General features: G+C 39.2%; 1 protein-coding gene across 1 annotated transcript; it reads right to left on the reverse strand.

The window, feature by feature from the left end:
• Positions 1–14,521: 14,521 nt before the first annotated feature.
• AGR3 (anterior gradient 3, protein disulphide isomerase family member) lies at positions 14,522–52,156 on the reverse strand. The gene is made up of 11 exons (XM_033068372.1): positions 51,925–52,156; positions 49,855–50,169; positions 49,636–49,764; positions 47,298–47,402; positions 22,001–22,130; positions 20,057–20,120; positions 18,722–18,774; positions 18,021–18,097; positions 17,701–17,764; positions 16,633–16,716; positions 14,522–15,869 (listed from the first exon to the last, which is right to left on the reverse strand). Exons 5-11 carry the CDS (start codon positions 22,104–22,106, stop codon positions 15,820–15,822), a joined length of 498 nt encoding a protein of 165 aa, XP_032924263.1. The 5' UTR covers positions 22,107–22,130; positions 47,298–47,402; positions 49,636–49,764; positions 49,855–50,169; positions 51,925–52,156; the 3' UTR covers positions 14,522–15,819.
• Between the last annotated feature and the right edge of the window lie 19,933 nt (positions 52,157–72,089).

Below are 72,089 nucleotides of genomic sequence, written 5' to 3' on the forward strand. Positions count from 1 at the left end.
AAGGTTTTCTTCCTATCGCTAACATTGCTGATGTAAAGAAAAATGACTCCTTTTGCTCTGCAGTACCTGATTCTATTAGCAAGGTGGATCTATTAGCAAAGACCCCTCCAGGAAAGTCTTAAAGAGTTTTGCCTTCATGACAGTGCACCATGTTGCCATGTTTCTTTCCTGTTGCCTCTTTGGTGAGCAAATAAACCTTTTGAGAGTGCAGTCAGTGATCTGGTTCACACTCGGTACACAGACTTCAGCTTCCAAATTTTTTATGCATCTGTCTTTACTGCTATGTCTAAAAATTTTAAAGTCAAGCTCTATTCTTGGCTACTTGTCAAATGGTAATTTTTAAAAAATTTTATACAGGAATGCTAATGTTCAAGTCAGCCCTTAAGTGAATTTCAAACTGAACATTGTTTGCTTTTTCTAACTGCATCACCTGGTATGATAAATTCAGCTCTCCTTGCAAGCTGCTTTATATAGAAATCTTGCAGATAAAATGATTTGGTTCAAGTCGAAGATTCATTGTGTTGGAGGTGAATTCTGTAAAGCCTTCTAACCAGTTCCAGAGCATTGCTGCTCTCCAATTAGCTTGATTTCACTGAAATCTGCCTTGTTTGTGAGTCTTTCCCAGGACGACTCACAGAGCTGGCGAGCAGGAATCTTTAATAGCAGTAGCCCTGGGTGTTGGTTCTCTGCTCTGTGGCACCATAGCAATTTGGGAGTGGCTTTGTTTAATTAATGATCAAAATATCCTACTTGCTACATTTAGTTTGACTAGGGAAGTGGAGAGGGGGGAGAGAGACAGAGAGCAGCCCTACCTGTGGCTTGTAACAATAATGAGATTTAAATATTATGCAGATAAATTACAAAGAGTTTATTCTGTCCATGAAGAAAGACACGCTTTTATTTTCTCATTGTGTGTTCTGTGCAAGATGGGATTGCATTCTGAATGTGTTGGAGACAGCATCCTAATGCAGGAATGCAGCTCTCAGTCAGCAAATCTCAGATGGATGAAAGCTAATGCTGGGCTTACTCTGCTGGTTGAACAGTGGCTTGCAGCTAAGTTGTACCAGAAATATTGCTGCAATTCTTCTAACAGGAAATGAATTGGATATAAAACTAAATGCAAACAAAAACTCCACCCTACAGTTTTAGGGGTTTTGTTATATTATTCTGTGTTTTTAAGATTATGTTATTTGCTATGTTATTTGTTATATGTTCACACTAAGTTATGAATTTAACAAAGATATTAATGAAAGACCCACCAACATCTCTTTGCCCATTTGCTACAGGTGCCAGGTTTGATATTTTGGAAAATGAACACATATTTGGAGGCTGGAGTAACAACACTTGTTCTTTGTTTTGGTGACAGCTATCCCTGCCCTTGGGCCTATTCATAGGGTCTGCACAACGAAACTTCAAAATTACAGTGGAGTCAGATTCTGACCACTCTTTTTTCATTCATTCATTCATTCATTCATTCATTCATTCATTCATTCATTCATTCATTCATTCCTTTATTTCTTTTTCCTCAGGCTTCTGCAGAAAGATTAAAACCATGACTTAGGCAAGCTTTTTAAAAGGGATGACTGGGGATCCAGAGAGTTACACTTGTTGTCAACCAAACGCTTTAAACAAAAAAATAACTTTAAAAAGTGCTTGATCAAAGACTTGCATTTTTCCTGCATCAAAATTGTCATTTTGCAAAAAAATAGAAAAATCTGTTTGGATATGACAAGTAAGATTTTTTGCAAAATTTCTCCTTGAAGTAAAAATTTGTTTAGAAAAAGTAATTATTTTGGCTTCACTTCCCAAAATGAGACTGTCACAGAGAATTGCATGTACTTGTGGAGATCCACAGTGTGAATAATTCTATAAGTGAAAGTATGAGTCAGTTACAAAGTCTATGTTTTAGAAAGGACTTAAGCAGTTGAACAGTCTGGTGGGAGATTGGTAAGATGAAATAGGTTAAATCATAATTAGATGATGGGGTAAGATATAGCATGGCACATGAAATTTGTAATTTTCCATAGAGTCTCCCACTCCTGGTAGAAAGTCAGACAGTGGAATTTTGCCTTATAAAGTAAAATGGAGAATTTAAGTGCTACTTGAAGTGTAGGGAGGCTTTAAAAATTGTTAGAAGAAGAGATTCAGATTTTTGAAATTACTGTTCATTCAACCTGCAACTTCAGGACAAAATGCCCCTGAAATCTGAGCAATATTGGGCTCAACACTTGGATCTATGACCCGGATTTGCATTTTGTGCTACCATTACTAAATTTACTTGTAACTTTCTACTAAGTCACCCTCATGTTCTTGCTGATTAGAAACACTTTGTTAAATGTGGTTTAGGTGTTTAGCACTGCACAATGACTACAGCTTTTACCATTCTGAAGGAGTTTGTTTTGGACATGAACCTGGGTCATTCCAGACTTCTTGTGGGGCATCTTAATATGACACCTACAGTTTGAATCCAGTTTTTCCATTGGGCTCTACCGTTTACACCTCTAAAGATGAAATCAAATAACCAACTCTAAAGCTCTAAAGTTATTTACATAGATCAATGCAGTTATGAAATTGTGTCAATGAAACTGAGTTGGCAAACTGTTACTATTACAATAAAAAAAGAGAAATTATATAAATGGAGATGTGAGAGCACAGGGTGCTTGTGAGGTTGATGGAGTCCTGTGTGCCAGAGCTACTGGAGCAGAGTGGTATTCGAAGTATATACAGAAGTGGAGGAATTGGCAGGTCACAGCACAACCACACGAATGTTTGGGAAAAATTCTCTTTTTGAGTAGTAAATCTTAGCTTATCTGATAGAATACTGTGCAAAAATTGGCCTCAGCACCACTGGGGTTATTTGGGACACAGGAGTGATCATACTGTCATTTTGACAGATGGAATGCAGCGGGCTCACCATTATGTGTAATCAGTTAACTGCTTATCCAATGCCTTCATTTCTAAACTCTTCTCCAGCCACTGAAGAACTTCTCCTTTCTTCTTGGAGCTCTGCCATAGTGCTGAGTAGCCCTCCCTTTGCCAGGTCTACATGAAGAGTTTCACTTCTACCAGACATGGTTTTAAGGTTAAGCTGTCTGAGGTACAGCTTGTGTGTCATGTGTTAGTGCTCAGTTGTGTCCTGGTTCCTGTCCAGTTCCTGGGGACAGGCTTTGAACAGAAGCACCAGCTTAGAGTGAGATCTCAGCCCTCTCACTGAATGAGCTGGGGGCACGATGATGTATGTGTTTGTGATTATAACTCTTGGTTTGAAAACAATGTGATAGGGCAAATTTTTGTTACTGACTCAGGTTTTTAAATTCATCCTTAATTTTTCCCAATTTTAGTGATGTCAATATTTAATAATCTATGAAATACTGTTGTTCCTGTGGCACAAAATATGGAAATATAGCTCAATATAATGCAGGAGTGTAGCAGGTGTGTGTTCAGGCATCCTGAACAGGATGTGCTGGCGGAAGTGTCCTCAAACTACCTTCCTCTTAATTCCTGCATTTAGCTCACTTGCAAAGCTAATTGGATATAGTTTCTTCGTGTAAGCAGTAGCTTGGCTTGTACTTCCACTTTGTTTAATGACTAATCTCTTCCAATCTATATATGTTTAATCAGGAGATGACCTAGGTCAGATAATAAGTCTGCTGCAAATGTTCTATTTGCAGCATGTTGTGCTAAGCAATAGCAAATCTCTTGAGTATTCTTGTCATGCAAATTCCTTTCGAATCACTTTTACTGATGGAGAGAAAATGTGTCAGCTTTGAGGGGCTGCCTGCCTATTCCTGACTGACTTGATGTTTTCAAGAAGTTTCAGGGAATAAATATACCCATGCTATATTTATCCATGATGATTTCAATTTGTCAAGCCTGCTGCTAATTTAAGTTGCAAAGAACTTCCTTTAGTATTAAGCAATTATTTCTAGGTTGATTAGTCTTAAATAATTTGCCCTAAATCTCAGATCTGTGCCAAATCTTGTGCACTTTTATTTCTGTTGTTTACTGTTTCTATAAAGGCAAATAGCTATATATCATTAAAACCTGATCCATAGATCTCAAATTGCCCTGTTTATCTGTCAAATCTATGTTTTAAAAACATCTATCTATCTACCTATCTATCTATCTATCTATCTATCTATCTATCTATCTATCTATCTATCTATCTATCTATCTATCTCTATACATGTGCAGACTCCAGAAAGGACAAAGGGTCTTGCCAGAGCAGTGATGCAGAAGGCCTCTTCTTCAGTTAATATTTGGGAACAGGTAACAAGTTTCTTTCATGGTGGTAATTTTAAACATTTAATATCTATTAAGACCACTCCTCACTGTTGCAAAATTGAAAAGCCTCATGGACTTTTCTGGGGTTTTTTGTGAGCAGTGACATCAAGACTGTCCATCAGAGGGTCTTTCCATTGTGGTCATCAGGCGAGCCTGCTCCTCTCTGTGTGAATTTATTCCAAACCAGTAAGCCATGCCTGGGACTGGGGACTGCCAAGTTGGATGAATCTGCCCCTTGACAAAGGACATGCTGTCTCATTACAGTGCCTAGCGTGATGTCAATGATGTGGTTGGTGCTCGCTGAGATCACTGCTTCTCTGGTGAAGGGGAGGGCAGGAGGTCAGCCCTGCCAGCCCAGCCTGAGGGATCCCTCTGTGCTGGCTCTAATTGTGCTCCTGTGGCGAGGGGCTCAGAAATGAGAGACTGAACAACTGCACTAAGCTGCTGTGCTGGGAGGACTATTGGGAGGTTTTTCACATGGTAGTCTGTTCAACAAAGCCCCTAAATATACCCACGCTGGGGCACGGCTGTCGTTCTGACCCCAGCAATTTGTTTCCTTCTTGCCTGATTATTGAAGATTAATATTCTGCCTTCTTGCCCCCTGTAATATTCTGGTCTTGAGGGAGCATAGGAAACAGCTTATCCTATCAAATGAAGTGATAGGGAATGATTCTTGAATGCTTGATCATTCTTGTCATACTGTTTGACAACTCTTTTTGTGTTGTAAATGTGCAGTAAGACCTTTGATCCCGGAGCTGGTCACATTAAGTTCACTGCTCAGACTGAGGCCCTGCTGTGCATTCAGTGAAGGTTTTTATCTGTGGAAAAGAATTAAGGGACACAGAATGCTTTGTGCAAACCAACCTGAGAGGATAGATGTGTTCTGGAAATTAAGCTTAAACTGTGCCTCTGCAGAGGGAGTGGCATTGCTGTGCAGGCTGGCTGCTGCTGTACTGAGCACAGCTTTGCCTTGCCCTGTTTGCGTAGCTGGGTGGGTGCTGGAGACAAGGGCAAAGTGGACAGGAGCTTGGACTTGTTTGCCTGCCATGCTCAGGATCCTCGATGAAACACAGGAGTCATCATGTGGTGAAAAGGGAAGAAAGCTGCCCTGTGCTTTCTGTGCCAAAAAGGGAGAGTGTGATGGTCACTCTTCCTGCCTGGATGCACTTTTGTGCTGCAGGAGGAAATGAAAAGTCAGGGCGGTGATACACATGCTTATAGCGTGAACTTCCTGTAGCATAGGAAAGGATGCTGTTATCTCCCACAAAACCTCGCACAAACTGTAGGAACAGTTGCAACCACTCCTGACAAGACTAACCCTGAGCGACTACTTAGCAGAGTCCACAGTGAATAGCTGCATTGTGAAGGGCTTGGCTCACTTCTGCTCCCCTAGGTGTTTCAGAAAGAGGGATCGCTAAATGAAGATAATCAGTGGTATGATAAACCAGTGACAAAGAAATGTTGAGCAACAATCAAAATTCTATGCAGGAGCTGGAAGTTGGCTGTCATGGATACATGCCCATTTCTGGGTTATTTTAATTGAGCAATAGAATCTTTGTTTCAAAAAAGGACAAAGTGCTGTTTTGGTGAAAAAAAGCCCCAAAACCATAATACCTATAGTTTTAACTAAAAAGAAGTATTTTAATTATAGCAGTTTTTCTCTGATTGTGAAAATTCCTTTGATTTATGGATGTTACTTATATTATATACCCTGATAATAAAATAATTTTCTAATTGTTTATGAGTGAAATTCACTGGAGACGTATTTCCTTATTTATAGCCCTTGCTGTGGAAGCTACATTCTTTGATTCATTTACCAGCTCAATTAATCCTGATGCCCTTCCTTTGGTCATGCCCACAATTCCTTTCCTTCTTCATTACAGGAAGGACCAAGACACAGGCACAAACTACCTACACAAGGAAGCTGCATGTCCTGGAGATATGAGAGAGAGAGCAATGTGTAATCCCTGCAAATGAGGAGGCCAGATTCCAGAACTCCTTTCCTAGGAAATCCATACTGGGAAATGGCAGTTTAAAGTAGCTCAGACCAGCCTCTCTTTGATGCAATTAGTTTTTTTTCTTCACTGGAGAAAAGAACCTATGAAGGCACATTTTGCACTGCTGTTCTTTAGTGCTTGTGTTGCTCCATTTGCTGTTGAGTAGGATGAGACTATACGTTATGATACTTGTCTTAAATACCTGTTAGTGATGACCCTTTCTTCCCCAGGCAGCCACTGACTGCTGACTCATGCTTTTTTTCATAGAGAAAGACAGCCTCAATGCTTTAATTTTTGGCTTAATTCTGACTCGAATTCAGGAAAGTATAATTTAACATATACAGAGGAATTTTTCAGTGAACAGCTTATCCTTTCTTTACGGTCTTCCAAACTCAGTCTTACTTTTGATATTGCTTTCTTTCATGTTTTTCCTCTTAAATCAAGGCAGGACAAACATCTTGTGCAGACAAAGTAACAATGACCAGGAGAATTGAGATGCATGTACACATTTTAAACACAAATTAAAGAAGTTTATCCTGTTATGTTCTCTAGTATGCAATGTTTTGCAATAGATTAACTAATGGTTTAGTAGTGCGAGTTGCTAAAATATCATCCCCACCTATAGTCCCTTTTGCTGTCTTATCCAAATAATTAATTGAAACATAAAGATGAATTTTAGGTTCTATATGTTATAAGTGGTTTTGTCAACATGAAAAGGAAATAACACAGCTATAGAGAGAGAATACATTTCTCAAGCTTAATGTATAGAATGGTTACGCTTATGTAAGTTGCTTATATAAGTTACCACTTACTTCATCAATTTGCACCTAAAATTAACAAAGAAATCTGTTTTATTCAGTATCTACTCTTGCCTAGCATTGTCACTTCAACTGTGCAAAAGCTGTCCTTTCTCTATTAAACAAGCTAATTCCTATCTGCTGTTCTACTCTGGTTTCACAGAGTCTAGCTTATATAGGAGATGAGTTTGAAAATTTTCTGTAGTGATCACACAGTAAATGCCTTGGTAACTGAGGATAATTAGAGACATTTTTTGTTGCCTGAAGACGTGTTTAAAGAAGTGATTAGAATCAACATATGCCAGGAGGAGGCAGCCTTTCTATATCAAGCTTTTTATAACAGGAGATTATAACCACTCACAATTTAGCTGCAGAAACACACTGCCAATATGTTTGGTGTTTCGTGCAGTAACTTTATATCATTCTTAAAGGTCATAAAATCAGTAATTTAAAATACTACAACCCAATACAGGAGAGACAACATGTTCCAAATATGTATGAGCATTGCCTGAAAGCACTTGATGTGTAGGTAAATCACAGGCAGTGATAGGTCCTCATGTGCTTGTGCACACTCCCCTTCAGGTATCAGTAGGGAATTCTGTTCAAACCAAAGCACTTCATGCTAATGTTTATCTGAGTTTGGGGTAATACTCCAAAAATAAGAGAAAAGAACTTGTAAGGAAACTTCAAGGCTTCATATCCAGGTGCACACTGAAGGCCAAGGCTCTGCTCTGAGGCAATTGTTCTCCAAACAGAAGTTAGTTTCATATTTGGTAGATACAGTTCCAAGGCTTTATTTGTCCTACCACCTGCCTTAGGCTGTAGTGGATACTCTGCCCTTGAAACATAAGCTTCTCCCTTTAATTTGTACCAACTAGCCAACTAGCATTTAGCTACTAGTTAAAGTTCAGATAAGCTCATAACAATCAAGGGATTACGATTATTGTTTAATCGTGTGTCCAAATGAGCCAAGGAGAACAATGATGACAGCTTCCATGGCTTCCCTTCATCAAGGCAGAGCCAGTATTGTTGAGTAGGAATAGTGCATTTTACTTATGCAGTAATCACTCACCTCAAGTACCATGTGAGGAACATAATGGCCAGAAAGGGGTTCATGTCAGCAATATGTGGTGCTGTTGGGGTTGATTCTGTCCTCACTCCATGGAATCAGAGAATTGTTTGGGTTGGGAGGGACCTTAAAGCTCATCTATTTCCAAACCCCCTTTCATGATCAGGGACACCTTCCATTGGACCAGGTTCTCAGGGCCCCATCCAAGCTGTCCTTGGGTCATCCATTAGAGCCCTAGTAAGCCCAGTGACTGCTAGTAAGCCCAGTGACTGCATGCAGACCTCTAATTCCTCCATATGTTCCCTATGCCATGTGTGTCTGTGGACAGCCAGTATAGAGAACACCCAGTTGTGTTGGTTACCCACAAAGGGGATGGGAGCCATAATCCTGCCACCTGTCCTTTCCCCAACCCTGTATCAGCATGCAAACCAATCTACAGTTTCATAGGTGAAATACCCCTAAAAGTGTATTTTCATTCCTGATTTATCGAGAAAGGCAAATACCTTTGCAAACTCTGCATACAAATATGCAAGATTTTTATTTTTCTCTGCACTGATTTGAGTTATTATAATTACTTTTACGGGAGATTTTGCTTGTTTTTCAACTTTGCTGTTTCAAAAGGTGGCTATGAGCTTGACACCTTTTTGGCAACTTGCCCCTATAGTCCCTGTGTAGCTTGAATATGTTCATGATTTATCACATACTGCCACAAGCGTATTGACCCTACATGACTAAAATATACATATAGTATCACGCCAAAGTATTTACTGGTACTGGCAATGCTTGCTATTGTCAGACTTGGAGCCACAGTTTCTTTAAATGAATTTCAGCATTACCTGGAGACATGGTAGATAACCTCTACCACTGTAAATAGAACTGTGGAATCATGTTTACCAAAAGTATTTTGGGAATTCACTCTTTCTCAAAGACATTGTTGCATTGTTGCTTCTAGGTTTATGGTTCAGTAGACCATGTTATGAAACTCCATAGCAGGAAGACTTTTCTTTAGCTTTCTTGGTGAGTCATCCTCTCAAAAGACACGTATCCTTTGATTTGCTTCAGCACAGGAAGGAAAAGTTTTATGGTTTATGTATTGGTTACAAAATTGTGGATCCTTTCTTCCATTTGTCTTAGCACAATGCCTATTCTCCCTTAATTGGAGGAATTCAAATGGCAGATTCCACAGTCAGAAGGAGGCAATGATAATTAGTTGGTGCTTTTTTCCATTGATACTAGCTCGATAAAGGCACTCTCAGTTCCATGACCTGCCACATGCTTTTTGTGAGATGTCCTATAGCTGTACCTAGGGCTGTACAAGCTCAGCTCATCATCGCTCAGCCAACACATTTGGTCAGGAAAGGCAGCCTGAAGCTGGTCATTCCTGATGGTGCTAATAAAGTGGCTGCCACATAAACACTTCAAATAGGTTCACATTTGCACTGTTGCCTTCTATAAATAGCACGTGAAATAAAGCTTATTCATTTAAAATTTGCTGTGAGATATCCACAAAGCTGTTTCTTGGCTTTTATAAACAACAACAACCAACCAAACAATAAAGGTTTATTTCTCTTTAATGGAGTTGTTCCGCATCTCATATCTTTAGTCCAAGAATGCAGGGCAGCCCATAATACATTTTTACTGGACTATGACTCCCTCTGTATTAATTTGTTTGGTAAGTAAATAAGAAAGGGCGTTTTTCCAAGGAAGGAAATATTTAATCTCCAGGTCCAGGGTAACCCTTTTGGTAATTAATTATGGGATTTAGGATTTTTTTTTAATTTTTATTTATTTATTTATTTATTTATTTATTTGAGTCAAGGCCAAGAGTATATGAATTACTGAGAGCTAAGCCATTGAGTGAATATATTTTCAATTAGGACAAGAATGCTCCTCAGTAGGAATGTATATATGAAAATGTTTGATAACACAATAATTTGATATTTCAGTTGTGGAACTGTCTTCCAAGTGAAGCAGTGGAGATCTGAAAGATGTGTGCTCTTCTTCCACTCTTATGCTCTGATAAAAATGCTCAGGAGTTGTGTAAAATCATAGCCCCAACTACTTGTAGGCTTGAAGCAAAAAATCCTTCAGCAGAGCAAGGTTACTTTTCTCTCCATCCTGTGCAATATTCCTCACCATGGGATGTAGCTTCTCCTTCAGGCAGTCAGTATTCTCTTCCCTGTATGTGAATATGAACAATGAGGCTGGTGGTTTTTATACATCCAGGAACTTGTCTCTGCACCTGGCTGAGTGTTAAATAGCAGGGTGGGTTCATATGTGCCAACCTTTTACAAACAATCACCTGGGGACATGTAGGGTGTGCAAAGGAGAAATGAGTGATACCTCAGAAAGGTAACAGAAGACACAGTAGATATTTTTGAAGCATTTTAGGCTCTTTCCTCAAACAGTTACACAGTCTAAGCACCAACACACTCCATGTGGAGTGTCGTCTTTTCAGTCTTATAAACTTGAAAAGTTACTGTGTATGGTATTTTTTTTCTTTCTCTCTGGTCAGGCTTAGGCGTGTACAAAGGGTGACTTGATGAATGTCCGCTGGAGTTGGTATTATAGCGAAATTTCAAAATGCAGCTCTTGATATGCCAGTGTGATGATTCTGCTTATTTGGGTATTTTCTAATTACACAAAAATAGGGGAAGCAGCAGTTTTTGTGCCTTCTCTGATTCTAAAGGGATCAGCAAATATCTGATACATAGTAAGAGAAAACAGTCTGCTGAAATAGATGCACTTTTAGTGACTATACATGGTAGCAAACATGGATGAAAGTGATGAATTGCATGAGCATCTTAAACACAAGGAAAAGGAATTAATAGATAGACTGCAATTTCTGTAGATTTTCTAGTTGAAAAGTAAATATTCCTCCCCTTCTATTTGATGTTTTGAACTTTTTAATTGCCATGGAGACTATTTCCTTCTGACTTACACTGTAAATCTCTACATCCATTTGAAAGAAGGAACAAGCAAAAGGAAGCAGATTAGTGACTTGGCTGATCCTGTGGAGGACACCTCAGCATTTGGAAATTTCTCTGTGTCAGCCTTTGGCAAGAACGCTTGTAGTACATGAAACAAGCCTAATTATATCAGTCTTACTCTGCAAGCCCAAGTTACTTTTGCATTTTAAGTGCTGAGGTGTCCCGCAGTCTCTCACCTCCACGGTACACAAAGGTATGGTGCCTTTTCTTTTGTTCTGTCAGGTGCAAATATTTGCACATGGGAAAATGCTTTAGCTCCACACACCAATAGATCAACCATCTGCCTGGAAAAGGGAACGCCTTTCTACACTGAGACGGATACACAGGGGAGGATCCTGTTCTGTCAGTTCTCAATTCCTGAGCCTCACCTCACTGACGTTAAGTCCACGTTTGTTTGTCTACTCTTGGTCTGATTACACCAGATAAGTCCAGACAGTGAAGTAGAGACGGATATGTGAACAGGTGGCAGTAATTTTGCTTCCCTGAATATGTTGTGTTCATACCAAAGGCAAAACTCAGAAAATCTTTTTACATGAAATTTGGATTTCCACAGGAGGTGCTACTTTATGCCCATGTGAATATTAATGTCTAAACATAGAGAATACAGGTTATGAATTCTGTACATAGATAGATTTTCTCATCTATTGGTCCTTATACTGAGACTGAGTTTATTCTGTGTAAAACAACTTCTGCTCTCACATTCACATTTTCAGTCTTTCATTTTCTTCCTTCAGCTCTAACCTGGTTGGTTTAGTTCCAGACAACCAAGGAGCAAAAGGAACAGTTTCCAGTTCTTTCCTTAAGAAAGTGGAAAATAATGAGTATAAATAAAAATCTGCCCATTAATATTTTGAATAAATAGAACAGAAAAGCAGGGAATAAAAGAGAGTGAATCACACATTCATTTCAGGGGAAAAGAGGAGAAAGAATCTTGTTATGTCTGTTATTGAGCAGGTTACAGGCTTACTATCTTATCTCAGATCAATGAGACTTTAATCTGAGATCTCAGTTTCTATTCCATCTGCAGAAATATTACCTGGCAAAAAAGTCTTCAAAAAAGAAGGTAGAAATGTAGTAACAGCTCTAAAATTAGGATGAGTATTGAACTAAGTCTTGAATAAAAAAATATGTGCATACAGGATGTCTTTTACCTGAATATCTAGCTCCACCAAAAGGACTTAATCTGAGTCTTTAAGAATCTCAAAGTTTTAGTCCCATTTCTGAAGGCTATTTCTGGGAAGAGATTTCAGCATGGTACTTATAGGGATTTGAGAAGAGAAAGAAGAGTATGAAATTCCCTTTATTTGCTTTGAAAAGACATTTCATCTGACACAGCATAACTCGTGCCTCTGACATCTCTAGAAAGTGGCTACTCTGCCTGAATGAGTGTTTTGTTAAAACTGTTACAAACTTTCCACAGCAGCAAATACCTTTTAAGGTTACAGATGTAATCGTTATTGATAATATCTTTGGAAATTATTCTGGATTTTCTTTAAATGTTGAAATAACATTCACTGAAGTGTAAATCTAAAGGCTAGCTTTCATCTGATGATAAAGTCAGTGGTCATTGCATTGTTCTGAAAATTTGGTTATTTATTATGTTTAATTCACACAGTTTGTGTCCTGTCTGCTGGCTCAATATCAAATGCCAAAAATAAGCAGAACAACAGTAGCCTTCCAGGATTAAGATTGGAATTACTTGTTTCTTCCACGATTTCAATAAGTGGTAATGATACCATTTATTTCTTTTTACAGCCCTGAGGTGAAAGAGATTACGAAGTCCTTTCCTGAGATCAAGCAAGATCTGGACTGTGGTCCTGCATCACAGATGTTTTGGGATTCCAGCTTTGAGCATTCTTGACAGACACGTTTTTGCTTACGAATGGAATAAAGAACTTCAAGCTTGATTTGAAGAGGGAAGGGGATAAAACCAGTCTCCCTGGAGTTAGTTAGGTCTGGTAGTGGCACACAAATATTTGAGGAACAGTTGCTAGTTCTGCCCTCTCAGTGGAGGTAGAGGATAGAGCCATGTGGCAGAAAAGAAACAAGGGTTATTGATGTTAGAAACCACAAAGTGCCTGGGAATGGTCATGTAGGAATAAGTCTTCTCCCCTCAAAAAATGGCAGGATCAATAGCCCTGCTGAAGTGCATCTCCACAATGCAAACAGCATGGGCAGCAAACAGAAAGAACTGGAAGCCGCTGTGAAGCAGGAAAACTGGTGTAGGTTGCTGTTAGAACCCTGGTCACCAAGAATTTTAGACTTTCTGTGCTGACAGACACTGACCCCCAGAGGAACATTGCATTTGACCTGAGGCTGTGGAAAAGGCTTCCAAAATTGAATAATAAAACTAGAATTATAAGTGCGTAGTTTAAATAAGTGTGTAATATCACATAGTAAAAAACTTAGAGTTTAAGGTTTTAGAATATAGTAATATATATAAAACAAGATGGAGATTTTAAGGTGGAAGCTTAGTCCTTCTTCACCAACTTCTTCTTCACGGGTTTAGGTAATATTGTGTAATTGAATAAAAAAGTCCACATTGAGGGCCATGAGTGGTTAGATATTGCGTTAAAAGGAAAATTAATTTAGGTAGCATTTCTTAATTGGACAGTTTACCCTTAAAAGGCCTTGTAAAGAGAGAAATAGAGCTCAATTTTTAGTTTTTCAGCTTGAAGTACTGTAGAACTCATGGTTTGTAAGACTTTAATATAGATAAGAACCTTTGAATCTGAACAAAAAAATACCACCTTGCACATTTAATTCCAACCTTGGCAAAAAAAAAAATAAAACCCAACAGGTTGCCATCATGTAAACATGGTGGGATGGCTGACACAATTGGAGTGCTGTGCTGGATGGCTATAAATTCTTCAAAAGGGACAGGAAAGGAAGGGGAGCCCTGTATGTTTTGGAGTTTTGATTACCTAGAGCTTGGTGATGGTCATGACAGGGTTGAGTGTTTATGGTAAGAGCTGGGGGAAGGCCAACAAGGCAAGTGTGTGTCCAGAGAAGGGCAATGAAGCTGGTGAAGGGTCTGGGACACAAAGCTTCTTGAGGGGTGACTGGGGTACTGGGGCTGTCTAGCCTGGAGAAAAGGAAGGTGAATGGCTGCCATAGCTGTCCTGGGTCATCTCTGGCAGCTAGTTTGCATTCTTTTCCCCAGAGTATCTCTGGTATGCTCAAAAGAGGTTATTACCACAGACAGGGAAATCTTGCCAAATCTGGAACAGATAAAGACATAAAGGAGTAGAGCTCAGCACAAATCAAAGGAAGATTTTACTTCTAGCATTTTTGCCATAGGTTAAAAACATCATACTGATTGTAAAGACAATACATTTCTAATAACTGAAATATTTTTTTTTCTCTTAGTGTACAGGTAATTTATCTCCACTCCATTGGAATATATGCTTATATTCAAATTTTACATAATTATGAAGATGCGGGTATCTGCAATATAACTCACTCATGATATATTAATACTATAGGTATTGTGAATTAGCAGAGTTTCTTGCAGAGGTCCTTCTCTCATCTATTATGTGTACACAGGCAACATCACAGCAAACAGATGGCACAAAAAAATGACATAGGTGATTTAAAGGTAACAAAACATACATGCTTCTACTGCAGGTGAATTGCTGACTATTTTGCTCTAACAAAAACCTACATTGCTGGGATAATAAACCATTTCAACTGACTTTGGCTTTTTACTCAAAATAGGTGTCCACTCTTGCATACAGTAAGCCTGTGAAAATTTTGCCAAGGTTTATCATGTCCAGATTCCCTGAATAAGCTGCCACCTTCATGGTGGAATGCTGCAGAAAATGAGGGCATGACCTGGGATGAGCTTCCCATGACTGAAATGCCATTTAAATGCAAAGAGTTAGGACAAACCCCCTCATTTTCCCTTACTCCAGAATTTACAAACATCACTTAGCCTCTGGACTGGAGTTCTGGGTCTGTTTCCTTCCCTCTCTCTTGCTTCACTGTATCCTTATTGAAGCAAAATGTGTAGCTGCCCTTTGATTATTTTCACCCCACTGAAACTGCATGCTCAGTATCTTCTGTTTTCAGCTACCACAACAAAAGTTAAAGAATTATATGGAGGTAAGATAACCCCAGAACCCTTTTTTTTTTTTTTTTTCTTTTTTTTCCCCCTCCTCCTATATAAACTATTCAAAAATTCATAGCATGACCTTTCTGGTCTGATTTGACAGCAAAATTTCCTTTCCTTTAATGAGAAATGACTGTATAAAGCAGGGCTACACTAACAATTAATAAGCTTCTTACAATGAAAGTTAAAATGGGGAGGCAAAATGCAGATATTAACTCATGTAATAAATTGCAGATAGACATCGAAAAGTTTGTTTATAACTCCTCTTCAGAAATCATAGCTGATCTAACAGAGTCATACTTGGATTGCTAAAATACAGCTCAAATTTGCTGCACTTAAAACCATCATTTTCAGTTCTTTAGATAATTAATTTCAAAGCATTTAATATAATTCTCCTCATGTTTTCCAAATGGGTGCTTTAGTCTTTCTATGTTTGTTCTCCAAGTTATACATATACATTTCTTATAAAATCTGGTATACCAAATCTGCTTGATAAAAGTTCAGTTTGCAAGTAGAGACAGAGAGGTCCAGCTTCACCTCGTAGAGGCTATGGTCATTTCACTGTTACAGGTTACAGTTCTGTCTGAATGAGGCGTAGTGCTTTCTTCATGTTCTCTATTACTGAAAGAAAAATAAATAAGAACTGTGAAAATGTATTAAAAGTACATTTCTAGAACTAGGAAAAAAAGCCACCTAGTTTGATTTAGTAAATTATTCACACTGAAATTGATTTATGGTCACACATTTTATTTTAGAGATTTCTGTTTTGAAAATTATGTCATTCATACTAAAACAGAAAGTAAAAAATTTCATTAATCAAAATGTTTAACTTAAGGGATTTGACAAGAATCCTTTCAACTCCCTCATTTCTCAACAGCAAGCCTTGTAATCAGATGTGATGTGTGTATTTGTGTGAGATACTGCATTGGTGTCAAATAGATGGCATAGAGTAAGAACTGGCTCAACCTGAAAAATCACATTCCTTTCTGAAATATGGCTGTTAGGGGTACGGACACAACAACCTGCATTTCTTTACTGATTCCCTCCCACCACTGGCTATTTACATTGTACAGCTGAATACTTTTGAGCTTAGTGACTTTCACCATTCTCCATAAAACTACTCAGATCTTGATCCTGAAGGTTCTCACCCATGATCTTTCAATTTTTCTTACTTGAGTAGTCCCAATAAATTCAATGGGACAATGTGTGTGATTGTTTTGCTAGAACAGGTTAGACCATTATAATTTATTGCAAAATCTCTCACACGGTATTTATTCTTTACTTTGACATCCTAATGGATTCTCAAGCACACAAGTGATCAGGATGGGGATATCTGGCTGCTCACAATGTGAAATGCAAAGTAACATGGCAAAGGGACACTTACAGAATGTCATGTCCTGCGGTTCGTAAGTGTAAAGCCGGTTGGAGTATCTTCCTGTGATATCAGCTCTTACTGTGAGAGATGGGTCTGAAAAAGTATTTGGGTTAAACACCGCCTTCCATTCCCACAAAAGCTGAGGGTGATGGTGTGACATTACTTTGGCAGCCGTGTTTCTGATTTCATCAATGCAGCAATTATGAGGCCGTTACGCTCTGTTCCAAACAACTGCTCTTTACTTGGAGAATTCCTCAACAAAAGCTAATGCTCATTTTTATATTACATAGCTATTTTTAAGTGCTAGGTTACATGTGCATTTCATTCATATTTAATGAAAAATATCCTGTTTTACAGGTTCTGAGTTTACATCAGAAGATGTTAATCTGACTGGATGCACACATAGTGGGGGCCATGCCTATATATGGCCATGGATGCATGACTTACCTAGAGCCTTCAGAATGAAAATCTTCTGAGTCCTAATGTTCCCAGAGTGGGAACAAGTTGTTGTGAACCTCTCTTCTCTCAGTTACCCTTACAAGTTTTTTATTAATTTACTGATTGCTGTAACTACACTGCTGTCTGTCTGAGTGTGGGCTGAACTTTGAATGCCATCCCAGAGCTAGTCACTTGAGGCTCTTTGTACAGAGAGTGAGAAGGAACAGGCACTCTGGGGCATAATTAATTTGGTCCATTCCAGAACTCAGCTTTACAATGGGATAAATCCTTAGATGCCACTGACTGTTGATTTATTCTGCAGTAATGTCCACTTCATAGCCACCCACATTCAGTCAGATATTTGACTTTTTCAGTAAACTTTGTTTTTAACTGCACTGGCGAGAAGCATGTAGAGCTAAAGCCCAGATATTAACAGACTTTTAAACATCTTGCTCTCAAGCCCAAATTAGTACCCTCCAGGATATACCTGTAATCTGAGGAAGTTTACAAGAGCCAAAATATGCAACAGAGGCAGAGAGATTTTCTTTTGTCAAAATGAGTAATTTTGGTGTCCCCACAGGACAACAGTGGCATAATTCATATATAAGAACTTTGATGATACATAAATATTTTACATACCTACAAACATGATTCGAGGCACGTATTGTCCATCAGGTGACAGGTTTTTGTCTGTGGTTTCATGCTGGTATAAAAATTAAGGCTAGTTGTTAAAATGTTTCTGTAAATTTTGCTGAAATAGTACCACCTGTGAATAACCTTGTAGCAGAAGACAAAGCCAAATATGTACTACTCGTGTGTGAATACATGCACAATGGCCTATACTTAAATAACTAAAATATCAGATTTTTTATCTAAAATGACATGGAAAAACAAGACAAAGAAAGAGAAAACACAGACCATGAAACAATACCAGTCAAATTGCCCCAAACCCTTCATACCATGAGATTCAGCATAATGAAGTTATTTTGGGCCATTTCCTGTATTTCCTCATTTTCTGCGAAGGCTTTCTTCAGTGCTGGAAAAGACAGGATCACTTTGAAATCCATCTCAAATGCTGCCTTTCCATCTGTGCTTGGGCACATTGTTCCTGTCTCTGCTGATTCACATTCCTGAGGACACACTTAAGGGTTCTATCACTGCTTTTGGGGGATTTTTTGGCCTACGGCAGTACAACCTCTGGCTATGAAAATGGAAGCTCTCTTCTGTTATTTATGAAGCCTGTTGTCTCAATGAATACCATGTCTTGGCTTGACAAAAGTGCATTATTCTCAGAAAATTCTTGTTAGATCAATTTCAGCAGCCCTGTCCTTGCCTCCTTCTTTAGTTACCATTTCAGGAGAGCTAAACAATAATAAATCTGTTCAATGAGTCAGTAGCCAATCTTTGCCTCTTAATTTAAACTGAGTGCTGCATTTCGGATAACAGTACAGCAGCAGTGAGAATTTTTCATGTTCTTTATTGTGTAGTTTCACAATGGAGTTTTTGTAAATAAAGGTAATAAATTTTTTACTTTTCAGATACATTTTCATTTACCTGTTTCTCTGAATAATTTTCAGTAAGTGCAATGTAAATACATAGATAGGTTCAGTTTCTTATAAAAATATTCACAAAATTTTAACACACAAAAAATCAAAATTACCTTGGCAGTATTGACAGTCTTCCAAATGATGAATTACCATCAGTGGCTTGTTACTTTATTAATAATAATGAAACATGTAGTTAGGTCATTTGACATATATTCAGATGGACGATTTTATTAGTAGATTGAAAAAGGCAAATTGCATTTAATTTTATGTTAACCCACATTAAAACCATATAGACATTCTGTAAAATATTACAGAAATTTCTGAGCAAGGGAAAAGTGCATAAACACTTCATAAAAGAAAGAAATAGAGAAACAGAGTTTCTACATCTAAATAGGCTCTCTATAGTAAGAGATTCTAGAAGAAAGAAACAACAGATCCACCATAATTTCATTCCCAGGTAGTAAATAATCAGACAAAGTACGTATTTAATGTTGCTTAGGTGTGAATTTCTCCAGGATTAAGAAAATAAAAATAATACATATGAGTTGGAATAAAATAGGTTTTATAAGCCTGGGTTTATCATCAAATACTTTCCATGAAAATTTTCTCTTGTTTTAAGCTTTTTTGAACACGTATATAGTATATTACTTATCTTCTGTAAATAGTTTAATGAAGTGTTAAAATTTTATATTTTGGATGTCAAAATACGAACAAGTTCTATGCATTTTCTCCTGTATTTTTTTAAACTATATTTACTGTTCAGCAGGTCGGTTACTAATTCTTAGTCTGCTTTCCATGTCAGGGGTTGCTAATTTCTAACCATTTTCACACAGGGTACATGAAGTTAATTGCCTTTTGTTTTAAAAATAATTTGCCTTCAATTTAGCAATAGCTCATGCTACACTATTGTGATCTACAATGAACTGTAAAGGATATTTAAATAAGTATTGTTATGAATTCTCAAACATATTTGCAGCTGAGCCTCAGAGAAAACTGAGCTTGAAACTTTCATTTCTATCAAGACAGTGAGAAAATATATCATGAACATATTCCAACTAATAAAGTGTTGGGGGAAACACCAAAGGGAATAGATCACCACGCAAGAGTAAATGTAACATATTTCAAGGAAGTAGTCAATTAAAGGAAGTACATGATATTAAAACACAATAGATGTAGTTTAAAAAATATGCTATCTATTTATGATTAATAATTTAAAGGACAGCACCTCTTTTGTGGCAATGACAGCATTACATTATTGGCCCATGATGTTACTTCAGAGTCATGAGTCCTACAAGTCCTTTTGTTTATAGACAGAGTCTGTTTTTATTTAACTGGATGATCTGCAGATGAGCTCTCATGGTGTTTCTTTATTCTCTTTGTCTCATTATTGTATATTCCAGCAGTATGGAGTAACAACTTTGCCTTCATACTACTTTTTAAACTCTTACCTTTTCTTTGCTTGATAAAGCCCTTCTTCATAAGTTTGTACCCACGTAATTTCATCTCCCCACCCTAGAAATAAAACAAAAGGACTAGTTGCTGGCCAGGCAAGTAACTCATAATAAATTCCTTTCTTTCTCTTTTTTCTTTTTTGTTTATGTGTATCAAGTTTTGCATGCAAATAATATTTGGGATTTTTAGTCGAAGGTTCTCTAACATTGTGGACATGCTAATTTCATACCTCCTGATAGATACACAAAAAGGTTTAAAAACCTCAACCAAACAACAAAACCCCCCAAAAAAATCTCAGCTGGTTGCATATCCAGTTCAAGTCCTTTGACAGACTTGTCAGTTATCTTTCTAAATGTTCAGAAGTCCCTAATCACCACCCAAGTCCTTTCTGCATCCTAGGAAGTGTGGCTTCATTCATGGCAACTCTCATGGGAATTGTAAAACAATTTCTGGATCTAGACCAGGTTAAAGCTCTGCTTCTTCTGTGCTGTCTAGACAGTGCTTGGACCAGCCCAGATTTGCTGTTGGATTTCTCACAGGACAATTGCTTGTGATTCTTCTAGATCATGTCTTCTTCCAGCGCACAGGTCTGTCTGTCTGTCTGATGGTGGGACTCTGGCATCCTGACCAGTGCTTTCCCAGCCCTGGTTGCTGCCAGCTCCTGATGCAGGCAGTTGAACACAGGAGTCAGCAAGGGGAGTTTTGCAGCACATTTAAGCGTTTCCCTTTGGTCTGTGAAAACTACAGGTAAAGTGCTCAACGCATCCCAATTGGCCTGAAATCAGAATTTGAAAGTTACATCTGTTTTATGTGACTGCTTTGCAGTTTACTGGGTTTATTTATTTGTTTATTTCCCCCAAAACTGACATAATGTAGACATAATGTAAAACATTTTGTTATCTTTTTTGTCCATTTAGGTTTACTGGGAAAAAAAAAATCCTGATCTAGGCAAAATAGGCAATACATCCCAGTCTGATAATAACCTTTCCCCAGGGATATTGCTTACAAAAAATATTTTGAAATTTCTCTTAGGCTAGTCCAGGTGGTGCATGATTTTGTCAAGTGGTCTCTGAGCAATTAGGTTCAGATGGAACCTCGGAGAGATTTGCAACTTTGCCAGGATAGGGAAAACTCAGAGGTCAGCTGTGGGATCTCAGACTTTGTACAACCTGCAGAAGAGGTTGGGAAGAGAGATGGAGAATTTTTTTGTTGTTATTGAATAGTCCCAAAAGGAGAAGAAAGATGAAGAAGGGAAGAAGAGCTTTCTAAGTTTTTTTTCTGCTTATATATCTAAGGATTAATCAGATGGAAATAATTGAAACAGGGTCTTTAACCTCCAAGTTGAAACTTATGCACCGCAGGGAAGTGAATTACACACAGTCATGCTTTACTGTGGATATCTGATGAAAAGCAGAAAAAAGCCATGCAGAAAAAAGAGGTTCAAAATGTTCTGTGTATGAAAATGAGTCTGTAGAAAATTTGTTCCATAGCAACTGATGTTATGGTAGGTTACAATAATAATGGGAGGTTACAATAATAATGGGAAGTTACAATTTCAAATGGTCTATGAAAGAATATTTTTCCACTGATACATCATGTACTTTTTGATTTGAGAGACTCCTTTTACATTATTTGCTTCTGTTAGATCACTATGAGTTACATAAATTATGCAGGTTATATGAGGCCCTCAGTCATATCCTTAAGAATAAACTGATGCAGTCAAATGTGAAATAAGAACATATATTAATTAAACCATCTCTTAAAACTAAAGAAAACACACCTCAGTAAGTATATATGGGCATTCTATGTATGTTTTATAAATATACGTGTGTACACATATACATAGATACATGTTCTGTAAATGTACATTCAAAATACAAATATTTGCTAGTCTATATGGTGCGGTAAGCAGGTAACTGCATTCAGTGAACGTGCAATACCTCTTGACAGTGTCTGAGGTGCTCGTTTTTCCTTTTTAATTGCCATTGCAAGGTTGGAAGTGACTGCAATTAGCAGGAGCGACAAGGCCAATGTAGAATGGAGCATTATTTCCCTCCCAGTGCAAGGAGACTGGAAAAAAAAGAGACAGCTTTAGTGACATGGATTTGTTACCTGGTGCTGTGCAAATCAATAGATTAGTGGCATCCTAACAATCTGTACCTCAGAGCAGAGACACTTTTGGTTATTTCTAGAAATGCCTGCCTTTGTGAGGAAAATGAAAACTGAAGGTGCTTGATTTTACTGTGCAATGCTACTTTCAGAGTCAAGATTAGGCTGCAGGGTATTGTTCTCATGATTCTCATGAACTAGTACAATGTTGTAATACTGGATCACAGCAATTTCAAAATACTGCTCCAGGTGATTAAATTTCACTGAAACCTGGCAGCATGGGATTTTTTACTTCTTTTTACGTTGGAGGTTTTTTGTCAAGAGATGTCTCATAATATCCTTCTTAAGTAGGAAGATTGGCAATTATTACCCCAAGTATAATACTCTTTAAATTGTCAAATCCATCCAAAATGTTGAAATTATGGTAATTTTTAAAGTCTCCATTTAAACATTTCCCTATTCTTCATTGCATCTTTTACACTGAATTTCAGCTCAACTCCTTCTGAATAAAACAATTCATCCGTGTTTCTGGCTGGTTCAGTATTCTCTTCCTGACCGAGGTCATTATAAGAAATTCAGTAACTTCTGACCTTGATAAAAGTCATAGAACAAAAGCAAGAGCTGAGAAAAAGCATTACAAAGCCAAATCTTTTAAAATTGATAAATCTACTTTCTGCCAGTACAATCACTTTTAGGTATTAAAGGTCTGATATTCAGGTGGGTATCAGATGGTTTCAACTGAGTTTAAAAATGTAGTGCATGTAGGCTGGGATACCACTCAGTCATCTCCCTGGAGATTCTACTTTTCAGAAGTTGAGCTTTAGGACCTACCGGGATGCCTCACTGAGAAATTACTTCAACTTAAATAGATAAAAACCCAAACCAAATGAACAATAATAACCATAACCTTCCACCCCTGTCCCGCCAAAAAATAAATTTGCCCATGACATTTGTGCCCATACTGATACAGAAAATTTCTTGCATTTAAAATTTATATTAGTATGGAATTACAACCCTGAGCACTGGCAAAAGAAAATGCTTCATACTTTTTAGGACCGAGTGACATCAAAACTATTGTTTTAATAAATCTCTTCACATTACAGAATCACTGTTAGCAGTTAAATTTCTTGTGAACAAATTAAAAGTCCATTTCTAGTAACTGCAAATCTCAATTGGAGAAATTAATTCTATTTAGGTGGATGGAGAAAAAGTTGTACATTAAAATATGCAAAAGCTAGGAAAAAAAAGAATTGTCATTTTGCAGTAAGAAGTAGTCTTTCATGGTGTATTAATTAAAAAAATCAAATTAATCTTTAAATCACAAGTATAATAATCTAAATCTTAATAATTTATTATTATCTTATTGAAAATCAAGAGGGTTTTGAAACTGCAGCTGGAGGCAGTTTAAATTTAATATTCCATATTTTTGATGCTACATGATCCAATGTTATTTAATTGATTGAGAGAAAAAAAATGACAGCCAACACCACATAGATTGCCTTCAGTTCCCTGCCAGAACAAACATTTGCTAGCTAATCTCTATGCATCTACCATTTGTCTTTTTGTATAACTAGGCTTGTAAGGCATTTGTGAACCAAACCCCGTTGGTTTACTAAAGGAGAGTTAAGAATGAGAAATACTTGCCCACCAGCAGCGACCAGTTCTCCTGACTGAAAGTCCTTTTCCTGTAATTTCTTAGTTAAAGATCTGTGATTTAAGCACAGAACACCTGAGCTACCCAGGCCTCTGTGTAGCAACAGCAGCACATTCACCTGGGAAAAAATGTGAGGAACCTTTGAGCTGAAAACCAAAATAATGTGTTTCCTCCCTCCCCCTTCCTTTTTTGCCATGCCTCCAACTTTCTCTTTTGCAAGTTCCCATGCTTATACACTGAATCCTTGCATTTCTCTTCATCTTGGCTTGTATCAGGTGTCTTGTATGAGGATTGGAAATAAATAGTGGCTTGTTTTTGTCTACTGCTTCCCCCCTCAAACAGTTTGGATCTGGCTTATGTCCAGTGAAAAAAGAAACCACCAATGAAAGCTGGAACTGGAGGTGCTTTTGTTCCCAGAGAATGGCAGAGTTCACTGGTGCTTGAAGATAGGAATTAACCTAATAGGAAGACACAAGGGTTACTTTGTGTAGAGAAGTGTAATTAACAAATAAAACAAACTGGAGTTTTTTGAGAGGGAAATAAAATTATTTATTTAAGAACTATGATTTAAACTACCTGATTATTGCTCCTGGGAGTTGTAAATTAAAAATATCTGTTTTTTTGGACATGATGTTTGATATAATTTTACTGAACTTGATGAATACAAGCAATGTCCTTTATTCATCACCTTTGCAGAAAGAAGGAATGAACTGGATCATCTTTTTCCTCCTCTTTGAATTGCTTTTGCAAGGGAATCAAAAGCGATCCTCTTTTGCTTCTTCTTCTCCCATGCATTCATTTATATGGACTGTATGGTTACATTTCTTAGAAATATTGAATTTTTCCAAAATTATGGAAGTAATTTTGAGATATTGTATTCTTAAGCTCTGAGGTATTGTGTTTTTCATGGCACAGGTTTATTATTGTAAGGCATAAAGGGGTAGACATTCAATCAAATAGGTTGAAGTTAGTGCAGCACTAGCTGTGAGTTCTTTTTAGCAGGATCACATTCAGCAATTTGCCTCTATATTTGAAGGTCAGAATTTCAGCCTTTGTCAATTTTGCCAGAGAGATTGGCAGCCCTGGTCAGAAAGACGGTGTTGATGTTTAATGCTGAAAGAAAATGACTGTAATAATTTATAAAACCAAGTAGGCTGCCTTCAGTATTCCTATTCACTCACTGCTTGCTAAGTGGATCTTACCACCTGCCTGTCCCTAATTTCTTCTGCGTGTGTTCATGAACAGAGCGTGAAGCCTGAGCTCCATCCCAGGCACAATCTCTGCTGCCTGGCAGTCAAACCACTGACTTGTGCAGCAGCATTAGCAGCCAAACATCCAATCTCTGCAATGAAGAGCACTCATTTCTGCACTCACTCACTGAACTAGCGTGCTCCCACTCATTGAACTCGGCCAATTTAGGCTCCAGGCCAAAGGGGGTGGAAAGTCTAACCATTTTTCTCCTCCACTCTAAAGATTAGTTTTGGAGCAACAACTATGGGTTAACCTTGTATGCACAGTTATATCTAAGTCAAGATTAGGAAATGTAGTAACTATCCAAAAGTAGGGCAGAATAAGGCAGCAATAAAGTATGTGAAAAAGAGACTTCTAGAGAGAGAAGGATGTAGCAGAGTAACTGGTACTTGGAATCCCAAGCTGCTGCTTTTGTGTGAGTCATGCAGCAGCAGATTCAGGTAAATATTCTTATGTGTAGCCTATTTATGAAAACTGAAACTGACTTTTAAATTTTATTTTACAGAATGCCATACAAATGGGGTTGCTGATGAATTTCTTACTCTGTCCAACTCTGCCTTAGCCCCTGGGTGAGCAAGGGATGAGATCACAGCTCCTGTGACAGCTGCAATTCAGCATCATTCCTGCAATCTCTATTGGCAATTCTGCCAAAGACATATGATCAATGTGCCTCTGCAAATCAATACAAAATTAATTAGGCGATCACAAAGAGAAGTCATAGTGTGGCCTGGAGGGGGAAGATGCACCACCACAAATACCCAAACAAATTTTACACTAAACAATATGAGAAAACTTTGCAGAACACATATTTTCATGGATGGGAGGTACTTCTGGCCCCTAACACAGGTATTTGTTGTGGACTTGGTCTGGATCTCAGTGCATATTCAAGCAGCACATGGTACCAGAGCAGAGAACTACTCTTGGGGCTTAGAGTGCTGAACATTAGCTTTCACTGCCAAACAGTAAAAGGAATAAGTGGAAAAACCCTGCAAATATCCATTTGGCTTAGGTCTTGACTGACAGCCAAAAAATCAATTTCTGGATCATTTCAATAAAGCAATTTAAAGAGATCTAGATATGACATGGTGGTTTGTTTCTGTCTGTGTGTCTTTCAAAATAGTCATAATCGTGGAAATAGTTCTTCTGGTATTACAAGCTGATTCACTGCAGATGTACTTTCCTCCCACCCCCTTCCCTAAAAGCAGAGCTCTAGGTACTGCTCAAGTGAACAAACTACTCCTGTGTTATCTGCACTCCAGTTGTTTGCTTTTGCTTGACCATTGCACCTTTTTAGCTTTGTATTCCTGTAAAAACATTGTTATAGAACATAAGCATACTAACATAACTGGAAAAGCATTTATTGGATTAACTTTTACAGTGGTTTGTACTGGCTGCAAACAATATTCTCTGCTTTCTCTGCTTTCTAGACCAATGCCCATATTTTCACTTCTAAGCCTTCAACTTATTCCAGTACTGTCACCTCCAACCCCTCCAAGGTTTTTGCTGCGTTTTTTGGAAACTGGCCCCTCCATCCTTAAATTGCCTTGTGATACAGTCCATGGAAAACTTGGTTCCAGGGTTCATTGACACCGCGCTCTCAGCTGCTCTGCAGCTCTGTGCCTCTGTGACTCACTACTGTCTATTGGCTCCCACTTCTCAACAAGATTATTTTCCTGTCCTCTAGGCTTCTCGGATTTCCCAGAACTTTTTATAGATACAAAGCTTTGAAGATTGTAAGGGAAAAAAGTAATTTATTATTTTTCATGAATTTTGCTGAGATTTACGGAATAAATGTGTTTTGGTAAATAAAAGGAAACCAGCACTAGATGTTGTTGGCTCCTTCCTTCAGTCCAAAAGTACAAACAGTTCTGGACTGTTTATTTAACGCTGTGAGAGCCCTGGCAGGCAGGACTTGCCCTTCTACCAGCAGATCTTTCTCTTCCAGTGTGGTTCTAGCCATGCCAGGCAAAGCCTGGGAAGCCACTCTGGCTCCCAAGCTGCTGATGCATCCCAGGGCACACACACTGCCAGCCCAGAAGAGGGGAACAGCACACTCCATGCCCATGGACCTTTCCCCAAGGCTTTGCTGGACCTGGGGAATGGACATGAGGATCTGCAGAAGCCCCTGTCCTCTGTTCCAGCTCCCTCTTGCTGCGTTCTGGGCAGCTGTGTGCTGCTGTGCCCGACCATCCTGGGCATGGTGGGGAGCAGGAGGGGCAGCACTGCTGGGCCCAGGCTCTGTGTTGGAGCACAAACACTGACAGCTCTGCACTGGCCCCTCTCACAGTGAATTAACCACCACAGACACATCAGGGAAACACATGGGACAGGCGGTAGCTGAGCTTTCTGGTCAAGGACATGTTTTCTCTATTTTCAGTATTGCTCCTTCAGCTGTGAACAAACACCATCCTCAAAGTATATACCACCCTACAGACCTGAAAACCTATACAAAAATTGACCACTTGAATAGACTATGATTTCTTCAGAACTAATAAATTATGAAATCTGATTGAAATCGTGAGTTGTGAAAATATGTAGAACTTATTTTGATGTGAAAATTACAATCTAATTTTGCTTTAATTCTTGAAATGTCTTGTGGAGGTGCATTTCCAAAAGCTGTTAAAGTGGCTCTAAAATTCTTTGAGGAGCCCAAAACTGACTTGATTTTATCTGAGTTTCTCGATGATGTGAGGTGGTGCTTGGATTCAATAAATGACCTTCTGAAGGAAATGATACGTAAGTACGACTGTAGTTGAAGGACTTGGGTGGGACTTTGTAGTGCAAATATGATCTTTTAATTTTATAGGTATGCAATCCATTTAAGTTTATCCATGTGTTCCACACGACAAAAATTTGATTATTACCAGTGCCTCTAGTTGGCAGTGTTGCATTACTAATAGCAAAAGGACAAATCTTTCTGTTTCAACTTTGCTGTATTCCAGTGATAAGTTCAGAATACGGATAATTTTAACATAAAAATTATCAAAGTTTTAAAAAACAATTAAAAATCAATTTAGAAAAAGTCAGGTTTTTTTTTTTTAGATATATGTGCTCATAAAGTAATTTGAGAGGTGACAGTGGTAGAAACCCAGACCAGATTTTAAGGAAGAGAGCCAGGAAATTCAGCATGTGTTTTGGAAGAGATTGAGAGCTTAGAAATATTCAATGAAACTTTCTGACTGCCACAAGAAATGAAAAGCGGCTGCATTTCCCTGCAGTCAGAGTGTCCCAATAAAGACTTCACAAGCAAGAATGCTCTCCAGAAACACATTGGACTACTTTGCTGCAGCTGTTAGAGTGAGTCAACCAGGCCTCTGTTGAAAGAAATCCTGTTGCTGCAATGTTTTTGCAATGTTTTCCTGCAGTGACATCACTATATCTGCTTTAAAATGCAATGCTCTCTAAAAAGCAAAAGACATTGTGTGCTGCAAAATGAGTATTTACAGGATCTTCCAATTTTTTGGCTTTCTGCACAGGTATTCCTTTAGTATATTGAGGGGTTTATTCCAGGGTTTGCTTCCTTGAAGGACTAATGCAAGGGGGCATGATAGCAATTCAGCATCTCTCAGCTTTTGTCTCCTCTATACTCTCTGTTCTTTGGCCAAACCTTGATCCTGCAAGTTTCTGAGTCCTTGGTCCCTTTCCAGCACAGCACTCGATACATGTTTAACTTTAGGCACATTAGGCACATCCACTGATGTCCATAGGGCCACTCATATGCTTAAAGTTAGGCATGTTCATGAGTGTCTCTGCTGGATCGGAGAGTGTGGGATTGAGGTCTCTGGCAAGTGTCCAGACAGACTTCTGCTGAAGAAGCCAGACAAGCCTCTCTTCTGATGTGGACCTGTCATGGTGCAGTAATGTTTATCTCCAGCAGCCAGTTGCTAAAAAGGGGCTCCAGCAGATCATTCCTCACTGACTAAGCAGACCATGCTGCTCTAGCAACAGAAAGGCTTCAGCTTTGGCCATCACAATGCAGAACTGCTCACCTGAGCAGCTCGTGGAGCTGTGGCCTGAGGTGCCTGCACCAACCCCTTTGGTGGTGCTCAGCTCTTCCCCCAAAGCTGAGCTCATTCACTGCAGTGCAGACAGGTATATTTTTATACTCAGTATTATATATTTATTTACATACTTAGTGTTTTCAGAAAACTTGAATAACAATATTTATAAAAACCAAAGCAAACAAAAACTTTATGGCTTGCTATGGCCTCCTCTTTCTACAATTCACGCCTGAAAAGCAGGATGAAGTTAGCCTCACCTAACTGAAAATAATTTCACTTTGAGTGCCAAAGGTGGAGATGGCAAACATGTGAAAACATGTGGGAGTATCTCGAAGCGCTGACAGGTATCCAAGGTCTCGCTTTTCTTTATCTCCACGGCCATTAAAAACTGGTAATTATCACAGTATGGCTTCCACTGAGCAACAGTTTGCTTTTAGTGTGGAATATATTTTTAGCCTGGCCAAGCATAACCTTTTGCTATTTTGTTACATTTATAGCCCACATAATTGATGCAGAAAAAATTTTAGCTTCAGATTAGCTTCTAGCTACAGTATTTTCTTGCTGTTTCTTTTATAAAGCCAAGGATTAATAGGAGACAGACAGAAACATTGGACTGAGTCATCAAGTGCTGTCCTCCACTCCTGGAGGCAGCCACATCATAATATCCTGCTTATATATGCATTAAAATGACTTAGGAATTGTGCCATTCTTCTTTCTCAAGCCTGCCTTTGAAACTCACTCCTTTGGAGAGGCTCTCATTTAACTGGCCAGGACTTAGACTTGGCAACTTCTGATCAAGTGGGATTTTTTGCCAGCATTGCCCCAAATGCTTCTTCTCTCTGTCTCTCTTGCTCTCAAGTATGTCTGCAGAGAAATCATATCTCAGCTTGACCTTTTTCTTTCAGATAGAACAAAGAAAGGATTTTGAGTTTCTTCATTTACCACATCTAGTTGCCCTTTTCTGCATCTATTCTAGCTGGAGTTCAGAATTCCTGAGGTGTGCTATTATGTTACAGGTATGGTCTCACACGTGGGCCTGTGCAACTACTATCTCTCTGAAAAAATGTTGTCTTACTTCTCCTTGAGTCACATTTGCATCTCTTATAGACTTTTTATATACTGGTTACTAATGATTAATTTTAATATGATCTATCCCATGACACCCACATCTTTTTTCTTCCAGAATTTTTCCCAATTTCTGAGGCTCAAACTTTGAGCAGAAATATCTGCCACTAGCCTCAGTGAAAAGAATGTTCTAGATGAGTGCCTTTTCCATCTTATACAATCCTTATAAGATGTGGATGAGCAGGCCTTGAGGCCAGTGGGGAAAACTGGAACATCTTGCATTTTCCTCTGTAGGAGTATTCACTCAGGCTATGCCTAGCCTAAAGCAGTTGGTCTCCCTAAAGCCACTACTTTAGGCAGTGGAGACAACAGAGATGACTGCAAACATATGGATTAAGTCTTCTCTAAGTCACCATCTGGAGAAGCCAGATGGGATCTGGATGGGAGGTACCAGAGAAAGACACCCTAGAAAATTGGCTCCCATCAGCTGATGTTAGCCTCTTTAGATAGCTTTCCAGTCACATCTTTGGAAGATCTCATTATATCTGCATTCTTCTTTAGCACCTACATCAAAATAGATAATGCTAGATCTCAAAAAAAGCCCCAAACCCAGGACCTACTTAACACATTTTAGGCCCAAGGAACTAGATATCTGAAACACAAAGTTCTGTGTTACCAATACTGAAGCTAACCTTAGTGAATTTGTTATATGCCCTAGCTCTCACCATGCACTTGTTTAACTGATATTCTCCCGACAATCATTTCCAAGGCCTGCATAATTGCTTTCAGCTGTGGTACATTCCCACATGTGCTTTTTTTTTCCAGAATAAAGGATAACCTTTTGCTTGAATTAGTGAGGTGTATCATTAGACAGGTGTAACCTGACAGTTCTTTGTTATTTATGATGGTGATGCTGCAAAGGATGATGTTAGAGATTCCAGTGACTTCATCTTTTTCCCTCGATTGAATGAAAAATACATTGTTGTTGCATCTACACGTAAAATATTGCAGCTGGTATTTGGCTGAAAGATTTTGGTGCAATGTGCCAGGAAGTGTGGCTTGTGGTGTGGTGTGGTGTGGTGTGGTGTGGTGTGGTGTGGTGTGGTGTGGTGTGGTGTGGTGTGGTGTGGTGTGGTGTGGTGTGGTGTGGTGTGGTGTGGTGTGGGTTGCAACAACCCTGGGGTTCTGCTCAGCTTCTACCATGTTGCATTTCCATGATGAAAAGGAAAACAGTGAACTTTTGGAAACCTGTTGGAAAGAATGTCTGTTGTTTGTGATAAGAGCACAAACTAGAACAAAGGCTGAGCAAGGTCTGCAGTGAAGTGTTACTGCAGAGGTTATGGGCAGAGCCCATCATCAGTGGGACCTGGACTGTGTGAGAGAATGCTGGTGGCTTACAAATACTTTCCCTTCTCTTGCATGCAAATTTAATTCTAGCTTAGCTCACCAATAGTCATAAATTGCATATAGAGTGCTATATGGATGCCACAGCACAACTGACCATGCTTTTTTATTCCAGGTGGGAAGAAAACTCCTGTTCCAATATGAGCATGATGCAAATGCCGTGGGGATTTTCTCTGTGGCAAATGCACTGTGATTATGTGCTTTCTAATAACGAAGTCTAAAATAGGTTTGTAAAGATCTCAAAATTTTGTATATCCACTGATATTGAGGCACTTTGATGGAGGTTGACTAGCTCAGATATGGAAGTGTGCACTGTGGACATCTGTACTAAAGCTGTGCAGGGAAATCTATCCCACATGTCTCTGCTGTGGATGACAGAGGGAGAGCAGGGTGGAGGAGCCTGTGGAGCAACCAACTACCAGGATGAACCTATCCTCAAGGACAGAAAGCTGACCCAGGGCTCTTGCTGCAGGAAGGTCTCTTAGACTGACGATATCCACCAAATTAAATAGGAAACAAGGACAACAGTCAAGACAGGAACAGCAAAAATGAGCTGGTGTCTGTACTATACTGAACATGTTTCACAGGGACCACATTAGCTACAGTTCTGAGATTGCATTTGGGTAACAGGATGATACTCTAAAACCTAGTAATTTCTTGCCTGTTTATCTTCCTCTCATCTTTATGAAACTCTCTTTCTTGGTTGTCAGGTCATGGTATTTGACTTTTCCCAAAGCAGGCTTTTTAAAATGAAGAAATCATTGTTTTCTTCAATTATTTAAAGAGAAATGTGTTTCCTGTTTCCTGACTTACTCCAAATTTGTTAGTGGTGTTTAAATACAGAAACATCCAATTTGGAAATGGCCTTGGGAGGTGTTTAGTCCAATCTCCTGCTCAGGGCAGATTTAACAGTGAATTCAGACCACATTGCTCAGGACTTTGTCCTGTTGGGTCTTGAAAACCTTCCAGGAAAGGGTTTCCATTACTTCTCTCAGTAACCTAATAAAATATTTAATTCTCTTCAGAGATTCTTTTTCTTTTGTCCTTGAATCCAGATAGGACCTTCCTTGTTCCAATTTACATTTTCTTCCCTCAGTTAAAATCTTGCCTCCTTCTTCCAACCCCTCAACAATTTGTGATAGGTCCTTGCTAACATATCTCTTCCTTGGGCTAGTCTAGCCCATATCCTCTTGGTTTTCTTATGGGTCAGCTGCTCCAGCTCCTGAGTCTGCAGCATCTTTCTACATCCCCTTGACAAGGTTTATCTTCATCTTTCATGTAGTTGGAGGCACAAAACTGGATACAGGTTTACATATGCTGTCTAATAAATGCAATGCAAAGGGGAATAACCAGTAGCAGGAATCTCATTAATTGAGTCCAGGATGCTGTTGGCCTTTTTTTCCTGCCAGGGCACACTGCTGGCTCATGCAGATCATATAGCAAGCAAGACCCCAGTCTTTTTCATCAGAGCTGCTATTAAAGCTGCTCAACCTCCAGACTACCCCATTGCAATGTGTTAGCTCATCCCATGTTCAGCAGTATGCATTTTTTTATTGTTTTTGAATGTCATGAAACTCCAGAAATATAACCACATTACATTAGACTCAGAACAAAGCATATCTAGTTCCTCACCCCACTCAAACAACCAGCAGAAATGCTCAGAGTGCAAAAGCAGAAATGGTTAGAGTAGGACAACCACAGAATAAAACTGTGCAATTAAAACCAGGCAGGGACCTAGAGGCAATCTCTCAGTTTGATTTAGAAGTTCACAATTAAAGATTTAAAGCTCAAGTTGGCAACATTACATCCACAAACATTCTTTTTTCACAACCATGCCCTAAAGGTATGAAAAGTTCTTGGGTATGAGAAGAACCAAACTGTTTTTCCATGGCATAAGCAACTCTTAAAATTACCTGTGATATTCTTATGTCTCACATATGGAAAGTGAGTTTGTGAATAGATAAGTAAATAAATATCTCACTGTATATATATATATATATATATGTCTATCAGAACTTGTCCCAGAAGTGAATCTCAAAAGCATTTTTAACATGACAAAGAACAGAAATACCTGGAAAAAATCACTTCAGCAGGCATAATTGAAACTAGTAAACTAACTGTACTGAGAGAAATACCATTGCAAATGTATAAATGTAGGTATTATAAAGAAAGAAAAGGAATTTTTTGTAGAATTAGTTATCTCAGGCTACCCTGAGTATCCTATTGGCCTGGTTTTGCAGCTATAGTGGTCTCCCATGGCAGTTTTTCATCTAGTTCACTACTGTTTGGTTCTAGTTTTAGCTTTTTATGAAAATACTGTACATAATGTCTTTGGTGAGTTTTGTGTCTGAATTTTATTTATTTATCTGAAATAGGGACAATAATGTAACTTGATATATTTCCTAATCATTACACAAACAAATAATTGATATTTTCAAAACCACTGAGAAATTACGTAAAGGAAAAATAAACAGGGAACATTTGGACAAAGTTGTTGCATGAGGTAAAGAGCAGAAGATATAGTGGAAGGTCTTGAAGTTAATAAAAATATCAAATATGCCAGCCAAATTTCATATTGCTTCACTGTTAGAGCACCAATATTCTGCTGATAAACTGATTGTCACAGACACTCCTAAATAATTCAGAAACAATCTCACAGTACCTAAATACCGTGCTGAAATTACACAACTGCCTTATGCAGAGCAGCTGAGTGAGCCAGTCCTGCTCAGCCTGGAGGGAAGGGGGTTCAGGGATGACCTTATTGCTCTCTAGAGCTACCTGAAAGCAGGCTGGAGTCAGGTGGGGGTCAGGCTCTTCTCCCAGGAGACCAGCGACAGGACAAAAGGATACAGCATCAAGCTCTACCAGAGGCAGTTTAGACTGGATATTATAAAAAAATTCTTCACAGAAAGAGTGGTTCAGCATTGGAATGGGCTGCCCAGGGGTGTGGTTGAGTCACTGTCCTTGGAGGTGTTGAAAAAAAGACTTGAGGCACTCAGTGCCATAGTTTAGCTGGTAAGGTGATGTTAGGTCACAGGCTGGATTCTAAGACTTCAAAGGTCTTTTCTAGCCTAGTTTATACTGTGATTCTGTAATTTATGTGTTGTGGATTCATGAATAATAATATTTCCTTATCAAGTGCAGTAATTAATTCTAAAAATGGTGGTTTAAGTTCACCTGACTCAGGTTATTCATGCCATATCTCCAGGCTTATCCAAAATGCACACAAGAAAAGTCTGGAATGCAAAAAGGTTCCAAGTGTTCTTTATGCTTCCCCAGCTGTCACATTATTTTATGCACAACACTCCCAATTCTGAAATGCCTGCAATACCACAACACCAAAACACAGCACCAAGTTCCTGCTCCCCAGACTCTACCCACGTCCTCTTTCTTTCAGTATGAGTTTCATCCTGCACCAGAGAGGTCACCTGTGCTGTGGAGGAGGCATGAGGTGGTGATTGATGAAGTGCATGTAGTACTGGCTTGTTCACCATCACATGGCCCTGTAGGAAGAACCCAGACCAGAGGAGCTGGTGGGTTGAGGGAAGCACAGGTAGTGCAGTCAATTCAAGAAGAGAAGATTAGGCTCTGCATTTCCTTTGTCTCTGGTATGATTAGAAGGGAGAATATTTTCTTTCATTCTCAATCTGAAAGGATTACTACATAAAACAGTATATTTTATAGCTGTGAAAGCAGACATGTGAGCCTCTTCTGTGATGAGTATCACTGAAGAAAGGTATCTTCCTTCTCTGCTTACTGTTCTAACATAATTTGCATCAGTGAAGAAATGATTGAGAATACCACTTTCAAAATTATTTTTTTTCCTGCATCTTCTCTATAAGCATCTTAAAAATGCTTGAACATCTTCATAATGCTTCATCTTTTCTATGTTAAAAGTAAAGATCTATTTATGACCAACTTCTATGAATTAAAAAAAAGCAAATCAAAAAAGATATGTAGATTTCTTGTAATCTCTTATTTCATTCACTTGCCTAATTTATTTCATGGTGTTTTATCATATTTACTGTTTGCTTCACATGCCTCTTGTCCCTGACATATGGAAATACCTCTTGAATCTCTGTCCTTGTGACTTTGATATTTTACTTTCCAAGGAATTAATTAAATCTTTGAATATTCATGTTGCATTTTATCAACTGATAAATGTATTATCATTTCTGCGGGTATATCTTCTGTTGTGTAATATTGGCCTAAATAATTTCCCCTATGTTTGCCTGAGCTATCCTTTCTGTGACTATGTGGTGATAGTTTTTGGTTATGCTCGTGATAAGTCTCAGAAACTGCATTTTCCACTGCTTTTGAACTATCACTTTTGTAAATTATTTTGGAAATGCCCATGTATATGTTATGGTGTCTCAGTATTTTTGGTATGTTCTTGCCCCTGGGAAATGCATGGTAATACATTCATAATATGTTATGATGATAATGTCTGTCAGTTCTAGATATAATTTTGTTTCACAGTCACTGTTATGACCATCAGAGCTTTCCCTGAACAGTTCTGACACAGAGATATAAAGTCCATGGGAGTTTTTATGGCACGTGATGTTGTAGTTCAGTTTCAGGAAAACTCCTGGAAAGCTGAAAAAGACAGCAGTAATATTTTCATTATTACTAGTTATTATAACAGATGAACTGTAATAGTAGATATCCATGTGAAATGTTTAATTAATTTAATTAGTCCTTCATCACGTGGAAACTTCATCCCAAATTATCCTTTTGTATTTTCATGACAATGGCTGTGATAAAAACAATGTCTAAATATAAACTATATAAAAATATGAGCTTCTAGCATATAATGCAGGTAAGGAACAGTATTAAAAAAAACAAAGACCAAATAATTAACGCTTCAATTAATTAGATGGAGATTAACTGGCAAAATATTTTTCAGAAATCTCTGGAAGAGTGCTGCCTGGAAGTTCCAGTATGCAGTCAGTTTTGCCTCACCCCAGACAGAAGTACACTTCCTACTACAAAAAGTTGACTTGTTTGAAGTTTTTTATAGCTAACTTTGCTTCATTCTTCTTTGCTTCAGAGAACAGGATGTGCAAGAGAACTTCTACAAACCACAACCTGTATCAACCAATCTGCATTTACCACAAGGTGCCCTATTTTTTTTTTTTTAGCAATGAACCAAGTATAGGTATGTCTAAAAATATCTAGACAGGACTTCTTTTTCAGAACTATGGCAGTATTGCGTTGCAAAAAGCAACAGTTTTGATGGCTCTAGGAAAATTCTTATTATGAGAGGAAGAAGGATTATTTTAATTTTTAATAAAAGGATTTAAAATTTGTATTGATTTGTTAATGCCATTGGTTTCTGTCAGTTCTCCCACATCCTTTCACAGGTGGAGGAGATCCCTGGTACTGCTGTTGGCTTAGGTCATTGCATGAAGGGATGAGCAATTTTAAGGGAAGCTATAGAGGAGGTCTGTACTGCTCCTGTGGGGTAGATTTCAGCTTCACAAAACCCTCTCACATCTAGGCAGGGTGAGAAAGAGATTTTGGAAATAGACAATGAAGAGTTCTGCTTCTGGGACTATTTGACTAATGTGAAGTCCACAGTGGGTCTCGGGAGAATATACTTTTGAGTAAACAAGAGAGCCTTTGTCCATGGATGTCCTCAGTTCTGTTAGAGACTATTGGCAGGAAATGGAACCTTTCCTCACCGGCAAGCACTACAGCCAGGCTGTGTTAGCCCAGTTTTTCAGAAGGTTATTTCAATTAATGAGCTAACAGAGGTTAAGTAAGCCTGCAGATTTGGTTTATATGGTGTACCTCAGCAAGATTTCTTAGCTCTACCACACGGGTGTCTCCTGGTTCTAATGTGATGCATGCCTTCCAGATCCTTCTGACTCCAAGAATGAGCTTTTTAGATTGAAAGGGAAGAAACTGAAAAAGTAAAAGTGCATGTAGATGGCCACCTGTAAGCAGGCCTCTTGCTTACATTTTCTCTAAATTCTTGGCTAAAGCAGAAAAAACAACACAGTCATCCTAAATTCTTCTTTGCCCTTGAGACTTTGCAGAATTTAGAAGGTGCTGCCTTTGGCCATGAAGAAATCACATCTATTAATCCTTTCTTGTCTCTGCTGGGAACATTGGAATAGTGTAACTGCAGATCCACGGAGCTCTAGCCACAGTGATACATATCAAATGAAAATAAACTGTCCAGTATAGGGATATTCTTATTAAGATTTCATCCTCTCAGTGGTCGCCTATGTATCTGAAGTAATTCTCACAATGAAATGCTTTTATGTAGGCAGTCTGGTTTTCCTTGCCTTCTGAGGCTTTACACATACAGAAAATTTCAGTAATCACAAAGTCTGCCTCTTGACGTGTAATGTGACCCCAGCAGCTGCCCTTTAAGTACAAAGTTGTGATTGAAAAGGCATCTTCTTGAAACAAGTAATTGAAACTGTATGGCCTCATTCTTGACATTTATGGTAGCATACTGGATTTTTATAGGAAACATGAAGGGATGACAGGAAACATTTTCACATGTGGTCATGGAACTCTGAAGGCATTTAGAGGAAAACAGTTCATAGAGTTCTTGCATATGGAAAACAAACATTTTTTCACATACTTCTCTATGCACAGAAAGTATAATCATTTTGCGTCTTTTTTAAGACATGTGGCAGTATTCAGGAAACATAGCACTATAGTGAATAAATATAGAAATTTCCAGTATACACTGGGATGTTACCTGTACAACCCATTCAGTCTCAAGATCTTTGTCTTAAGCTCAGAAACTGATTTACCTTGAAATATTACAAAGACCTTGTGCCAGTAAGTCAGTTTGGATAGAGAGCTATTTCACCTCACATGAAAGAAAAGAGTTACAGGAGTGCAAAAGAGGGGAAAGATGGAAGGAGTGAGAGATGAAACAGATGAAGGATGGAATGGGTCCTGACAATTTATTATTAAAAGGAAGAATGCTGCTGTATGATTTCTTTTGGGTAGAATGAGTTTTGTTTTGTGGCAGAAAGTTATTTGAACTCCTGCGTACGCCTTGTCCACATAATCCTATGGGCTTGTACAGGAGGAACAGACTAATTTACGCAGGCCATAACTTCATAAGGGGGCAATGTAGCTGGCATTTAGTACAGTCACTTCTGACCTTCCAAAGTGACTGCCAGGTACCCAGTTCTAACTTGGTTTACTGTGGTCGAGGTGTGAGGCTTTAACTCCTTTCTTGGCTCTTGCAGTGAAAACTACTTAACTAAGTGGATTTATAAAAGCAACTCAGAAGAGAAACATTTTGAGTGTGATAAAAATGTTGAGAATCTGCCTGTCCTGATTTCTCTGGGTACAATGCCTTCTGGCGTTGCAGATCACCAGAGCTCCCCAGCTCTCAGCTCTGTTCATGGACCCTGTCATTAAACAGAGATCTCAGCAAATGTGTTTGGCCAATATGCATCAGTAGTTAGCAAAACAAATAGGATGCTTGAATGTAGTAAATTATGCTATTAAATAACAGAGAAAGTGTTATGGACCCAAATAACATGAATTCATGTGCTGAAAGGCAGTAAATCTCTTCTCAAGGCTTGAAGACTTTGTTAATTAAAGCACATTTGGAGGGGAGGAAAAAAAAAAAAGAGAGACACTATTACTCCAGATTTTAGTAATGCTAAACACAAGGCTGTTCTTTAAGGCATGGCCAGATAGTGTGAAATACATGTAACACTTCATAAGAGTTGAAAGGAAATAAGTGAAAACTAATGACATTAATACATTTTTTGAGATGGCTTCTTAGTGGTTTAGCTTACATCTTATTAACCTTTTGTGGCTGGCAGAGACTGCGAAGAGATTTGAGTATGAAACATCTTGAGAAAAGGAACTCATGTTTTAGCTGGAGCTTTGAGACAGCCATGCAGTGCAACTGAGAGCCAGTACCAACAGAAAAATGTTCAGTTGTGGTGGGTTGACCATGGCCAGCAGCCAGGCACCCTCCCACTCATTGCTGCTCACTCACTTCCTCTTCTCAACAGTACGGGGGAGAAAATAGAATTTAAAAACTTGTTAGTTGAGATACAGATGGGTTTATCACTTCCAGCTAACATCCCAGGCAAAACAGACCTTAGTTGGAAAAAATTAATTTCTTTCCAATGAGAATATATTTATAAAATGAAAAGCAAAACAAAAAAATAAAGCAGTATCTCCCCCCCTACTTGCCCATTTTTCCCCAGGCTTACTTCACTCCTTCATTTCTACCTCCTTGTCTTGGGTTACAATACAGAGTGTGATAAAAGGTATCTGTTCTATCACCATCTGTTGAGGGTTGGGGCAGTGATCCTTATCTCCGCAGGAGATGTTCTGCTGGGCCATCCATTGAAACCAGGCAGGGCATTGTTCTTTATCTTTTTACAACTTACCCTTCCTCCAGGGAGTTATCTTCTGCTAATGGCCCAATGAGTCCCACTGTGTGACTGATAAAATTACTGCATCCCATTGGAAGTTGCTCTAGCCAGGGGGAAGGGCCCAACATTTCTTACCAAGATAAAACAGAGGTGTGGGGGACACCAAGCTAGCCCCTTCTCCACTGGACTCCAGAGGGAAGCTGGATTTTCTCCACATCACCACTGGACCTCCGGAAGGAAGCTGCACCTTCTACAGGAGCACTGCTCCAACTGAATCACATCTGTCACTACAAAAGGGCTGCAACCACCATTTAATGGGACTGCTACCAACACCCTGACTGACGGGGTGTCAGGTTGTACTCTGACTTTGTCAGGGTTTGGAATTTGTTTCTTTGTAGTATTGTGTATTTCTATTTTAATTTCCCTAGAAAAGAACTGTTATTCCTAATTCCCACAACTTTGCCTGAGAGCCATTTGATTTCAAAGTTATAATAATTTGGAGGGAGGGGGTTTACATTCACCATTTCAAAGAGAGGCTCCTGCCTTTCTTAGCAGACACCTGTCCTCCAAACTAGGACACTTCTATACCTCCTCTTCACCCCAAGCAGTGCAGGGAATTTGTGGACAGTCCAGAAGATCTCCTCTCTGCTGCTCCCCTCTCTGCTGCTTCCTACTCCTTACAGTTTTCTCATTGCTCCAGCTCTGGTCCTTTCTGTGGGTTGCAGTTCTTCAGATGAATCAGGTTTGCATGGCCTGTCCACAGACTGCTGTTCCTTCAGAAAATACCCTCTGACTTTGGAATTGGGTGCTCCATGGTCTGCAGTGTGGAAACCAAATAAAACAATCCAACTGGTAATCCTCTCCTTTGAAATAAGAGCATGTCTAAATGCACATGGATGATTGTCACCACTGTACCTGTCTGAACACATTCAGGAAACCAGGAGTTTAACATTTCTGCAGGTGTGTTTCACTTGTTGAAGATGGGTCAATTTTGTGTATGTGGTGCCTTCCATTGAAGAAAAAATTACAGAGAAGCTCAGCAAGGTGATTCTCCAGTGTTTCCATGTTTTCCACAAAATCGAATGCACAAAGGAAGAATGTGAAAGGGAATTCTTCAGGCTGTTGTGGACCATGTGTGGTCCTTGTATATGTGCAGCTGACCAAGGAACAGTTGATGCTTTCTCCTTCTGCTCAAAAGTAGTATTTGTTTAAGATCTAGCCATCCTGCCATATTTTAAGATTCCATGTAGCATGATTTCTGCTCTTCTGTAATCAACTCATGTGCAAGATCAAAAAGACCAATGGAGAGAGGAGTTACTTGCTGGGAAAATGAAAAAAGTAAGATAGCTGGTTAAATTCACTTCCTCTGGGATCGCTTGTTCCCTACTTCTGGTAGGAATCCAGCTTACCAGGTGGACCAGCTCTCTGATCTGAACACTGCATTACTTTTCTGAGTCCACCTCTACTTCATGTCATTTCTTGTCTTTGTTTTCCAGTAAAAAATAAGGAAGTGAAATTAAAAACTTTGGGGGATGGGTGAGATGAAATATATTTATTTCTAGGTTACTCCACCAAAAAAGAAAAGCACATAAATAAGAACAAGGGGTCCCAACACACTTTCGCTGTTGTAAAAAGCAATTTTTCATTAAAAAGCAATTTCTTATTCAAAAAGTGATTTCACTGCAAGAAGAAAAAAAAGCATTAGTAATTGAACTTTTGTTGACTCAGACCTGCTGAAGCCAACTGGGAGCTTTCCCACTGATTTCACTGTTTTGGATGGGGTCTCTTATGAACTAGTGATATGTTGTTGAACTGGTGTTTGTTAAAGAGAAGCCAGAACTTTCAAACACTTTTCCTCAGACTTACAATCCCCCCCTCAGTTTTTTTCTACATTTCTTTCATGAATGTATGTATGACAATAAAGGGGACAGGGAGAGATGAGTATGAGTTTACATTTCCCTTTTCCAGAGCTTGCATGGAAACTTCATTCCTTGTCTGTTGTTTTAACGTATAGCAGGCTCCTGTTGCTTTCAAGATGGAAGCAGCGATTTTCATTATTCTATAGGAAGCGTATTCACGGCAAGATCCTTTGAACAGTTTCCATTCCAGACTAATGGGGAATAGGAAAAAGCCATGGGATACTGCTAGAAAATCAGATTTCATAGTGTTTTAAAAAGAAGTCTGTCTTCTTTTTAATCAGTTTCCTGGGATCCTGCTGAGGACCCCTCCTGACATTTTGTCATCTTGTCAAAAATAAATTTTCTTTTGCCTTTGCTCTGATGGGGGTGGGGCTATTTTTACAGATGGCTTGGTAACATGAGTAAGAGCCAAGAAAAAGGGATAATTATTCATAAATGACATTTCCCATTTCTGTGGGTTTTCTTGAACAGGACAGATATTCTAATGTTCAGTTCTAATGACAGGGAAGAATTTATGGTCTCTCTGTCTTATCTCCTGGGAGTGTAAATGTTTTACTTTCAACTCTTCAAGATGTTTCAGTTTTCTTAAAAAAAGTCCATAATGCATCTTACTTCAGTTTTGGCATTTAACACCAGACAGTGTTCAGAATCCTGAATATGTAAAGACAAAATGTCAGATAACTGGAGAGCTGTTTAGCTGTTTCATAACAATCTCCAGGAGTACATAATTTCAAGGATATAACTTCTTAAGGTTAAGTTGTCCTGGGTATGAAGCATTAGGTCATTCTGCCTGTTTATTTTCAAATTCAGGAGGTATGTGATGGGAAGTGTTCCCTTTTGGGCCACTGTGAAGCAGATAACATGGTTACGGCAAAACAGACAGATGAGTCACAGGTGGGAAACCGTCGTGATACTGAAGAATTTTACTGTAGCCGTTTTCAGTGTTACCTCATTTTGAGAAGGCTTTCTCTACTCACACTGTGCTGTTCACTTCTGACTCATCCTCAGACAGATAAACCTGGGAGTCTGTTGAACTAGAGCAGAGAATATTTCACATTTCTAGGCACATGCAGCTCTCAGGACTGAGCACAGCTGTTTTCTCCTTCAAGATGTGTAGATTTAACAGCCAGATTAGACCACAGGGAATCAGATGAATGAAGGTTTAACCTCATGACTTCATGTTGCAACTCATTGACTGGAGACATGCTGGAAAGCCAACGGAGATTTTCATTATTCTCCAGGAATCTATTCACAGTGTCTTCAGAAAAGACTTTGGGAAGCCTGGAAAGTCCTTGCAGGCTGAGCACCTTCTCTGCAAACCGTCATTTATGTCTCATCTATTGCTCCAACCAAAAGCTTGTCTTTTGTCTTATGGCACAATACCCACTAATGGGTTGAGAATGGTCTGAGTCTCAATGATGATAAATAATGGACAGGAAACAGGGAGCTGTATAAACTTGTTACTGAAAAGTGAATTCAATAGAAGAGCAATCTCCACCTCTCCCTTTCTTTAAAAGGAAATGATGTATCTGCATTAAAAAACCCTATGACAGTTACATGGAGGGACTTTTCTTACTTTCTTGTGCACAAGGAACTTGGAGACCTCGTGTGAAAATCTTATCTCACCTGGCTGACCCAGAAGAGTCTTGAGAGTTTCCACTAGCTAGCTTGAAATTTATAGACAGCATTTGTAAAATCCACTGATGAGCCATAAGAATATGGTGCAGTCCATTTTGGTGTGTCTTCAATTTCAAAGAAAAACACAGGGTGTTGTCACTGTTAATTTTGAAGAGGAACTCAGGCAGAACAAGAGAAATACCCACTTCTCAATTCCAAGACATGACTCATATAATTTTCTTTTCTGTCCCCTCTTTCTTTCCCTATTATTGTTATCATTTAATGCAATCCTTTCTTTCTCATATAAAAAATACAACTCCACTACACAGTTGGCTGTGTCCACTACACTGTGATATTCTTTTAATTGCTGAAAATCCAAGGCATCCAGAATGTCCTGTTCTCCTAATTTAAAATCTTCTTCCTACACAAGAAACCTGTAGAGTTCAACTTATGTAATATAATCATCCTGCTTCATGAAAAATGCATACATGATGCTCTACCAGATATGCCATCTTTTATTTGGTAAAAAATCTTAGAAGAATTCTCAAGGAAAAGGATATGGCTGAAAAAAAAATAAAAGAACCAGAGAGTCATGAGCTACATTATCTCTGTGAGAATGGGGATTTTCATCACTCTTCTGAAGCCAGCTTCCTACAGAATGTGATACCACCACCTGCTAAGCACATGGAGATTGTATGAAGGAAGAGTTTATTCAGTGTTTTGTGAATTAGCCACTCATGAGAGGAAGCACAACGAAGATGTACTTGCTCAACCACAAAGGAAGCAAAGGTACCTGCTCCTCTGGTGCTCATAATGCTCTGTATTGCTAAGGCAGAGACGAGCTCTGCCTCAATGCTCACTACAACTCTGGCCCTTCAGCTCTTTCTGTCAACCAAAATCCCAATTATCAAATTCCCTGGATTCATGAAAATGCATGTATGAGAGGCTGGATTTCCCCATAGCTACCTTGCACATAAATCACCTTATTACCAACAAATACCGTTCAGTGTTGACATGAGACAAAATACCTATCAGTAACCTGGGGCTGGCTAGCATTCTGCAGTGTTTCCTGACCAGTTCCTTTGAAACACCAGCAGGCACGTTATGGTATTGCAGAAACAGACTATTTTTACACTGATTCTGAAATAAAGTTGTTGTAAATGCTCTATTGTACAGGTTTGAAGTAACATGATTTTTTAAACAAATTCATTTTGTTGTAAAATAACTTACTGGCTGTTTCTGAGAAAATATCTCTGCCCTACATGGTAGTGTGCTTGCTTTAATATACCTATAGGTAACTGTGCATTAAGCTCAGTAGCATGACTGCAGCAGACAGCAAAGCTAGACCGTAGCCTTGTTGCTGTCAGTCCCTGAGACAGCTCTTACATCTAATAGCCTTCTTCAGATGGCCTGTAACTTGTTCAGCTATATCTTTCCTCATTTCAGATAGGACTGAGTTAATTTTCTTCTTAGTAGATGGCACATTGCTGTATTTTTGGGTTTGGTATGAGAAAAATGTTGATAACATATTATGGTTATAGTGGTTGCTAAATAGTGCTTACCGTCAACCAAGGACTTCAAAGTTTCCTATGCTCTGCCAGTGAGCAGGTGTACAAGGAGTTGGGAAGAAGCATAGCCAGGACTGCTGGCTTAAACTGGCCAATGGGATATTCATGCTGTGGAATGTCATGCCCAGTACATAAACTGGGAGAAGTTGTCTGGGATGAGCCCGTTGCTGCTCAGGGATTGACTGGGCACTGATCAGTGGGTGGTGAGCAATTGTCTTGTGCAGAACCTGTGCTTCTTGGGTTTTATTTCTCTCCCTGTCTTGCATTATCATTATCATTACTTGCATTATCATCATTATCATTATCATTATCATCATTATCATTATCATTATCATTATCATTATCATTACCAACTACAATTATCATTATTATTATTATCATTACTATCACTACTATTATAATGATTATTTTTAATGTTGTTTTTATTATTGTACTATCTTGTTTCAATCATTAAACTGGACTTATCTCAAACCCCTAGTTCTTACTTGTTTTTTAAAATTCTCCTGCCCATCCTACCGAGTGGGAGAGCGAGTGGCTGCGTGGAGCTCAGTTACTGGCTGGAGTTAAACCACAGCACATCCTGTCTTCTGCAGGGTGTGAGAAGCTGTGCAATGAGAAAATGGTGCAGCCAGCAGAGGGCAATGAAGGTCAGTTTTTAGAGAAGTTACATAAAACAATCTCAAAGTGGTCGAAATTGTAGGGCAAAAAGGTCAAATGAGAGCATGTTGTGAACTGCTGCTATACATCCATTTCTACTAATTGCTATGAGACCCAAGTGAACCCTTGTGGTCATGTGATCTATAAACCTCCTTTTTAATGGCCACATTAAACAATGCAGCTCCTTATTTATGACAATGGAGTTAATAGTCATTTCAGCCGGGGGAAAAGACCCAATAAAATTATACTCTTCTAAAATAGGACAAGCAGCTTAAACCAATAGCCAATAAAACCACAGCTCCTCATATAAATTCTGTTTTATTGGTCTGTTCTGGACAGCAGTTGTTCTGTTTAAGTTGATAACAGGTCATTTGTCCCAAGACAATTAGGTGCTTGGATAAAAAAGAGAGAGGTCCAGAGAAGTCAGCTGTTGCTCAGATCAGATGAAAAAATATGCTTCTCTCAGTCAGACTCAAAGCTCTTTATTACAGCTCTTAATCCCATATGCTAGGAATAATGTGAATTTATAGTAATGAACAACCTTTTTTGACTTGGGTGACATCTGCTAGGGATGTAACTTTTATCTAAGCAGTTGAGCAAGCCAAGAGAAAGCAAGCTGTGTTATTTCCCTCTGACAATCTGGGCAACATCTTTTTGAGCCTAATCGTGGCTCTAGGTGCCAAAATTTTTAAAACTGATCTCTTGACATTGCTACGCTAAACCAAAGAACAGCTTAATAGCAGGAAATGCCTGAAGTGTTAGTGGGAAATTGTATTTATTTATTCTGTGGAAGATCCTAAGGGAGCTCTTCAGGAGTGGGACCCTGTTGCAGTTCTGCTGTGCTGCAGAGGAAAGCTCCTGTGTGATGTAGACCTGGGTTTTGCTCCTTGGCTATCCTGGCCATGGCACTTGGCTTTTCTGCACTGAGCTTCCCACCTCAGAAAACGTTTAATAATTCCTGCAATGTAAAGTGCTGTGACTGAAATGACTGTATAAAAGCTAGGTTGTGTTTTGATACAGAATAGAGAGAAAAAGCAATCCTGCTTTTATGAATTTTATGAGTATTTACGAGTATTGTGAGTCCAAGAGAAAGATCCTGGGCTGTTCAAGGGAAATGAAATATCTTTGTCCCCCAAACTTTCATCAGAAACTGGGTGCTATACCTGTCATGGTGAAATTTTTTCTGACTATTCAGAGTAACAGAGTCACAGAGTCTGGGAAGTATACCACAGGAGTCCAGGCAAAAAAACCCCAAACAAACAAACAAACAAACAAACAAACAAACAAACAAACAAACAAACAGAAAAAGAATAATCATTCTAAAAATGAAAAATAAAAAAAAAGCCAAAATAGAGCCTTGAAGTGATGATGTGAATTTTAAATAGTCATGAGAAGGAAGAGTAGTCCCAAAGGAAGAGGAGGGGTGAACCACCCACCTTGTGTTCCCAGCAGAGGTTCCCTGGTGGGATGCAATTGGCTGGTGGTAAGTGCCCTAATATTCCTATCTATTAACTGCAATGATAATTATAGCAAAAGCTCTCATGCCTGTGTGCACTTATTTCAGAAAGAATACAGGACGTTACACTGTGTGGGACACAACAGGCAGATATTAATAAATACCTGTTTGCATATGAGATAATTGCTGCTTCTGGGTTTTTATGATGTCTCATCAGCTGGTATCCAGAAGTCTGGCTGGCGTCAGATCGAATGCCAGGTGGGATCTACCTGGAAAGATGGCAAATATTTGACTTGGTGCTGATTAGGTGGATTTCAGTCATGGCTCTCTGTCCTCATCAGGAGAGCTGTGAGAGAGGTAGTGGGTGTGTTTGAATCCTGTTCTTGAATGGCTGCTGTGCTTCCCTTGTTCACTTGTCTGATCATTCTAATGCAAGCAAGAAGTTATGTTCATGTGAGCACAACTGAAGTGCAAGCAGAGTGGCTTTGCTCAGGGCTAGAGATGCTGTTCCCAGGGGCACAATATCCCTGGGAAGGTAAGAGCCAGTCCTCTTGCAGGAGGAATTGCTGGGGCTTCTTTACAACAGATGGAGTCTCCTGCAGGTGTGCAGTGGAGGGCAGCCTGCCTGCACTTTCCCTCTGCTGGGGCTGACTTCTCTCCTGGGTCATGGGGGCCAACTGAGGATTTCAGGAGGGCAGGGCTGCCCCAGTTTAGCTGCTGTGCAGTGTTTTAATGGAGTCAGTACGCTGTAATGCAGCAGCACTTTTGCCAGGCTGACGTATTCTGCCAGCGCACATTAAGTGAAATCAGTGAGCACAATAGTTGTAGGCAAGTCACAAATAAATTATATTCATAGGCTTTAAATATTTTATGGTTTTTTTCCCTGAGGCTAAGAGGGGTGGTAGTTCAGTCTCCTATGTCTCTCCCACAACACAGACTTTCACCCAGCTACTCCTAACAATTTGAGGGCAGATTTTAGACCTTAAAGAAAAATGTCAGTGTTCATCATTACCTACTTAAGCGTGTAAAATAGAAATCTCTATATCTTCAGCCATTAAATTAATCAGTAGATGGTTTTGTTTCACTGTCCTGTGCTGAACTGTCAGAGAAAGAGGAAATTGCTGAAATATTTTTCTATCTTCTTTTTCCATTTGTTCTGAAGTGTTCACATATTAGAGTGAAATAAAGCCAACCTTCCTTACTGTTCCTCTCCTCTCACCCATTTTTTTTCTCACAGCCAGACCAGCATCAGCTGTTTAGAGGATGGAGTGGACCAGCAGCTCCCAGAAAGGTGGTTCATAGCCAGGGGAGTGTGACAGTGGCCTCCTAGGACCACTCCAGCAGGGTGTGGATGAGAGGAGGGCAGCTGAGCCCTGCATGGGCTCTGCATGGGTGTTTATGCACAGCAGCACCCCAGCAGGGTTTTGTGACTGGTCATATATCATCACCTTTGCGTTCATGCGGATCAGATACTACAGCCAGGCATCTCTTAAGTGCCCAGCTTTTCATAGCAGAGCCTGTAATAGCAAAGTAATGAGTAAGATCTTGAATTGCTACGAGTTTATGACAAAAGCGCAAGTGTTGAAAGCATTGGGAAGCATACTTGGAAGAAAGTGACCATTTGATGCTTTCCAAAAAACAGGATCAAAAGTTTTAAAACTTGTAAGAGAATCAGAAATTCTTGAGCTTTATTTGTTTCCCTACCATTCCTGTTTTGGTCTGGGTGAATCATGCCCCATTTCTAATTTAGATGTGAAGAGAATTTTCCTGACTCCTTTTAAACCGATCACTTAGCAGCTACTTTCCCTCTGAAATACAATATTAATATTCTTTGCTCATAAGAACTGGGTTATGTGCTTTAAAGAGAGGAAGAGAAGAATAATAGAATAAATAATAATAAAATAATGGATTGTTGATAATGTTTGTATTCTAATACCTGAAAATGAAAGCTTAATTTATTTTCCAAGCCATTTTGTACCACTGCAGCCACAGTAAAAGCCATTTAATTGAATAAGGTAGAATAGCAAAAATACCCAGAAGAACAGTTGATCAGAGACATGAAAAAAAGGTTTTCTGTTCTCTGTATTATGGAAAAATGAAGTTGAGAGTTGTGAAGAAAAACTTCTTAAGGGAACTGATTTGTTAACATTGGAAGTTTAACTTCTTGAATATTTTCCATCATTAAAGAACAAATGCTTGTACTGCTGTACAAGAATCAGCTACAGCATTTTTACTGTTTTCAACAAGAAAATTGTATGGTTTGTAGGTGGAAAAAGCAACACATAGAAAGGTAAAAATATTTTGTAACCATACCACAATAGGAGCTAAGAAATCATATTTTTTTATACCTGGCAATATTCATAGTCAAACATAATCAGTTTATTTGCAGGTAACTGGAACTTGTTTGTGTAAAGACTTCCCTGTAACCTTGCAGCAACGCATACGTTCTTTAAAATGAAACTGCATACTCATGATTTTGGCTTATTTTGTTTTGCAATGTACCTTTATATTGAGGAAATTTTCTGCTTCTTAATAGTGAATTACAACATGTCTTCTTAGCTGAGAGAAATTGCCCATTTTCTGCTGAAAAGGTCAAAAATAAACTGGAAATTTCCATGTTGATAAGAAAGTCTGAAAGCAAAAAATATTATACATGAGATAATGCAAAAGGCATGTTGCTGTGACAGGCTCTTAGCCAGAGATGTTCTGAGATGATCCTACCTTTTTTCTCTCGGGCTCACTCCTTTCCCATCTTTTTGTTCTTTCCCATTCTTCATTGCTCCAAACCTAAAGATGGCCAGATATGAAATGCTGGCAGTCATGACTCCTAAGCTTCAAAAGGATCTCTCATCAGCAGTGACAGAGGCTCTTTTGTGTAGCTCTTGGAAGTGGCTCTGGCTGCTTCCGCGCAGGCAGGGAACTCCGGAGCTTCTCTTCACTCCAGCCTCTCAAAGCACCATCTGGATGTCGGAGGGATTTTTGTGTATCTTCCCCCCAAGGCTTCAGGCGAGGTAAGGCTGCAGTCAGTGCGATGGTCTGCAGGGACACGTCATTCTAGATGAATGAATACAAAGAAATGGGCCTCCGCATCTCGGTCCTTCTCACCGAAAGGTACTTTTGGCCATGTGTTTTGTCAGCTCAGAGTAGTCTTAAAACTACAGGAAACACGCTACAGGAAACTTGTGCTGGGAATTCATCACCAAATGGATGCATCACCATGCCTACTGTCAAAGAAAAACTGTGAAAAGCAAATTAAATAGAGGTAATGCTGAAATATTTAGTTTAATGCCATTGTCATGGGTTTCTGAGGATCAGGAAATAGTACTGTGCTTTCTGAGAGGGGATTTTATAGGAACTGTCAGCTTGATTTCACAAGGCTTTGCTCTAATTTTTTGTGTCCTGTTCGGTGAAAATGTGAGTGGAAAATTCTGCTATACCGACAGGTCAGTTAATACCACTGAGCAAGGGGCAGACAATCTGTCAAGTGCAAGAACCAGGGAGAGGTGACCCTTGTCTTTTGAGCAAGTGATACAAATTGGGTGAGAAGGCATCATAAGAACAGCCACAGTCAGTCAAACCTCTGATCTGTTTAATTCAGTACTTTGTAAGTGAAGGTGGCTAACAGGGAATGCTTAGCAAGAGGATAAAGCACAGTCTAAATACAGAAACTGCCTTTCTGTAATACAGCTCATGAGCTGGGAGAGAGGGAAGAGAGTCACTGAATGAGGCTGTGAAACTCCTCATGCATCTCTTGCAGTACAGAATTTTATATTGCCTGTGATTTACTCTTACGCAGAAAGATAGTGTTTGTCAATGGCTTTGCAAACAGCAAACCTTGCATTTATTTTCTCTCTTCTGCTTTCTGGCAGCTGAAGCTCAGCACCACAGCTCTCTGGGGCCAGAGGCTCCCTGAGGCAGGTGCAGTGTCTTTCTGTGTGTCAGCAGCAGAGTGCCAGTTCTCCCTGGGGCTTTCACACACTTGTATTCACCGCTGTTTCTTCCACTTCACAGATCCAGGAGACCTTACCTCTGGTCAGTGGTTCATGCTATCCATGCCTCTCTAGATCATGTGACTGAAGTTTTTGATGCCAGCATAAGGGAGTTGACAACCTTCTGTAGTGACTTGGATGTGATTACTGATCACTAATAAAGCTCGGCATGCATATTTGAGAAAGAAGCAATAATTGAGAAGAAAAAAATCTCCTGGGGAACTCATAGCCTTCCTTGTGGATCTGAGATCTATAGAACTGTAAAGCTGGTGACCACTTCAGCTCCCCTGCTCGAAGCAGAGGTATACAGGCATGGAACGTTTCTTGCACAGTTTCTTGGGTTATTATTACATTATTTTCATGTGTATTTCATTTGTAGAAGTACTTTCTAGTATTTTAACGAAGGGGGAAACTAAAAATGGTGTACTGTGAGTTACCCTTGAAAAATCGTTTTAGATGCTCTAAGAAAATGCTCCTGGAACATTTGACCATTGGAAACAATAGATTATATTGAGTCTAAACCAACAGAACCTTTTTACACCTTGTGGCTAAAAGATTTTTCAGGCACATAAAGGCACCACTGAAGGCAGAGCTGAGCAGTACAGCAAGGAGAAGGTTTGCTGACAGTGCACTGTACAGGGGGTACGAGATGGTGCAGCTCTTTTGCCTTCTCTAGGCAGCACTCTAGCATATTAACATCTTTTATTCAGCATTTAACAAGACCAAGGCTGTGTCATTTCTGGGCAATGCCATTCTGACACTACCTCAGGGTAGAAAAGCTTTAACTGTAACACAAATGTACCTTACAATAATGGAGAAATCCTTTTGCAAGATGGAGAGTAATGCACTCCAGAGGAGTTCTGGTGGCCCCAAGCTGATATCTGCCAGAGAAACCAGAAAGATGTATTCACAGCAGCAACAGTATTTTACAATAATTTGCATGAAAACCCCCCAGAATAACAGAACTGGGGGTTACTCTGAAAAAAGATGAGATTTCTTTTTTTTCCTAGCACTAATGATACTGAAATATTTTGTGTAAGAATTTTATTGAAACTGCATGTTTCCTGGAGGAAAAAAAATCCAGCTTTATCCCTTCCTTTTTCCTCCATTGCCATTTGGAGGAATCTCTTCTTCCTCAGGAGGCTCTATGCAAATGGTAAAGTTGCTACATAAATAGAGGACACAGAAGGAATATTAATTTTCCTTCTGCAATACCTCGCTGGCCAAAGTAATGGAGAGCTTTTCCCCACTGCTTTCACTGCGACAGATTTGTAGGTGGAGGCATGCAAAAACCAATGGAAGTGTGTTGCCTCTATAGTGTAAGAGGGCTGAGGACCATTTCGAAAGGTGGTTGAGGCCCCAACATGTGTTGTTCAGCAGCACCTTGGGGCCAAGGAGTCCCTTTCTCCATGACTCAGCTCTTCCCAGGTACATGCCTTGGCTGTCCTCCCACTCTGCAGCAATACCTGGTCAGGCACCAGCCCCAGCAAGATGTCCCTGCTAATCCATGGGGTGCAACCATGGGACAGAGGCTGTGGGGCTGCCAAGGCATGTGATATGCTCTCTGGACAACTCAGGAGCCTGTTGGAGGGTAGGGATATGGGGAAGAGAGGTACTGCAGAATGCAGTAACTTCACATTTTCCACAGTCTGAGTGTTACTGTAGAGCAGAGGCTCAGGTGCATTATACACATGGCTCCAATCATCAGAGCCGCCTGAGAAGGCACTCCTCCTCCTACCTTCTTTCCTCTCAAACAATATAAAAGGATTATTAACTAGCAGTGGATGTTGCCATGCAAGGGAATTTCAAATTCTTACAAAATCGCTATGATCCAGACCAGTGTGGCCCAGCCCAGAGCTGTCTGGGAAAAACCACCTGTGGATGCCACTGCAAGGCGATGTGGAAGGGCCAGGGACACCAACAGGCAGTACCTTGTATACATTTGCAAATAGCCTGAGACAAAGCAGCCAAAATTATTTACTGCTTTTGCCTTCATGTTGAGGGCCTGGAGTGGGAGCCTGGAGGCATGTAATATTTGATGAATGTAATATCTGACACATGGAATATCTGACACATGTAGTATCTGATGTATGTAATATCTGATGAATGTGATGCTTGCCTCAAAGAAACCAAGAGGTGTTACTTTCTCTGTGGCCTAGGCAGCAGAGGGATATTCTGGGAGCCAGCTACAATGGCTCGTGTGATTGAGCTATTCAGACTTCAGAGCAGTGAGGTTTTCTTGATTCCCAATGTTTTAATCCAGATTTGCAGGTCTTTACAACAGTGACCTCAGATCTCTACCAAAACTAATGCAATCCCTTCTGCTTTCAGGCAAAAGAGTAGTTTGGTAATCTCCTACTGTAATCTTGCTCTTTATTACAGAAGTAATTGCCCTGACCTAGCAACTCAGATGCCTTTTGTATTTACCCAAGTTTTGTACACTTGAATGGTAATGCAAACTCAGGCACAGAGATATAAACTATGAAGACTCTGCGTTTTTTTTTTGTTTGTTTTTTTTCAAACATCACATGTCATCTTGCTGTCTGCTTTTGCTCTAATTTGTGGGACTCCTTGTGTGAGAACATGGCCTTGAAGATTTTTGCCTCAGGTCTCTTGTGGTATATTTGATTCCTCATTGTGTTCACAATGACAGAGCCCCTTTCAAGATTCAATCTGGACTGGTGAATTTTTTGCCTGTAATATTCCAGTTGCTTTGTAAAGCAACTGCCTTCAGGGACTTGCCATAGACGAGTGAGGTGAGTATTTGTCCTCCGTTCCTAGGAATTATTAACACGGTTCCCTCATATCTCAACCACAAAACTGCATGATCAGATTCAATATGGAAGATTCAATTTCCAGGCTATGTGATAAAACCCACATCTCTACAGGCACGAAGGAGCCTGGGGACGTGATGGCAGGCAGGAGAACCCCATAACCCAGCCAGGGAAAGGGACACGGTCTCTGCCAGGGCTGTCTCCACAGTGCCTTTGGCCCCATGTGCCGGGGATGACGTCCAGCACTGATGATGCTGCTCCCCAGAGCACTCTTTGGGCTGAGGGGGACACTGCCTAGGGATATGGGATGTATAACAGGAGGCAAGGGAAGGTATTTTGGGATCATTCAAGATTTATTATGGGAGGTTTAGGGGACAGAAAGAGAGATAAAGGCAGACTGGGGAGGAAGAAATAGCTGGGAAAATAAAGTCAAGGCTGGCTGCAGGTAAACAGGGTTTTTGGCTTTTCTGGATATCCCCTGACCCTGGCCAGCTCATTCTGTCCTACCTTGTTATTAACTCAATTTCTAGCTATCTTTCCTTGTGAGAGGCTGCCTGCTGTGTTCATGTGTGTTGGGAGGTCTGTATGACAGTAGCTGGAGCTGGGCCATGGTCAAGTGAAACACGTAACTACAGTGCCAGCAGTCACACTGAGTGAGAATGTACAGTGTTTAATAGCTGGCAGATATCAAACTGGTCCTGCCAGTAAGTTGAATAACTGTCTGGGGAGCCAGATAGCAGCCTTTTTTCCCCAATCTTCTTTTAAAAGTCATTCTCACATGGAGTATAGCACTCCACTTGCTGCAATATAATCTCATAACCAACCCCTTGTTAATAAAAATATGTTGAAAACTTAGTTTGATTAAAAGTGTTGTATTAAAAAGCTGCCTTTGAAGCTTTCTGACTCTTCCCTGTTTTGAAGGCACCTGCTGCAAATAAATATGAAACCTTTCTTTGACATTTATTCTGATGTCTCCACTGTTTTAGTGTTTCAACTGGCTTTCCTGCATTTTCACTGCCTGTTTGGTCCTGGCAATAGGTGTTGATAAGCCATTGGTTGAACTCTAAGTGTGATAGTTGATACACACACAGTGACAAGCATTGTTTAGCTTCTGCTTGAGACTAAAAGCATTTCTAGCAGGCTAGCACTATATCTTTTTAAGAATGTAGCTCTTCAGAAAGAGCCTTTTCTTGCCTACTAGCTTTTCTTGGTGGAGCAGGTCCAGGGTAAAACACATAATTAATACTTGTCATGCCTCAATCACTTCAGGGCAAACAATCCAGATAAGTATTTTGGTTTTACTAATGGGTAAGTGGGTAAATTTGGTATTTCCTGTGACACAATCCAAATTTATGGCAGTAGATGTACTTGTATGCCAGATCATGTACAGGGTGCAGTCAGTTTGGTGCCACAGCTTTTCTTGAAGATGATTCATATCAGACTTATAAACATAACACGTTATCACATCAAAAGATGTCTAATATCTGTTCTTGGAAATGAACAAGAGCAATGAGATAAGGACTGTAACAGAACATCACAGTTTTCAGGAAATTAGTTCTTTTTCACTCTAAGTCAAAGGCTGGATTTCTTTAGGCCTATATATATACATATCCCCAAAGATCTCTCAGAAAATTATTCTTATCTTTTGAAACAATATCCTGTGGTATTGACCTGTCATACCTGAATGGAAAAACTAAAAAGACTAAACAGTAGAAAACTTTCATCTAAGAAAGGTACATGATAGGTGGATCCCATAACAGGTGTGGGAGTTAAACACAGACAGACCTAAAAAGAGAACTGTATATTGTGGAGTTAAAATCAAATCAAACATAACCTTGATTCAAGAGAATTGACTCATTTCGAGGCAGACATGGGTTATGCAAATAATCCTAGCCGACATAATTTCTGAAACTCATACTCTATCATATTCTATCCAATTTGTGATAAGGCAGCATTGAAAGAGTGAGATTGCTTTCATTAATTTTAGCTATTAGCTGATGCACTGCTATTCATACAGGAGTTCATCCTCACCAGAGAGTGTTCTCAACTTGGTACATGCACAAAACCTCTCTTGGAATACCACTGTTAGCATTTAATTTGCTGTTCTGCGTGTGAAGCAGTCTTTGTCACTCCACACAGTTTGCAATGGTTTTGTGGAAGAGAAAATTCCTTATGCTGTCAGATTTCTATGTTATTGTTCATTTAGTAGTTGCATAGGAAGGGCCCAAATACAGATTAAGGTTATCTGTACTTTTTCCATGTTTTCTAGTACTTGACTTTGCTATATTTGTAACATTTTGAGGTGATCGTGCCTATGTGAATGTACTGGGGCACTGGGTTCCAACAGATATTCTTTCTCAGGTTGCATTCAAGACAACTCCAGCTATGTCCAAATTACCTTTTACTATACAATGTACAGCTGTGTACATCTGTAATGTCAAACTATAAGCCCGAAGAACTGATTCTTACGATTGAGAGAAAACTATTACTGAGGTTGGTGCAATAGCAGTTTATTGTGAAAATTATTGACTAGATGTGCACCACAGATATGAGAACTTTAGAAACAAGAAGAGTCAAAAGTGGTTAAAAACTGTGGAGTGTTGGCTTGGTGATTCATCTTCATGGAAAGGCTGAGAACTTGGTGAAAATTGCGCTGTCTGTGGTATTCATTCTGACCTTCTACAAATAAGAACCTGCCTTGCTAGAATGGCATCTTTATTATTTCCTGTTATATTATCCCCATTCAAATCTTATTTTTTTTTCTCTGTGACTGTGAGCCATGAAACTAATGTGGCAATCTAGGAAGAAATTGAAACTATTCTTCAGGCTTTCCACGCTAGCATGTTACTCGCAGAATTTACAGTAAAAACTGAATCCCACCCTTGCAAATTGTTACCTTTTTTTTTTTTTCAGATATTTTAAAAACATCACTGAATTGTCTGTTTAGATCGTGGATGTCATCCATTGACATGCAGGAAATACTCCAGTATAGAATGCTAGCTCAGACTCTAATTCCTCCTTCAGAGCTCTCACAAAATATGCTGCCTTGTGTTTAAAGGAATAAATTGGAGTTCTGTCTGAATAATGACTTCATTGGAGTAAAGGCTTCATCTGAGGACTTTAGTCCTAAAATTAGAAGCATCTGTTCTGATGTAAAGGCAATATGATTATTGAAGCAAACTTTGATGACCAAAATTCTCAGGACTGAAATAAACTTCATGTTAAACAAATTTGGTTTGCTGCCCAGGGTATAGCTAAGCAATCAGATTTCAAACGATTGGTCTCAACCTTTATCCAGCTTGAAAAATGAGGGGAATTTAAAGGCTAACAGCTTTAAAATAAAATGTAAGTTTACACTATTGATCATTACAAATTAATTGAGTAAATACAAAAGATTTTGGTATTTGAAGTTGTGCTAAATATTATAGTATTTTTCTGAAGTTCAGGGTTATAAGTGTTTCAAGTTCCTATATTATATAGTTCAGAAAAAGCAAGACAATCAGATTAGTCTGCTCAGTACAACATCTTGAGAAATATATGATGTATTTCTGTAACAAAATCATTTTCAGAATATGTACTTAAACATTTTTGTACCATCAATATTTGAGAGATAAATATCTTTTATTACTAAAATATTTTATTGTGACAGTGTTAAAAATCATTTATTAGATTGGTCCTTGCTACATCAGCTCTTTGGTTGTCTGTCTAGTAAGCTAGGGGGGAAAACAGTCAAAAATATGCAAAAGGACAAATATACTAACAGACAATATGCTATTACAGTCGAGCCTTGGGTTATAAGGTGTAGTGGCAATGAGATTTTGGGTGAAACAGAAACCAGTCTGTACCATGAGAGATGTCTGCGGTTAAAATCACGAAGATAATGATCTTTTTTGGAAAAAAAAAATAGTACTAATGCCAGTGAAGACAGGGCAGGAATTTAGATTTGTGGCTGGACACTACTGTTCATAGTGGATTATTGCTGGTAGATTACAAGTATGGGGATAGAGACTGATTCCTGCAGATGAACTTTCTCTGAAACTATTTTTAATTCCCCAAAATTGTTCTATAGTCACTTGTGAGAGAGATGTTTCCAGATACTTGTCAGAAGATCCCAAGTGGCTTTCTTCCTGGCTTTGCTCAATCAAAAATTATGACTTTAGATCTGGTTTTATTTGCCTTTTTTAAACATACAGGTCCTGAATGAAGTTTAGTCTATTGTCTCTGATGTAGCGTCTCATTAAGTAGAGAGCCAAGGTACATGTGGTGCTCACATATTTCATATGTTTGCAGCATTTAAATATTTGTTCCTTTAGTCTCTGCCCTGAAGATATTTCCCACCAAAATCAGGTCTGTCTTAATCAAGCTGGGATGGGTGGTGGCCACAGGTTAATGACTATGTAAAATTTGATTAATTTCTTCTTAGACAGTATGTCAGATTAGATGAGTAAGTGCATTATCCTAATAATTTTGTGAATTTTTAAAATAATAAAGTTATTAAATAATGATAATAAATATTAGAAATAAAATATTGTTGGTTTAACTGTGAGAAAGGATCTGGGAAATAGAATTGTTTCTACATAGTTCGGTGCACATTACCAGTCCCAACAAACAGAAATTGTAAATCTGCTGCATTCCTACTGCATGGCCTAGATGTTTACCCTTGACAAAGTCCAGCTCCATTTCATATTTATACACATCTATAGTTCACCCTGACTCCTGACGCTGGTCCTGATGAATCTTTGGCCCATTGCTGGGCAGATGCCTGAGCTGGTGGGCTTAGCTAGAATCAGTGCTAGTCATTGCTGGGTTTCTGCTATGTGGGTACTCTTCCTTTATTGCTTAATAGGGCCAAGCCATGCCTGTTCCCTGTGGGAACAGACCTAGGGTGCCCAAATGCTTTGGCACTTGAAGAGAGGTGTTCACCATCGTGATGCTGTTCAGACTGCAAGAGCTGGATGTGCAGGGTGGGCCCCCATCCTGCCCTGCTGAGGAAGAAGCTCAGCTTCTGCATTGCTCAGGAGTTTGTAGGCACAGAGGTGGGAGCGGGAGCTGTCAGAGTGTGGGTCAGGAGGTTAATGGTCTGGACGGCCCAGAGGTCAGGGCTCAGCCTGACTAGTCTAGGCACAAGCCCATCTTAGCTGGTAAACAGAGTTCCCTCCACTGTCACATTTATTTATATTTGGGCAAATTCTGCGAAGCATTCTAAACTAGCATTTTATACTTGCCTCTGGGAAGATGTTGAAAGCTTTCAGCTCCCATTAAACTCATGCTTTGCATAGGTATGGGTAAACCTTTAGTGCACTTTTCACTTCTCCAGTCTCAAAACAACAGGGAATAAATTTTCTCTGTTCTGTAAAAGTATGTTGTCTTCTTATGCCCTGTGTGGGGTCTGGGACCTGAGCATGATCCGCAGTGGCAGGTGTTGGTGAGTGCAGCAGCCTTCCTGCTCTGCACTTCAATTTCCTTGAGGAAGAAACCCTGATATAGTGGCCAGACCCAGGCATCATGCCTGAGGCAACAGGGATTGGGACTGCAAAGAACATGACCATCCATGCCTGCTCAGCCAACAGTCCTATGCTGGCACTTTACAGCTGACTGGCACAATAATTGCATTTTCCAGCCCTGCCTTTGTCCCTACCTATGACCAACATGCTCTTCCTGAGTTCTGGAGATAACTTCACACTTTAACCTACTTTAATGCAGCTTTCTGTGGGAGGCACTGAAATTCTTACCCACTCTTCTCATCTTGTATTCCCAGTGATTCCCCCATGGTAGCTGGCTTAGGGCAACAAGTACAAGTCTACAGAACTCGTGTAGCTGTGTTCTGGTGCTGGTTTCCCATCAGTGGACATGTTTGGACATGAAAGTATTAAATCTATGAGAGAAAAACTTTGAGAAGGCCGTTTGTGTCTTTTGCATTAATCATCATTGCCACCCACACTTTTAAAAATATTCCAGAAAATTCTGTGCCAGATAACATCATATATGATTAAGATATACATTCCTTAGCTGTGAGTATAAATAAAGAGCAATGTATTTCCAAAATATTATAATTGTCAGTTATAATTTAATTGCCAGTCATGATTTAATAAATTATTTTGTGAATATAAAATACTAGTAAGGCAATGAACAAGAAAAAGTTTTTTTTCTTTAACTGCAATCTCCTATTATTCCAGAAAATTTTTAAGCACAGAAGAGAGAATTTCATCATCTTAAGTGCTCTTGAAAGACAATTTTTGCACATGTGAAAAACATGGAAGAGTGTAGCAACAGACTGGATTATTTTCATGAACAGTAGTCAAGTTGCCAACACAGTGATAAATATTCTGTGATACTGAACTGATTATTTGCATTTTGGTTTTTGTTTTCCCCTCTCTTCTTTCTACTTGGACTATTATTCTGTTTCATTGGCATTTGGAATGAAAACAGAAAAGTAGATAATTTACAAATTTACAAAAGAGATTAAAAATTACTGTCCATTTAAAAATTTGTCTCTGATTCTAAATTTCTAAAAGAACCCACCCAACAACTTAGGTCTAAATAGTACTTGAAACTATGTCAACCAGATTTTAAAATTCACAGGTAGCTATGAAGTTCCCAGGTAAATGAAAATATCTCTCTATTAAAAAAAAGGCAAAGTATTTAACTGAATTGCCTAACACCATAAACCCTAAGGAAGTCTGTGCTCTCTGGCTATTATATTGTTCCGTATGCTGGGTAGACTGTCACAACTCTCTCTGGGGAGATGCACCTTTCCTGTCTCCCCCAGAAGCTAGAAGAAGGAAAGCTAACCCTTCGAATGGGAGTGCTAATTACAAATCCTACATCCCACTATGAAGAGCAGAGAAGACTAAAGAGAAATTTCGTGTGCTGAGTTTCTTTTTCCTTGGCTCAGTAGTAATGCTGTTTAATGATACTCCCTGCTCCCTCAGCTAGCTCTTTTCAATAGTGTATAAAATGAGAAACTAGACAAAACTGAAAGTCACATGTGATGAGAAAGAATTTAACTCCCAACAGTTGCATGTTTTAGGCCTTTTCCCCTTTGTTATGAGAGGCAAATCAGTTGTGTGCAACAGATTTACACTGTTAACTTTTGTGTCTATGGATGACATCGAGGTAATATTTTTGAATCATGTAAGACATAAGGAACCTAATTCTCCATTTGAGATTTTTTTCAGAGGTGAGGGTAGGTAATTTTTCTAAGACAGATTCTGCTTTCTCCAGACATATCTCCCTGCTTTTCTGTTTGTTCAGCTGATCTGAATCTTACAGATTTTTTATGAAGTCTCTATTCAAATAAGAAGTGTGCTTGCTTAGATTTTATTTTACAGATTTGTATTTGTGCCCTTTAATTTTTGACCTATTAAAATTTCTTGGAGTACATAGCTGCCTGCAAGTAGATATACTATCAAGTCCAACCACTGCGTGCTTTCACAACAAATACTTTAAAGCCGTTTATGCAATATCCTTGCATACTATCATTTTGTTATCTTATCTCTTGATGTGTATTAATAAGTTAGAAGATGCTGAGTAAATAATTTCACTCCTTGAAGTGCCTGACTTATTTCCATTCTGCAGCTGGAATTCACCAGAGCATGAAAAACAGGTACTTCAATTGTAGTGTAGCAGTACTTAAAATATAAATCTGTGTGAGAAAGAAATGTACTTCCTGCATATCCTTGGTGCAGTTGAGGTCGTAGGGCTCTCTCAGAGTGCTAGCAGCAGTGTGCTGGTTAGATACACAGTGTGATGCAGAGCACATACCTATTCCCACAGGTCCACACCCTCTTTATTTTTTAGAGTAATGGCATCTTGAGCAAAGAAAGCAAAATTCAGCAACACGTTTCTAGGGTAAATAAAGGCCTTTAGTTTAATAAAAACAACACTATTAAACCAGACAGTATGTTTTAAATGTATATTCTCATTATAAATTGCAATAGGTGAATTTTTCTTGCATCTGCACTGTTGTTAAGCTTTTTGTTTTAGAGGTCTCTCCATGTTTGTTACAGCTTAAGAAGTGGAAGTAAACCTATTACAGCAGCCTGATTTGGCCTCCTTTGTTGTCCATTATAGGACTTTCATTGGGAGCTGGATCATGCAGTTAAGGTCATAGTCATTTGCCCTGAGAAGCTCACTTAAGAGCTCTTCAGTCACCTTTCTGGAAGCTTTCAAACTGTTAAGTCTAAGAATTGGCAAGAGGTTTGAAACTGAAAAAAAAATCCTGGCATCAGACACCCGGTAGCATCATTAATCACTGTTGGAAAGAAAAAAAAAAAAGAGATTGGATGCAGTGCCAAATCCTTGTTTGGCTTCATCACATTTTTATATAATGGATGTGCATAATGCCTTATCAAAGCATAGAACTCAGCCTTCCTTCAATATGTAGATATAAAATGCTCCAAGTATTAAGAAACAAATAGCAGCACGAGTCCTCTTAAGTGCCAAATGATTTTGGTTTTTTTCTTTGTTTCCTTCCATAGCAATTCTAAAACACATTACAGGCTGTTGCTGTTATGTGGGGAACAGTTCTGCTTGGGCCACAAAAGCATGTTTGCCTCTAGAATCTCTCTTTCGTGATAATCGCCACGGTATTACAGTTTTCTTCTGCAGTGACAGGAAATGAAATTCAAATTTTGCCTGTCTGCTTAGCCCACATAGATATTTAGCCAGAGATGGTAAGAAAATGTTCTGCAATTATGCTAGCTGAGAGTCTAATATCCCTTCAAATCCATGGTCTGCACAGAAGGGAAATCTGAAAGGACTATTTCAGTTGTTTAGGGTGTATGTTTCTCTGGCACACTCATAATCTGACCAAAGCCATTATTTGGAAGTCAGTTGCACTCAATCATTTTGCCTGCTAATGAGGAGTTACTGAATCCTCCAAGCATTAATCCCATTTAGGAAAACACAAAGGCAATCTGTACCTTGTATCAAGCAATTATGATTGCATCGAGCTTGAGGAATTCAGTTATTTGTTGGAGGTTGCTTTTCCCACAACAGACCCTGTAAATAGAATTACCAAGCCTTTCAAATGTTAATTTGTTAAGAAAAATATAATGGCTAATAAAGACAATTAAGTTTGTATTGTAAATACTGGACTGCAGGACTAAAGCTGCCATGGCTTGTGAAGAAAGCGTGGCACAACTCTATGGAACTGCTAAGCCTGGAAACTCTCTTCATAACTGAATAAAGAACATGTAGGTATTAGCATCAGCCACAAAAATATGTTTCATACGAGGTAAGTGTAACACAGGGTCAAAGAAAATATCTCTTGATATGAGCATTTCTTTCATACAATGCTAGTTAAGCAGGGAATACTGAAGATCTGAGGCTGCAAATGCAATGGATGAGCAGCTAGCTCACAGTTACAGTGCCAAGAGTTACAGTAAATGTGATTATAACAGGCTAGTGACTGGTCACTAGTGGTGTTCCATAGGGCTCCATTTTAGGTTGGGACCCCTTCAACATCTTCATAAAGGGCTTGAATGCAGGACTGGAAAGTAAGTTTGCCAAACACACTAATTTGGGAGGAACTGGTGACTCTCTTAAAGGCAGAGAGGCCCTGCAGAGTGACCCCAACAAATTAGAGGGCTGGGTTATCACCAACCATATCAAGTTTAACAACAAGTGCTGGATTCTGCATCTAGCATGGGACAACCCTGGATGTATGGACAGACTGAGGAATGAGAGGCAGGAGAGCGGTGCCACAGAGAGGGATCTGGGGGTCCTGCTCATTGTCAGGCTGAACACGAGCCAGCAGTGTCCTGGCAGCCAGGAAGGGCAACCCTGTTCTGGGGCCATCAGGCACAGCATCACAGCAGGGCAAGGGAAGGGATTGTCCTGATCTGCTCTGAGCTGGGGCAGCCTCACCTCAAGTGATATCTCCAGGTTTGGGTGCCACCATGTAAGCAAGATATAAAATTATTAGAGAGGAAGGCCACAAAGATGGAGAAGCGCCTTGAGGAGTAGCCTTATGAAGAGCAGCTGAGGCCACTTGGTCTGTTCAGCCTGGAGGAGACTGAGGGGAAACCTTATTACAGTCCACACCTTCCTCCTGAGGGAAGAAGGGCAGACACTGATTTCTTCTGGTGACCAATGGCAGGACCCAAGGGAATGGCCTGAAGTTGTGTCAGGGGAGGTTTAGGTTGGATATCAGGGAAAGGTTCTTCAGCCAGAGGGTGGTTGGGCACTGCCCAGGGAAGTGGTCACAGGACCAGCCTGATGGAACTCAGGAGGTGTTTGGACAATGCTGTCGGGCACACTGTGTGACTATTGGGGTTTCCTGCACAGAGCAGGAGTTGAACTTCAATGATCCCTGTAGGTCCATTCCAACTCAGCATATTCTATGACTGCATGATCAGTAATATGACACTGCTGGGAAAAAAACCCATACCTCAGAGATAAGTGCATTGTTTAAATAGAAGATTGGAGCTGTAACTCTTTATGCTGTGCTCTTTGTAGAACTCAGCTATGCCTATTTGCACCAAAAATTTTGAAAAAAAGGTGCACAATTTTTAGGTCTGAGTTCAGGGATGTCAAAGTTTTGGGAGGAAAAAACTGACAGGTCTTTTCCCTCCTTTAAAAAAAAATAAAGACATGGTTGTAGATTGTGATTTATTCCCTTTTAGTATTTTTTGTTCAGAAGACAAATATTGTTTATAAAATTGAGAAACAGAGATAAAATGTAATACAGTGTGTATAAATCATGGAGTCCTTGATGTCTGCAAATTACCCACATATTCATAACTTGTCTGGTCCCAACTATGTTGCTATAGAATTTGTTTACATAGTACAAAAACAGGACAGATTTCCAGTATTCAGTGCTTCTGCTTCATCTAGAAATACTGTGAGAAAAGTGCATTGCTGTTTCAGCACTTCCTCTTTCAATCTCGCTTGGAAAAGGAGCTCAGGAAAGTGGGCAGAGGAAAAGTCAGCGAGAGAAGGGCTGTGTGACAGCTGGAGAGAGCAGGAGAGAGGTACTTGAGAGGAAAACAGTGCAATCTATGGTAAGAATATTGGCTCAATGCCTGTCCTTCAGACAGACAAGTTCAAGTGAACCTCACTGCCTTCTGGCCATCCTTACCCCCTGATCCCTTACTCCCTAAGTGAGACCATTATAGGACAGAGAGACCCGGAAAGAGTCATTGGAAACGGTAAAAGCCTGGAGCTTGCTTTATAATCTCATGTGTCTTCACTATTGGTTTGTGTTAGCAGAAGAAACACCAGGCTCACCAGATTCCTCAAGCAAAAACCACAAGCATGTGTTTTGAAAATTCAGCCAAATGTGAAAGGTGCTCTACAAATTAACCAGATATAAATCATTCGTCCTTTTTTTTTTTTTCTTTTCTGTTTGGATTCTACAGAGATCTAAGATATTTCTGAAGCTCTCTAGTCTTTTCCAAGGCCAGATTTTTATCTAGACAAAGCAGAGCAGAAATATTGGCAATGTAGCATGTATTTATTTCCAACATGAATGACAAAAATCAGCTTCCTCCAGGTTGTGACAGACCTCAAACTGCTCTTCTTGAGCATGAGCACGAGAAGAGGTGAAAAGGGCTGCATATGTGTCATGAAGCCACTTTACTGACAAGTAAGAAATTGAGAAAAACACTGTTATGTCCTTAGTAGGAAGCAGAGATATGTGCCTGAGATGTGACTCTCCTCTTACCAAGAGACTGCTGACTCTACAGTCGAGCTCTTTATTTCCAATTACTGCTCCAGGTAGCTCACATGCACAACTCCCACTCCCTGATTTTTTTCTAGTTTGCTGCTCTCACCAGATGTTCACACAACACACTGACTTCCAAGGACATGAGGAAAGGTGCACTTTATCCAATCCCCCACTTGCAGAAGGGCACCAGCTCTAGATGTTACAGGGACCCCATCCTGGGGCTCACACTGATGATCCCAGCAGTGCAGCAGGAGCAGACCTTTCTGCTGTTCATATTTTCACTGCTGTGCTCACCTGTATGGCTTTATGCTCATCTCTGTGGGAAGGACACCTGAGCTTAATGAGTAAAAGTCCAGCATGAGGAAGGAAAAGATTTGGGTCTTTCCACTTTTCCAAGAGCAGAACCAACCCCATAGGAATCACTCAGATTGAGTATGGCCAGCACGCTTTAATTCTGTAAACCTTGAATTTGCTACAATGAAACACCCACCAATAATAATAATTTTTAATCTCCTTCCCAGTCTATATGCTGAGGCAGATCCCTGTGTTGCTTGTGTCCACATTTTACTCATTAAATATTATGTTCTTAGTCACTTGTTCATAGTGGTAGAATATTTTAATTAAAGCTCATATGTAAATGTTCTGGGATGGGAATATGAAATTCATGTGTGTGTGTGTGTGTGTGTGTGTGTGTGTGTGTGTGTGTGTGTGTGTGTGTGTGTGTGTGTGTGTGTAAGTCTGCATCTCCTATTTTTTCTGACCTCCAGAGAGGATATACGTAATACTGGGCTGGGAGTTAATATCTGTTCTGCCACTAAAATCATGAAAGGAAAAAATATGAAAATACTTTGAGAGCTGTTAAAAAAGCATAGCTTTGTTTGCCAGTTTTTTTATAAAAATACATGTAAAATTTTTTGTATTGATAATTACAGTAACTAAATATCCACATTTTAAATTCAAATTTAATAATTTTCAGGGCTGGCAGATCAACTTTAATTTGAAAATTAAGTAAGACTGTATGGAACTTATTGAGAAAGAACAAAAAATACCCCAAATGTCAAGAAGATGTATGCTGTAAAAACAAGATGGACAGCACAGTTAAGAAGTTATAACAGCAAAAGGTTATATAAAAACAAAACATTTGATGTAGTGAAAAACAAAACATTTGACGTAGTGATTGGATGGTCTGAATTTTGTGAAACTAAAGCAGGTAAAATGAGGTAAGGTCTTTCAAATTCTGCGTGACCTCAGATGTGAGTGAAGAAGCATTTCTGTTGTGGCACTGGAATCACAGGAGATGTGGTCTCAGATGATGGAATTGATAATTAAATTAGTGCCAGGAAGCTGTAATTTTAATGACTTTACAGTTCCTCTCACATTATTAAAAAAGAAATAAAAAGTCATGCTTGTTATGGAAGTGATTGAGAATGACCAGGAACAGAGCCAGGCTGTGGTAGTCACCCTGTCAAGAGAGAGTTTGTAGGCTAAAGTAAGCTACCTGAGAAAAAATAACACCAAGAGCCTTCTTTGTCCCCATGTGGTGATGAGGGGCAGCAGCTGCCAGCACTGCCTAAGTGGAGAGCAGGAATGTTCCCCTCCTTAGCGCAGTGATTAACAAGATCTGCTCAGCCAGAGCTTTAGGAGGGTCTGTGGGCATGGTCTGCAGAGGCCAGTGAGAAACCATGCAGAAAAGAAGGAGCTGTGAACCCTTTCCTCCTGCCTGCCTCCCCCTCACTCTGAACTGGAGGGAGAAGGACTTTTCCAGTTGCGATCCACAGCTGTATTTTCTCTGTCCAACCTAAGGGCCCTATGTCATGGCTTTTGAGGGAATCATCTGGCCTTGCTGTTTTCATCCTGTGTGTTTGAGGGTGGGGTGAGTACAGGCAGTATGACTGCAGTACAGTAATGCTTAGGGTATCTGATGAAATGGAAATCCTGGGATTCAGCATTTTTTTTTTTAAGTTGAGGAATTTCAACGTACACATTTATACATCCCAGAAAAGCCTAACTTTAGAAGAATGATGCTCTCTGTCCCCACTGCTAAAATTGGGCTTTAAGCTAAAACGAGAGAGTCACAGCAGATCTTTCTCTTGCTAGAAGTATTTCTTAGAAGGTGATGGTTTTCCTGACATTTTTTGAGCATCTACATCAGCTTCATGGGTAGTGTACTTTCAAAGACCAGAGTGATCCCTTGCTACAGCTGTTTGTTCAGAGGAACATTTGGACCTTGGATCTGGGTGCCAAGGCAGACTCAGGTGGCTGATTATCTTAAAACCAAGGTGTTCTGGAGGATGATCAAGAGCAAACCTTTTAGGCAGATGAGAAAACTTAAAATTAAATTTTAAAAAACCTAAAACCTCACCAGCAAATGCTTAACTATAACACATCAAAATGATGGGAATTGTTTCAACACAGTAATGTTTTCTTAGATCAGGGCCTCCAAGATTTTACAGGCAAGATCTTAACATTCCAGGCAAACATTCCCCTAAGAGTCAGTAATCAGCAATCAGTACACACAATCTATTTTTCTAATAAAGTCTTTATTTGAATTCATATGAAAGAAGCAAATTGTTGGACCATGCACAGTGTTATTTTTAAGAGGTGAAATGGGGAAACAGTGGTGTATGATACAAAGGGTAATGCAAATAGGTTCTGAGACAATTTCTGAAATTTCTGGCTGATGAAGCATTTGCAAAAACTGAGTTACAAATACTGCTAGAATGGATACTGAAAATCACTACTTTGTTACTGGTGATTCTAACAAAGAGAGGAATTACAGTAGAGGGTTTCTTTCTAGTCTGATATAGTCTCAGTAAATCAGAATATGATGACAGCCCCTAAAGGGGAAGTGGTTACTTCTTAAAATTGCCAGATTTTTAGGTTCCTTTTTACAGGAAGCTCCTTCTAGCAATCTTACAATCACAGAATAGAAGCGTGATCTGCTTTTTTCTTTCTTTTTTCTTCTCTCCAGAATGATTTGACCACAAATGCTTAATATTCTTGTTTTACTCTCATTGCTGATGCCGGATAAAAAAAAATAGGCACATATATTCAACTTTTACTAAGGCACATATAACAGCACTGAGAATATTTGCAGAGCAGAGTCATTATTTGGCTCCAAGTGCCAAAAGAATATTTATTCAGTCTTTGAGCATACTATAATTTAAAGAGGGGCAGGTGACATTTCAAAAGGTAAGACTGCTTCCTCTCCCAAATTTCTGCTTTTAATTAACTGAAACTCAATGTGAAAGTTTCTTTCATTTCTTCCCCCCACCACGTCCATTCTCCTGTCAGTCTGGGAGCCTTAAATGCTGTACCAGCTCTGAGGAAGGAGCTGTTTGTCATCAGGCTTTGTGGAGTGCTGCCATTGTGTCTAGTAACACTGGCATACTTATCACATGTGGCAAATTGCTTCTGTCATCACTGGATGGTGTTCACCTTTATTTTAATTTGTTCTTTCCACTTAGCTCTGAATAAACAAACCAACAATTTTATGATGTCTGCTTTTATTGTTAAGACACAAATGACCCAATTGGCACATCAATAGAAACCTCTGGGACACCTTTTCTAAACATACCTCTGTTTATCACAGGGATTACCACATTTCCAAGAAGGAATTTTCCCCAGATTTCTTTCAGAAAGTTTTGTCTAGTTGGCTTTACTGATCCAAAACATTTACTCAAACAGAAAGGCAGAAGATCCTTTTAATTGCATGTCATTTATGTGTGGGTTTGCTTGTGGTTTTTCAGTGTAATCACTAACTGAGAAGGTAAGATTTACAGTCCCAAAAGTAATGGAAATAACATTTACTACGCGTGGGCTAAATGGTTTCCACTCTCAGATGTGCTGCCTGATTTTCCTCTACTGCCTTTCCATCGATATTTCATTAGGTGGTGCTTCTAGGTGAGACACACCAGTTCATTCCACACCGTGCAGGACAGGACCCACCTTACACCATTTAGTGAAGATACAGCTGCTAAACATTTGCCTGCAATTTTTTTCTCTCGGGACAGAGGAGGAAAAGATCTTCCACAATTCACAATGGGGCATATGTACTCAGGTGTTTCTGTGTAACAGATTTATTCTGTGGCTCAATTGGATGCTGCTCTAAGGGGAGCAGGCTATGACTCCCTGAGATGTACTAGCATGGATAAGTTGTTTCACCTCAGATTTGGTCTTGGTTTTGGCTTCTTATTCTTGCTGTCCACCCTCTAACTCTGAATGCTACTTTCAAGTGCTGATTGCTTGTCAAAACAATTGTTTGGTAGTAGTGGGCAGTCACACAGCCTACACTAAAAAATGGCACTGGAAACAAATATATTAGGAAGATCTGGCAGAAAAAAAGTCAGTTTTAACAGTAGTTTTAAGAATGTGAACTAGATCTTCTCTAAAGGTCATGAAAATTTGTTCGAATTCTTCCTTATCTATACTGTCACTATATATCCTTGTCTGCCCCTACATATTTTCTAGTGTTGATCAGAAGCAGAAGTAAAATAATGATACATTGAAATAAATATTATGCTGAAAAATTCTCACCATCTTATTGGGGGGAAAAAAAAGGAAGTGCTAGAATGACAGAAATTAAATTTGAAAGACAACTGTTGCAAAATTTCCAACACTATTTTGCAGACCCAGGAGATTAAAATACAGAAGTTACTGATGAAGAGCTATTGTTTGGATGCTTGTGAAAATATCCAATCCTAGACAGTGTATTTTCAGGCTATAGTTTTGAAAGTTCAGCTTAATGGTGTAACTAATTAATAGGAGGGAATACAGTGAGGTGTTTCCTAAGGCAAGGTGGGAGGAAAACAGGATAGAAGGGAAATCTTAGCCCAACTAAAAGAGGAAAATAAGGATAATTAAGGCTAAGATACAAGAGATTAGCTCGGTTGGTTAGAGCATAGTGTCAATAAAGCCAAGGTCATGGATTTGATCCCTGTGATCTATTCACTTAAGAGCTGGACTTGATGATCGTTTTCAGTCCCATCAAACCCAGAATATTCTGTGATTCTGAAAATGAAGATCAAGTCTGGAAAGAAAAGAGGTGCATATAAAATATGCATTGTTCATGTTTATGTGTGGGATTGGCTAGTATGAGTAGTGCATACTGAATGATGGCCATGTGCAGTCAGTCGTGTTACTGCAGAGCTGATAAAACAATGCTTGCTGGCCTTCACCCTCACCAGATAATTTATTTTCTGCCCGTGCACATCATGCCATTTTTAAATGAGTTGTGGGTATTGTAGATACAGACCTCAGCAGGATAGTGTGAGCCCTGAGGGATGGAAAAAACCACAGCTGCATGTTAGGGATGTGGCTTTGAGGAAAGTCAGGCTGGTCCCAGCTTTGCTGAGTTACATCCTTCCTGACACCAAATGAAGGATGAGCTCTGGAACTCATGGAGTCAACTAGTGTTTTGTTCCTTCTGAGGAGAATTTAAAGGCAGAATTATCAGTATGCAGCACCTGGATGCTGGGTGAATGAACACTTTTGTTGATCACTGTGAGAAGAGCTTTATCAGTGGAGAACTTGAGTTGCTGAGTATTTGTTTATGCTGTTGGCACTAGACAATAGATGAAAAAGAGCTTGTTTGGTTTGTCTACTTTTTGTAGGCTTCTTTGCCACCAATAAGAAATTCCTAGACCCTGACTTACAGCCTATTGTTAATGGCACACATATAGTGATGAGCAGACTTGGCTTTGTGGTTTCTTTCCTCACTAAGTCTTCTAATCAAACAGTGGTCTGTGTAGGCAAGAAGAAGAGATCACATTTCATTAGCACTGACTTTGGCAGATCTGGCACTGGAGCTAGAGGTAAGCCAGTGTATGTCCCCAGTCAAAAAGAGCTGGGAATGAGGTACAGTGTTTCTGTCTTTCACCTCATCTGGGACATAAAATGATGAGGAACAGATTTAGGCACAATCACCTCCTTATCCCATTCTTACTTGAATACAGTTGTGGATCTGTGCCTTTCAGCTACTCCATTAAAGGTGTGTTTTTGATGATAGCCAGCACGACTTGGCAAATAAGAGGCAGTATATTGTTATTGGCACTGCACATAGGCTGTTATACTTTCCATACACAAGGAGCAACACAGATGTTTTCAGCTTAGTCCCTGGACTACCCTTAATGCCATGGTTGAAATATAACATTTGACTGCTAAAAAGTGTTTATTCTAAAGTTTGAGCACCTTACAGATTTTTTCAGGTGATGAATTTCTTACATAAAAAAGTGACATGCATAGAGCCGGAATCTACCTGTGTAGTAATTTTCCATTAAAAATTGGGCATTTTTTCCTATATTTTAAAAATTAGCATATAAGAGAGTATTTTTATGAAGAAAAAAATATTTTCTTGGTACTTTAGCTTGATAAATTAAACAAATAGCTGTTACATATTCTATCTTCAAGTTACTAAGCCATTTAGGCTTTTTGTGCATCTGCGACAAAATATTATTTTCTTTTATATAATTTTATTGACTCAGAATTGAAGAGATAAGTGATATTAATTTTACTGATAATAAA

Source organism: Catharus ustulatus, chromosome 1 (assembly GCF_009819885.2).
Source record: "Catharus ustulatus isolate bCatUst1 chromosome 1, bCatUst1.pri.v2, whole genome shotgun sequence".
NCBI classification, from domain to species: Eukaryota; Metazoa; Chordata; class Aves; order Passeriformes; family Turdidae; genus Catharus; species Catharus ustulatus.

Bases quoted from the DNA above. Each gene is read 5' to 3' on its own strand.
- AGR3 (XM_033068372.1), bottom strand. From the start codon at position 22,106: ATGCTCCATTCTACATTGGCCTTGTCGCTCCTGCTAATTGCAGTCACT. The intron at 20,121-22,000 runs GTATTGCACGTT...TTTTATTTCTAG, and splicing joins ACCTCAGACACTGTCAAGAG to GGTGGGGAGATGAAATTACG. The intron at 17,765-18,020 runs GTATGAAGGGTT...TTTTTATACCAG, and splicing joins TCATTATGCTGAATCTCATG to CATGAAACCACAGACAAAAA.